The sequence below is a fragment of the Botrytis fragariae genome, assembly GCF_013461495.1.
Source record: "Botrytis fragariae strain BVB16 chromosome Unknown tig00000260, whole genome shotgun sequence".
In the NCBI taxonomy this organism is placed as follows: Eukaryota; Fungi; Ascomycota; class Leotiomycetes; order Helotiales; family Sclerotiniaceae; genus Botrytis; species Botrytis fragariae.
In genome coordinates, this window is record NW_023501005.1 from 402,442 (window position 1) to 463,389 (window position 60,948).

The window sequence follows — 60,948 nt, forward strand, 5'->3', positions numbered from 1 at the left end:
ATTTAGGAATTGAAAAGCTTGACGCTTTCCGTACTTATTTTTAACCACCAACAACCAAGAAAAAGCTCGTCTCTTGTGATTTGATAAACATATTTCCAGTTTCTTTTCTTTGAAGAAGAATGTTTACTTTTTGAATAAACCATAGAACTGTTCATACTTGTTAGATGTTTCTTTATAAGATTCAATTATTGTCCCAAATGGCCCCTGTATCACATTTCTTCTATTACTTACAGTTTTCTTTTTGACGTTATTTAATTTTTTCATCAAACTAACTGTATGAAATGTAATTTATTATTATTTTGAAAACAACAAACTCAGTTTCCATAATCCATTCAAAACTTGATACATATTTATTAATTCTAAATTATATATTTATTTTCATTTTTCAATTATTTTAACTCTCAAAATTAAAAGTACAACATTCATATTAAGAATGGTAAAAACCCCGAATATTATTATTCCATATATTGATATCTCAAATATCAGATTTATAACTAAAGTAATCTTAATCAGCATTTTATAATACTTATCAATCTTTCAATCTAATATATAATCTTTTAGGAATTGATGAAATAAAATAAAAAAGATATAAATATTGATTAAAGCTTAAGAAATTCAACAAAATAATTTATTTTGAATTATTTCAAAAACTGAAATTATAATTCAATTTAATGGTTTTTCAATTGGTTTTGTTATAATAATTAAGCTTTAATTTCAATCTCTTTATTATTGAGATACTATTATAATAGATTTTAATTTTGAAATTTTAAAATGATTCCAAAAAAAATTATATAATTGAATTTCTCGAATTCTAATTAATAATTGTATTTCTTCTTTCTCTATTTCGTTAATTCCTAAAAGGCTATATACTAGATTCGGAATTTACTAGCCTGTAAATTTAGTAATAATACAACAAAATAATGATATTTCATTCTATTATTTATATATTAATTGAGATATCAATACATAGAATAATAATATTCGGAGTTTTTACTATATTAAGAATAGTAACTCTTAATAATTAAACCAGAATACATAATACATCTTTAAAAAATAAATTGAATGTAAAGATTCTATCAATAAGAATATACAAATTTAATTCATTCAAAATTGGTTTACCTATCGACCTAAATCTTTTAGCTTATACCTAATTTTCTAATTTAGATTTTCTTCAAAGTTTTAAATAGCTATATCGTTTCGATTATAAGATAGGATCAATAGGACATCTGCTTTTCTGAATATATAGATGATATTAAAGTCAATATAATATAAAATCGTAAAACAGATGATACTTTTAAATAATTTCTCTCGAATTATCAACTATCATGAGATGTGATGCCATCTTATTTTGCAAGTCTTTTTGGGAATTTAATAAGAGTTCTGAATCAAAATCTATCTTTCAATATTGATTTATTCATATGTATAGAGAACATTAAAGAGAAAATTAATTGATTAAGTCAAGAATTTTGATATCAAATATTAAATTATTAAACGCATTATTATATTAAAAATGCTTATATGTTGAAATAACTACAATAACAAAAGTTCTATTATAATGAATATTTTCCTATCCAAACTCAATAAATAAGCTCTAGAAATACTTATATTCCTCTTACTAAAATTCATTACCTAAATTCACTTGAATTTGAACTCTATATTAAAGTCTAAATATTGAAACTAATATTATAAATGTATGAATGTAGATATATGCCCTTAAGTCATTAGGTTGTCGTAGTACACTAAGCAAAAGTGCTAGCTTCAGGGAATCTAAGGATTGCTTCTTTTATTAGTTAGCTAGTTCTTTAGATAGAATAAAATATCGATATTGAGAATTTACTACCATGGAAGTTATATTTTCCATATTTTCTTCAAATCAATATTAAAAAATAGTGATATTATAAACTATTTAACGAATTAACTTTTTTCTATAATTCTGTTTTTTATTCACTTTTTTATAAATTATTGTTTGCTTACAATTATCTAACTAGACTATCTCCAACCTATAATTCTTTAAAAATTATCTTTATATCAATCTTTGTTACAATAAATAAAAGATTTAATAGTTATCTTATCATTAGTTTCGATTTAATTAATGTATCGAAATATAAACCAAAATTATTAATATAAAGAATTAAATCTATATTAAGTGTTAATGAGAAGAAAGAAAAGAATAAAGTGAATCTCTATTTTATTATATTTACTGATATTCAATCCAGAATATTAATTGATATGTGCAGTTTTGTAATTAAAAAAAGTCCTAAATTTTATATTTATAAAACATTTATTTAAATTAAAATATGTCTATAATTAAGTTGAATTAAGAAATCATGATTATCACATTTATTTTAAAATATATTTTCGATATAAATATATTATGATAGTACACTTCAGTATTGTATATGAAGTAATACTTTATTATCTTTATAGTGTTTTATAATATTATAATGTTGATATTGATATTTTATAGAATATAAATCTCATATCAATAGAAATCTCTAGATATATAATTTATTATAAACGAATTAGATGAAAATCTTTGATATTTACGAAATATATTAATATTAATCATAATAAATACGAGAATAAGCAATCCTTTTAATATAATAATTTAGTAAAAACAATTTTTATTTCTCTAATTGTGTTACACGCTTCACAAGGAGCAATATGGTAATAGCTTCAAAGATCAACAATTAGATCAAAGAACTATACTAAGAAAGAAAGCTCTTTCTGCGAAATCAATGCCTATATAGGGATTAATTATGTGACTATCTATGTCCTTCACTAGGCAGGGGTCCAGGATTGACAAATTGTAAATAGAAAAATTACAGATATTATAATTATACTGAAAAGAAAGAAACAGAATATAAAAAATAAATATTGTATTAAACATAGCAATTATATCAATAATGATTTCGAAAGTAATAGAAAGATATTATACAAAAGAGTTCTTTGAAATTATAGTTAATAGGAATAAAAGCTGAATTATTAACATTAATCAAATTTTAACATTAAAAGTAATGAATAATACTAAGTATAATCTATTGACTACTAAATACATGGTTAAAAAGTATAATTTTAAATAAACATTTTTCATTAATTCTTTATAAGTCGAACTGCTATTTAATAAAATTCAATTTAAAGGGCATCAATAAATGTTTCTTATTTTATAATAATATTATTAATACTCTAATTATGTTTTAGGATATAATTTTTGTTGTCTAAAAACTTAATTATACATTTTTAGCTTAGAGTATTTAATTCGAAAATAACATTTACAATATTATCAATAATAGAAAATGTTGTTTGAAATTGTATTATAATAAATACTGTTTTGATTAATGATTCTTAAAGTTTTCTAAATATAATAAAAATTTTAATACTATTCAATTATTTACCAAGTTTTATTATCATTATTAATTGTAAAAAAAATATTTTAATAGATTCACATTCTCTCCTTCTAAATAGGACTTCGAATTTAATTATATCATATTGATACATGTTCTGTATATAAATAATGAGGCTATACACTTTTAAACAATCAAGTAAGTATGGAATATTATTATAAAATATATATACCACAAACTATGCAAATAATAGACTAATACTTATAGTATTACAAATTATTAAATCGGACAAAGACAACATTGTAACACTAAATAAATGTATTCAGTGGTAAAAAGAGAATTTCTTTAGAGAACTTAATTATATATTATTTATTGGGTTTTGACTAAATACAAGAAGACCATGTATAGTATATTAGGTTTTGAATTAAATAAATTAATTAAAGGATTCGATATTGGAATAGTAGTCACTACTATAGTTAAAGCTATTCTTAGTATAGAGATTCTATCAATGCTACACATTGATTCAGAATACTCATACAATCTACTCATGAAACCAAATCTTAATAGCAAAACGAGATTAATAATCGATACTAAATTAATCATACAGATGTAACAAAATCATAGAGGTATATAAATTAATGAATCTAATAATTCTATAAATGTAATAGTTGAAGGAAAATTATATTGAATATGGATAGATCTAATTAATACGAACAGATTCAATGTTAAAGCATTAAAGTAAATAGAAAAGAGATGAAGAAAGAAAGAGAAAAGATTTTATTAGTAGAAATTATTAGATTTCATAAATGAAAAAGGAACCATTTGATTATTTCTTGGTTTTGATAATTAAACAAAACTAATTCTAAATAATTTCAAACGAATAGAACAGAGTTTTCAATGTATAGATATGAACAAATAATCTTAAATCATTAGACTACTGTAATATATTAAATGAAAGAGCTAGTTTTAATATATATAAGGATTGCTTTTTTATTAGTTGATTAGCTCTCTAGATAGAATACGATATTAACATTTGGACTTATTATAGTAGGTCCTACATCATCTGTATCCTTCTCAACCCAACAATAAAAACATAGACCTTAAAAACTCTTAATTCATTTTACATAATTACTATCCTTTCTTTCCTCTTTTCATTGAAATTAGTTTGAATAACATAGTTTAGATAACTCTATCAAAAAATCTTTTTCTATACATTACAACACCGCAACATCGAAGGACTTATATTCGATTTTAAGTTAATTAGATTACTTAAATTGATTTTAACTAAGTAAATCTTTTTGGTTCTTATGTATACAACACTAAAATTCTCACAAACGACAAGATTGTTAAAAAAATAAATCTCCCTAAAAAAAACAGGATTATTGATGTTATAAAACTACACTATATATTCATCCACTAGATCCAAGAATCTTAAATACATCATTAACAATGAAATTTTGATTGTAATCATTCTTGGTTACCTTATTCAATTGTAATTCATAATATTATTGTAATTTTGTAAATTGTCTCAACTCTAGAATTCTTTATATTTTTTCTATGAGTGTAATAATTAAGTTTTTGATTTTCAATTTTTGTTGATTTAATACAACCATATTTGATTATAATCAGTCAAAAAAATGATGCTCTATACCTCGATTTTGGGATCAATATAATCTATATCCTACATGATACCTGGATAGTTGTATTTAAATTTTTCTGGAAACAGAGAGTGAGGTTTATATATAAAGTTTCTCAGATTCTCAGTATTATGGTATTATTATTTTATAAGTCTAGAATTATAAACATTATTATTCTGTAATGTATTCATCTAATTCTTTTCTGAGAGGACTATAAGTTTCTAGTTTTCTTTAGATCTGAAAGTTTTCCAAGAATTTAAATGAATCTAATGATATTTTTTATCCTTGAATTGAAAGATTGTTATTTGTGCTTACATCAAAACAAGAAGTATTCAAGAAAATAAATCAATTAAAACAAATATACATTAAATTTGCTTGATGTATATGTCAATAAAGATTTTGATGTATACAATATTAGGATATTAGATTATTACTTTATTTTTGTTCTGTTCTCTTTAGATCTCGAATTCGAATGATTTGAGTTGTAAATCAATTTTTTCATTTTAATTTCGTGTTTTTGGTATTACTTCTTTTATCAAATATCATGTGGTTTACAATGCACAACAAATATATATACTTCCTTTTTTTTCAGTCAAATTTCATTTCTTGAAGTGTGAAGTCAATTCAAACACTTAATTGAATTAAGTTGAAAATTCAGAGTTTGGGTTGAAAATCAAAGTACTACAATAAATAAATTTTGATTAAATAAAGTATACATAAAACAGAACAATAAAGATTTAGAGCCGTAGATTTGATAGATTGTTAGATTTAGAGATTGATCAAAAAAAATTGATTAACATTCATAGAATTGATGGAGATTTGTTAGGAGTTGTATTATGGAATCAATTAAGAAACCAGTTCATAAAATACATAAGATTCTAAGTAAGTTATTCAATATCTGAACTTCGAAAGATTTTTAAGATTCATAATATAAATCTTCAATTCATTAGGGTTCTTAGGTGTCTTAGGTCTCTTAGATTTCTTATATTCTTTCAATTTTAACGTTATTTTAAACTTGAATCTATCTGTTTTTTAGATCTCTTATTTAGATAAATAATATGAAGAAAAAAGAATTACTAATAAATTTCAAATATGCAGTTTTTTTTGCTGACATAATAACTGGATTTATATGTAGATTCAACTTTTTTACTGAATTCCATCAAAACTCAATTAATTCCATTTGAATTAACATATAAATTTTTCCTTCAAAACATTTGAGACTTGTAAGTAGCTTCAAGATTTCTATCCGAACAAGAACTAATTATAACCTCTTTTTCTGCTTCAATTTTCTCGAAGTTATATAGTGATGTAGAATAAATATGAACATGAGTTTTAATAAGAGCAAAAATAATAATAAATTGTATTTATTGACAAAACTATTATTATTCTGAGTTATGAAATGTTAAAAAAAGCTTATATATTCTAGTTTTGATTTATAACTGATATCAATCACATACTAAGCATAAAGGATATTGGATTGATTATTGAGTTTATGTATGTGATTCTTAGTCTTCAAGTATGATGGAAAGTCTTTCCAATTGATTTGAATATCTGTTATTATAGCTAAAAATTTCAATTCAAAAGTGTTTAAGGATAAAATAATGATTACAGTTATATTGATCATTGATTTATATACAAATAAACATTTTCAATAAACTCGACAGAATTTTCGTGCTATTTAGTTCAAAGCTCTGAGTATTAATCAATATATAACAACTATAAAATTCTCTCGAGAGTTCCTAGATAACATATCATTGATGGTTATATATTTCTGTTTAATTGTAATATAGTTATTGATATATTATCGACTTTCAAATATAGATAGGGATACATTGATTAAAAATATCAACATCGAATCAATGAATCTCAATTTGGAAGAATGTATTAAACCCTAAAAGAATGATTGTTTGATATTGTATGCTAAAACAATATACATTGTTGAAATCTTCCTGAATTCATTCTCCCTTCAATTTCTTTTCTCTAAACCAACAGATCATATTTACAAGTTTGTTTCTCTGCCTATCTATATATTTTTATTTTATTTTAGACCGAAACAATTTGATATTACATAAAGGAAAAACTAGTGAAATGACTTTATTTTGTTGTACTTCAATGTTAATATAAAATGGAAATATAAACAAGAAAATCATAAGTGAAGTCTCGTATACCTATTGTATCCATGACTTTGAACTCATAAACTTCGAAATAATCTGATTAATTTAGAAATTTTTAAATGATTTTCAGAGAAATGTTTTACAAATTCATATAGCAAGTTATATTAAATGTTAATTTCAATTTTTGAGATTGTATGGTAGAAATCATACAAATCTTATATATAAATTAACGGTAAAAACCCCGAATGTCATCATTCCATGTATTGATACCTCAAATATCAGATTTATGATTAAAGTGACCTCAACTAGCATTTTGTAACGCTTATTAATCTTTCAATCTAATACAAAACCTTTTAGGGATTGATTAAATAAAAGAAAAAAATATACAATTATTGATTAGAGCTTGAAGAATTCAATAAGATAATTTATTTTGAATTATCTCAAAAACTGAAATTAAATTTCAATTTAATAATTTTCTAGTTAGTTTTGTCACAGTGATCAAGTTTTAGCGCTAACCTCCCTATCACTAAGATATTATTATATTAGATTTTAATTCTTATTTTAAAGATAATTCCGAAGAAATTATATAATTGAATTCCTTAAATACTAATTAATAATTCCATCCCTTTTTTTTTCATTTCATTAATTCCTAAAAGGTTGTGTACTAGATTCGAAATTTGCTAGCCTATAAATTTAGCGATGGTGTAATGAAATGATGATATTTCGTTTTGTCACATGCTAGTTGAGGTATTAATACATGGAATGATGACATTCGGGGTTTTTACCGATAAATTAATGGAAGTAAAGATTTTAGGAAAACAATTTTAAAACAATCAATATATCAATTTAATATATAATATGATTGATAATCTTGTTATTGAAAAAAGAAAACGCTTAATATTATAAAGATTCTTGAACCAGTATAAAAAGAGATGAATAAGAAATACAGTAAAGTAAATATACTATAGAAGTATACTTTTACGTTTCTTTTTCTATCTTAGTTCTACATATTTCATTTAAATTTGATATATAGTTATATATTTGTTGATCTCTTTATTTTTGTATCGAGGGTTATTATTACTATTTCTAATATGATATATGTATTATTAAACCACGTTATATGTAATATTTTCATGAGATTATTACTTTAGAATTATTGAATTCAATAAATCTCTTGAAGGATTCCTTAACATATCTTACGAAAAATATTCTAAAAACTTCCCTAAATGATCTATCAAATCTTAGTATTAAAACTATTTATAAATGTACATTAAAATTGGCTCATATAGCTAAAATATGAAGGGTTTTCATCCTTTTCTTTGTATATCTTGTATCTTAAATTTGATCATAGTTGCTTATTATATTTCTTCAATTCTTCAAAATCTAAAACATTAGTTTAATTTGATTCTTGAACTAACTCATTTTCTTAGCGATTAATGTTCAATTGAGGCAAACACTACAGCATTGAAAAACTTTTAGGTGATTTTCGAACTAATCTCTTTTTTCATTTCCATTTGTAGTTTCTTTGTTCTTGATATATCAATGTATTTGAATCCCGTAAATTGATATCTATATATGAATACCCGAGACACAATTACCTTAAACGTTTTTCAATATTAGAATCTGAGTTAGAATATGAATTAGAATCTATATATGAGGGTTTATAAAAAGAAATTGAATAAGAAACTAGATAAAAAACTAAATAATATTTAAATAAAATTACTATTCTACTATTCTACTATAATTCTAATAAATCTAATAACTTTAGTAAATCCAGTAAATCTAGTAGATCTAATAAATCTAATAAATCTAATAAATCTAGTAAATCTAGTAAATCTAGTAAATCTAGTAAATCTAGTAAATCTAGTAAATCTAGTAAATCTAGTAAATCCAATAAACCTAGTAAATCTAACAAATCTAATAAATCTAAGTGATATAAAAATGGTAAGAATTGCTATTATTTATTAATTAAAACTCGAGTATAGCAAGGATCGGGGGCTTAGGGGCTAGTCCTCATATGTATTACATTATATTAATATTAGTTATTAGAGAGAAAAAAAAGAAGTTTATAAATTCATAGGATTCTAAAATTGTTATGATAATCAATAAGGAAAAATAACTTCTATGAATTTGTAGTCTGAAAATTCTTTTTCCCCGACGGCTAGTTTGATTTCATAAATGTATAAGATGTTACGGGCATCGATGTAGGGTTGACATCAGGTTACTTATTACTCTTATACTATGAAGTTTTTAGATATATATAACTTTAGGAAAATAGAATTTTCAAGAATTAATGAAAAGCTTTGAATTCTCAATATCCTTTATTATAATACAAATTCTTCATCTTGTATATACTCTCTTATATAAAATTTATTTTCTTTAAAAACTTAAAAACCATTCTTTAAATAAATTAGGCATTCACGACTTCATAAAATTGAGTTATCTTGTAATGTCAAAAGTTTAAATTTACATTCGAATTCGAATTCGAAACTCAAACAAGAAAAATACATGAATTTACTTAGAAACAAACTTATAATATTCATATAAGCTTTATATATATAACAACTCGCATTTTAATAATCAATTTTAAAATTATTACATATCACAAAAATCCCCATGTTATACACACTACATGATTTACATCTTATGATCTATAGAAGATATAACGTGATTCATATACGAGTAGATTATATTATTAGGTGGATCGATCACTTGAAAATACACCAAAATTGACTATTTTCAATATTCCTATTTTAATAATCAATCAATATTTTTGAAAAATAAAAAGATACAAAATAATAACAAAAATTTGTTTCTTAGAAATCTTATTTTTATAAAACTATTTCTATAATAACTCTCATATTAATTCGAATATTCGAAAAGAAATTAGATTTTTGTAATAGATTTGTAATCAAGTTTTATATATCCAATTTTTTAACAATTCTATTAATAAATAAATAAAGTGCACGGTTACATATAGACGAATTTTGTATATAAATTGAGTGATTCATTCGGTAATATAATCTGCTCGTATATGAATCACGTTAGCCTATTAATCATAATACATACTACTCCTTGTACATTAGCTTAAAGATGTATCCTAATTAGGTGTTTATATCGCCTAATCAAGGTATATAAAGTAGATCTAATCCTTATAATCATACCTCAAGTTAATCTAGTTTGTTATCTCTATTATAACCTGTTTCCCTATTAAAGTAATCAAGTGATATAACTATCCTTCGTGATATTAGAATAAATATAGAATCTCTTTTCATAAAAATTATAATACATATATTATTTATTTAACAGACCTCTTTGATTACTGAAGTACTCATCAAATTTGTGATTCTCAATCTTTAAATAAAACAAAGTTTAACATGATTTAATACTGAGTATATTATATCACTAAGTATACTACGAATTTTATATACAAAATACATCTATATATAACTATATACTTCCTTTATTTATTACTATAAATTGATTTTTTAAGAAAATTATTATATTTATTTATATAAATAATATAAAAATCGAATTATTTTTTTAAAATTTTGAATTAAAATAAGAATTATTATTAAAAAAGCTTTTTTATAATAGAAATTATAACAAACTCGATTTTTCTATAAATGTAATAGGAATATTTATATAAAAATTGAATTTCTGAATACTTTATGTTTTATTATTATTCAATATATATTTTTTTAATTAAAATAACAATTTGTTATTAAAATATAAATATTGAAAAACGATTAATTTAGGTGTATTTTGAAGTAGTATACTTAGTGATATAATATATTCAGTATTAAACCACATTATATTTTAAAGTTATTATATAAATTTATAAAGCAATTCTGTTATCACGGAGAATAGCTATATTATTTAGTCACCTTGATTAGGAAGTAGGTATATATAATAATATTAAACTAATATAACTTAAGATATAATTATAAGGATTATATCTATCTTATATACCTAAATCAAATAATAAAGTTACTTAATTGGATTAATAGGACTTATTAATATTGATACCAAAAGAGTATTTTATAATCATATAAATAGATACTCCAAAGGAGTACTAGACTTAATCACATAGTGTTATATAAGACAGTAATTTCTATAACATCTATTTATTTACTTATATTCTATACTAAATTCTTTAGAAACCATAAACCTGATATTTAAATCTATTCTCAATAATAATACAATTTTAACTAAAACAAAATACATTTTTAAAATACGTGATAATAAATATTACAGGGTTATAAAGATAAAAAGAAGAAAAAATAATCCCGATATATATACATATATCCTATCTCTAAATGAACTATAATAAAACTATAAATAAAAACTTTAATATGTAGAGAAAAAAAAATAGTAATAGTATTACGCTAAAAGTGACGCTACTAAATAGCCTTAGGTTAATTGGGTTTATACAGGCATTTCTTCCGCAATAAATAGAGAATTCCAGATCTTAAAATTAAAACGAGAAAAGAACCTTCATAAATTCATAATCCGAAAATTATATTCCCTTGACGCAATTTTAAGAATATAAAGGATAAATATTTTCAATTAAAATTAAATCAAAAGAGAAATATTAAAATTTTAAATAGTGATTAATAAATAAAGAAATAGTCTTACTACAAAAAAGTAATTAAAAATTCCAAGAATAACAACAGAAAACAAATTAACAAAAAAAATATCTTATATTTTCCAAAACTTAGTTTCAGGCATATAAGTGCGTCGGTGGTGGATTGTAAAAAATACTGCTCGGAAAACTCCGATCAAAAGTGAACAGAGGGGGATTCGAACCCCCGCGGGCTAAGCCCATGAGAATGCAAATTGATTGAATCAACTAAGTTATTAAACTTGAGTCACACGCCATAACCACTCGGCCATCTGTCCTATGAAATTCACGATGCAAAAAAGTGTTCTATTGTATCCTATAATGCGAAGAAACATGCAGGGAAAATTTGCTGCACTATGTGGGGTACGTGAGGGGCTTGGTGTTTTACTCGGGTAAGGTGCGGGGTGTTCGGATTGTTTGTAATTTTTTGAGTTCCAAGACGCTGTCAAGTAGTAAGAACAGAAGAACAATTGTGAGATGATAGTTGTTCGTTTCTAAAGGCTACGAGCTCATTCTTCATAATCAACAGGTTTTTCGTCAAAAACATATATAATTTATATTTTCATCTTTATCACCATCCAAGCTTACCAACGGCCGATACAACCACTTTCCCTCGAATCCTTTCATCATTCTGTGTCACTCTTAAGAGCCCCCGTTTGTATAACCATCTAGTCAAGTAACGAAGCCGCTTTCCTCACAATCGGCCAGGAATCCCGTATCTCTCAAGGTCAAATCGCTCGTGAAAGTAACAGTCCCATTCGTGTATGTGAAGTTTCTTGCGCCGCATGAGATAACGAGAGACTATCCTGCTTTACACAAGCCATCTAGGGACTAAAAGCAGAAGCACAGCCTCTTATAGAGCACTCGAGTAATTATTAGTCAAAAATTTCAAGGAAGAAGATCATGAGATAACAGTGAATTGTGCTGGGTCAGATGTGCGATACTGGCGGTGCTGTCATCGACAAAAGCATAGAGTGTGAAGGTACAATACTCGTTGACTGGAGAAGGAAGAATCAATAATGAAAATGTAAAAGGGATAGCAGTTGAAAGCCACATCGTGAGAAATTGCTTGTATGTGAGAGGATGTTAAGATAGAAAGGTCTTAATTGAGATGGAATCACAAATGGCAGAAGGTGAAAGATATATAGTTATATATAACAATGAGGTCCAATAGATAAAATGTATACAAGTTTCCGCCTTTATCCAAAAGCTTGCTAATGACCGAGTTTCAGGATGAACTCACAATTGAATGTGAAGTTGTTCGTATGGCCAGAAGTAGGAAGCCCGGGGGATCAAGTCGAGAAAGATGATTCTGAACACCGATACTCTTGGTTATCAATCATCCAGTAACTGGGGCCATCGATCTGCCGCCGAGGTATTTGTTAAGCTTCGAAGATTGGAAAATCAATTATCGGCTACCAACATCAAGGCGCCTGCTTCAGTAACTGAAGAGTATGCTTTCGGTTCAACGTCTATCGGCGACCACGCAGCTCTCTAGAGAATCGAACACGGGCTCGTGGCCAAAAAACAAAACATAGAATCAGAAACAAATTCTCCGTTGTTAGTTGACGGGCTTGAAGAAATACAGTTTGGAGAGAAGCACGTCAACTACAAGTTCCAAATGGAAAACAATCGGGTTTAGGTATGGATGTGCCATGAATTACATTAGCTTAAAACATGTTTTACAGCGTCAAGGCCAAATGTAGAGATAGGAAATATAGAAGCGAACAAACAAGATAAATAGAATGCGCAGATAGAACAGTTTATTTCTTAAGACTACAGATCAGATCGAAGCTGCCATGTGTTTGCTGATATTCCGAGGACAAGAGGAATAATCTGTTCCCAGAGTGTGCTCATCACAATCATCTGATTGCAATTCCAAATCAACATGTTGCTCAACTAGTCTTTGCCTTGCTTGGGATACCAGTATCTCATGTCCATGTAGTCATATCAGGATCTCTAACCACTGGATTGGCGGGGTAGAGAACATGCACATATCTCTTAAAGCAACCTGGTGCCTCAGAACCAATCGAGTTCAAGAAAAGGTATCTGTGATCCAACAAATAAGACGTTCTAATCTGATCATTAGACATGGCTCCTTTGATATCAGTTGATCTACGAACCACTCGTAGAGACATCCCATGTTTAATCTTTCATGTCTGATATATGATATTAAGCTTGGGGCGATCACTGCAGACATAACAAACAGCTGCATATCAAGAATATCATCTCTATTGTTCCATGCGTTCAGTCCAGCCATTTGCGAATGAGATAGCCATTGTACCATCAAGCCTCTCAAGATCCCGGAATACTATTTGTGGCAAGTCAAAACGAATGGTAATATAAATGATGTAAAAATTTGGATAGCATTGAAGGATCGGGATCTGCCAATGAAGCTATTGTAAGTGATATGAATTGTTTTTGCGGATGTAGAGAGATTGGATGACAATGGATTGAACCCGCGAAAACCATCGTTGTTCGTGTCCTGGTTAAGCCGTCCGATCTTTCATGAAGAGAACGCCTTTATCTTCCAGCACATTGAACCCAACATCGCAAGTAAAGTAACGGATCTGAAACAAGATTAATAGATCGCAGGTGCAACATTGCAGCCTCTAAGGATTACCATTGCCATGGTGTGATGCAATCTAAACAGCCAACGAGAAATATGTCTGGATCGGGTCAATTTCAAGTTCCAGAGCTCGGAATAAAACAAATGATATCTCCAAAGCATTCATTGATTGGCTTCTTGTCCACAAGTCCACAATAGACATGAAATATGAACTTGCCAAAACCTTTTTCGAAATTTGCTTCGATCGTCTTTTCTCTGATAATCCCTCATTCTCGTTTCTTTTCATGGGTTTGCCTGGTACACTGCTTCTATCTCAGTGTCTTGTTGAGACTCCTTGTCAATTCTTTCCCGAAATTCCAAAGAGGCAATTAAATAGAAATGATTGTTCTAATTAATATAGCCCACTTTCTCCTGAGGCTATGATTTGAATCCCGACTGGGGAACAGATTCCCAGAAAGGTATTTATGGCGAAGGTGTCGATCAATAAATCCCCGAGAACCATATCTCTGGGAGCTAAGACATCATGCACTTACGGTCGGGATATCGAGAAAGACTATATTTGACACGAGCAACTAGGGGGCCCATAATGCTGTAATAGATTTTCAACAAGAACGTCAGCTATCGGGCGACATTTTTGATCAAAAGCCAGCATATTTTGAAGGAGTGAGGCCATCCATAAATCTCCTAACTCGTTAAACCATGGCCCTATCATATGTGAAGTCGCATGATAAACGTAGGTCATTCTATCAGGATCATCTGGTATTGGCTGGCTTCTGTATTCATGAAAGTCCTCGATGCGTTCGCCATCAGCCACAGTAGCCATCTCTGCAAAAACACATCCCAGGGAGTAAATATCAGCAGGCCGGCCCCTTCGATCATCTGAAATTACTTCGGGGGCACTGTACATTTTCGTGATGCCTACTAAAGGGCCTTCCGTTGAACTTGTGACACCTGCACTGAACTGGTGGGCGGATCCGAAATCAGTCAAATAGACTTGATCGCCCTTGCAAATTATATTATTTGGCTTGATATCCTTGTGTCTGATATTCTGAGAATGAATATACGATACCGCAGAAGCAAGGCAAAATTGCCAGCCACTAAGGAGCTTCATATCTTCTTCTGGAAAATCACTGTCACTAACTCGTTCAAGAAAATGGCCTAGATCTTCGTCACCAGCTGGAGATATGAGAATTCCAAATTGCCGAGGAGCTTTGATCGTCTCATAAGTGCTGATAACCTTGACGATATGGTGATGAGAGAGACCCCGAAGAACTGCCACCTCTTGCCGGATCAGAGGTAATAGTCTTTTTCGCGAGAAGTTGGGGAGACGAATGATTTTCCGAGCAATCAAACCACTATGATCTCTGTCATTGAAACGAACTGCATCAACGATTCCAAGAGATCCGTGTCCTAATTGTTTGATTGTAGTGAGTGGAACTACTTTATTGCTGGTATATTCTTCGTGAGTATATTCAATGATGACATCTTGATGAGGGATCCCGGGCAATGGGCAGACTTTAAAGTCATATAAGCTGCCGCCTTGATCCTTTTCAGATATAGCTTCTGTAACAAAAATGCTCCGCTCTGATGCGATATTTTCGGTCGATCTTCCTTGCCTTGCCATTTCAAGTTTGGGTATCGGGTGTTTTATTGCAGGTGATAGTGTAGGCGGTGGATCAGAAGAACACGGGATCGCAGAATCCTCGGAACCCCAAGTTTCCCCACAAACAACAGTTTTCGGCTCATCCGAGACATCCAAATCGCCTGAAAGATAGGAAGCTTGACGGAGTATAGCTCCGTTTGGACTAGAGATCGATCTTTCACTACCAATCAAGCCGCCAAACCCAAATCTCGTCTTCCTCGCCAAAATTCTTGCCGGTTCGCAGATAGTTTTGCAAGATTTGCAACTATATCCTTCGCTCCCCACGACTACCTTTTTCAAGCAGCTTTGGCATCTCCACCATTCTGCCTCGAACCTGCAAGTACCTAGGCCCTCTATTTCTTCCGTCGACAACCTTGAAGATAATCCGATGTCTTCTTTGTGGAAATCTCGGAGGTGGGTTCTGTAATTTATCTTCGACGCTCGAAAATCTGACCGAAGGAAACGGAACTTGGACCCTAATGCACTGGCAGTACCTATTTGTGATTGACATGAAGGATAGTCGCAAAGATGATAAGCTTCACCGTGGGAATGGACATAGTGTTCCATGAGTATTTGCTGAGAGGGGAAGCCACTTTGATGCTCTGGACATGTTCTAATATGGCATGGGTAGGATATTGTAAAATCGTCTGAGAATTGGAAGGAAGAAGGCTGACTATGCATTGTAGGAATATTATTTTCGCTCGAAATTTTACAAACGTTAGCATCGGACAATGCTGAAGCTACAGCTGCCTGTTTCTCACATTTGATGTGGTCTTGTTTCTGCCATCTTTCTTCTTCACCATTGATTGGGACTGCTTTGTTATCTCTGTCTGCACAGCTCACTGATTGTGCTAACAAGGATTGAACGCCATTTTTACAATTGTCGCCCCTGATAACGTTTTTGGCTTCTCCAAATGTTGAGTCTTTGTCTATGAGCCATTTTTTCAACATTTTATACCTGGTCAGAAGCCTGGGATCACTCCTGAATGAGTCGTAGCCATCGCTATGGGGGATAGTATTGCTCATTATGATATTCACTGTGACCCACTTCTCCAGAGCTAGATCTGGCCGTTCTAAGTTATCGAGAAACGTATCTGCTTGCTTGATCGAGTACTCCGCCAAATGAAGCAAGCCAAGTATGGAAGCGCCTGATGGTATGTCGGGGTTTGCTGCCAGGAGGTCGTCTAAGTGACGATAGGGGCGTTTGTACGCCTTCCACAATCTTTCATTCCGTAAGGGAAATCTTTTGGTAGTAGACACCGTTTCTTTTGGATCAAGTGCGCCCCTCTCAAGAATGCTTTCACTAACGTCTTGTTCTTCGGCTTGTGTTGCCGGGACCTTTTGGTTTTGACGGTTGTCCAATACTTTCTGTGATTTTTTTGAATTTCTTAGAGCCATGTCAGTCTTTGATGTGAGATCGACTTCGCAATCCCGGGTATTCTCTACATGTCGCAGCCAGTCATTTGATGGCTTCAACTGTTCCCAAAAAAGGTTACCAGGTGTTGGCTTGCGATGATTGTCGGCAAAAAACCGCCCAAGTCCCGGAAATTTCTCCTTCATCAGTTGAACTTCATCTTCATCGGTCTTTGTCATGCCACTTTCCCGTGCGGTAGCATTAAGTATCCCACTATCTCTCTCAGAAAGCCATGCAGCGGAAGATTCGCCCATCGTCGCTCCATTCTCGATTGAAGCTTGGGTTTGTTCCGAGATAGCTTGAGACGCCGAATTTTCCCAAATTTTGGCATTATCTTTGGTGATAAAGTTATCCATCAATTCGACGACCTTGTCAGGTACGACCCCGCAATGATTGGAAGGATGTCAATTGTGTTGGACTTGCGACAAAGCCTGCAAGAACAGCGATTATTACACGGCATTCCTTGCTAGGTATAGACTTCACCTCATGCAAAAGTCTTTGACAGTTATTGAAAGATGATACTTGTCAGCCGCCCACGCATGGGTGTTGCAGGCGACTAAACCGCTTTCGAGACGATGCATTGTGATGCTTGCAAGTGACGACAGAGCGGAGGCGCGGAACAAATTGAAGAATGGTGGGATGGCTGCAAGATAGAGTTGACCGACTCTTTGGATTCATGCTTATAAATCAAAAGAAATCAAAGTGATAAACGCGAATTGATTGAATAAGTGTTCTGATGGGGTGTGCATTTGACAATATCACCAATATCACCAATCTCAATATTTTAACATACTTTACCCAGGTATCTAGTGTGTAATGCAACGGGCATCTGAATGAACCATGGCACGTGCGTGGCTGGAGTAGTTTATTTTAATTGTGGCTCATGGAGCTGTGCACAGACTCTTGGCAGAAACCTGTTGGATGAATATCCATATGGATATCCTGGAGATTTGACAAGACGATTGAATCCATAGCGATCGCTCCTCAGCAGGTCAATTCTGTGTCGAAATATCACAATCCGCTGTCGAAGCTTTGTTTTGTACCTCGAAACCGAGATTTCCAAGTATTCTTTTTGTCAGTCGTCAACATGTCAAGATGCACAAAGAAACGGCGCCTCATTGCTTGGATAGCGTACACTCAAATACGTCATAGACGGGAGATGTTCAAGACTACCTAGGTGGGTAGGTAGCAATCTGAATCGTGATTGATCAAATCAACATTCCTAACCTTTTTTTATAATATTGGTAAAATATATGGGGATGCCATACGAAGCCAAGCTATCTTTTTCTTTCCCATGATACATAATATCGAATTCTTCAACTTCTCAATGCTTTTTCCATCACAACACTCGACCATATCCTCATTTCATTCGATTCCAACGTTGCTTTTACTTAGCCTCTAGTCACATTGATACGGCCTTCCTCATTTGTCAGTTCGATTCAGAACCATGGATGCACGTAATTCTCACGATATTCCGAGTCTCAACGACCCTCATGCTGTACCAACAGATCCCTATCGTGGACGCGCGCAACCAATTCACAATCTACCTATAAGAGTCGAAGCTCACGAAGAAGACATACCTACTGATAGCCATGCTCTGGCAGTCGCAGATCACGAAGAGAAAGGTGCAGCACAACTAGATCATGGAAATGTTGAAGTGCGAGATTTGGGCTGGAATGATCATCCTGACGATGTTCCCACCCCTCTGGTCGGAGGTCTACCAAATGAAGAATTATGGACTTTAGTTCGGCGATTCAATAAGCAGATGTATCATGTCAAATCGTTGCCAGAGCCACCACTTGGAGGTCTGGACCTAAATATTGCGGACGAAGAGGAGTTCTCACCAGATAAGTTGAGGGCAAACGTAGAGCGGCTGTATATGACAGTGATAGTCGGGCTTGTGACCTTTTGGAAACATATTGCAAGGTTAAGGTCATGGAGGGAAAGAGATCGAACAATTGCTTTCGCATCAGTCTACTTCCTGGCTTGGCTGATAGACCTCCTAGTCCCAACCATTGTGGGCTTTTTGATCGTGCTTATAGCATGGCCGCCAGCAAGAGAATACTGCTTTCCTCCAGCCCCACCCGCACTTATTGATAGCACAACAGGAGGAATCAAGAAGCCGACCGCAGGCGTGCTGGGTAACGACACTAGCTTGACTGGAGCCCCCGAAAAATATCGAGGAGAGGCAGTTGAAAAAGAAGCTAGCAACTTCGTGAACAGCTTTACCTCCATTGCAATTAGTAGTACAGCGGGGAAGCACCCCCAGGGAGATCCATCTGGTGATGGGGCGGCGCCCAGTACTCTCGAAGATGCAACACCAGACCTAACAAACCTTGCAGTCCATGCCGCAGATGCAAAAGGAAGCAGTGCAGGGGATCAAACAAATAGCCTACATGATAAAACAAAGGAGCCAATGTCGGCAGCAATGTGGTCAAAAACCCGACCTGTCATGCATGCCATTGCTGACATATCTGATGGATGGGAGAGATTTGCAAATGCATTGTCTCCAACACTACCATTTCCTCGTGACACACCTCGACTTAAGCTCGCTGGCTGCCTTGCACCTTTGCTCCTCATCTCTATGTTCACCAGTACCTACGTGTTCATGAAACTGAATGGGCTTTTCATCGGGTTCGGATTTTTTGGAGATCCATTGATTTGGAGAGGGCTTTCGTACTTGAATCGCGAATTTCCGAATTGGCAGAAGTTATTGGAGATTAGAAACACTTTACTGAAAGGTGTCCCAACAAATGCCCAACTTACAATCACATTATTGCGAATTGGTGAAGCGAATAAAGCTCCGATTCCACCACCTCCATCCTCGTCTCTACCGCTACCTGATGTCGCGCATGCTACAGCAGGAGAGGATCTCGATCACCTTGGTAAGTAGACGTCGCTCCATAACAAGCAACATACTAATTTAGTCAGAAGGCGTATCCGAGGCAGAAATGGCTGATGCCATCAATCTCGACATGCATGCGACCACAACCAGTACAGATCAGTCAAAACCGAAGAAGAAAGGCCACCGTCTGTTGGCGGCCTTTAAAAGTGTCACTAAAGGTGGTGTAGAGGCTGCCCTAGGAACGGATAGATTGAAAGCTGCAGCTGGAGCAGAACACGCGAAAAATCGTCTTGGTGTTTTAAAGGATGGGGCAGACGATCCGGCGGGCCCTATACGCTTTCCTTCTAGATACAAGGGTCGAAAAGGACATGCATATATCACAGCCACCGCAACAACCCCCGCATTGAGCTGGACGACGGAGAAAGAGGACATTGATCCTGTCTTCTCCATAGCGATAGCTGACATTATGGTAAGTTCCATCAATCTGCTTGTAGACATTGAAAGATATAAGCTGATACAGCAACAACAGGAGATAAAGAAGGTTGGTGGGCTAGGCTGGAAAAGCAAGCTTGTAGTAGGATGGGCTACATCGCGAGAAATTGCGGATGGACTTCTTGTCATCGACAAAGCCGGGGACCGAAAACAACTTACCGCCATCGCATTACGGGAAGAATTGTTCAATCGCCTGATTTCAATGGGTGCACAAATGTGGGAAGCATGGTAGAGAGCGTTTGGGCGCTCATTAGTCTTGTGTCGTGATTTTCCGCTCTCTTTGGCCTGCATCGATTGGATTGCAACGATAGTACGGAGGCGCTTATCGAGAATGTCAAATAATGTTTGTTATCTTGAAGCGAAAAGTGAAGGCATAGGTTCTTAGGTGGCCCATTGACCCAAAATAAATTTCCGAATAAAACTTGCTTGTTTTTTCAGGGTCGTCATTGCAGGTGCTCGGCAGTCAATAATGCCTGACATCTTTATACATCGTGCTGCGTAAGGTTGCATAAGTGGTCGAAGAATGAGGTTTGAATGGCTGGGAATGAATTGTAGGTGATTGCCTAAGGTATTAATCCCTGATGTTTTATCGACAGGTAAATTAGGTAATCATTTTGATTGGCTCATGAGCTTTATCAATTGACGTGGTCAATACCGGGGACAGGGGCCAGGGGGAGTAAGCTCTTACGGATTGGCACTTGATGATTTTCTTGTACGGTGTGTTGGGTACTTTCGGTATTCTTTTCTTGAATTCTTTTCTTGACCGACACCAATTATACCCATGACGTATCTGAATATAGCTTCAACCTCCGGATTGCCAACCAGATTTGCTGGGATGAATTCTCTGATACCGTTTTCAGGATTGGAAGTCTTGGACAGACTGAATGGAGGACAACAAAGGTAAAATCAGGATCTCAAGATCTGTTCCTGGTTTTCTTTATCCGCTCTGCGAATGGATCTCTTGGGTGCGTGCTTGGGTGAATTTAATAAGGTAGGAAGAGAAGGAGAGTTGTGTTTCGTGTCATGCCATGGTCAATCAATTTCTTATATGAATGATTCATTTATCGTTATCTAAACAATGGTTGAATGGTTGGTGATTGAATTGCTCATAATTTCCTGTTTCTTTCAATTGTTGATCTCCTAAAGAGCAGATAAGTACTCGTTCATTCCATACATACCCACCACCTGGATATCATCCATCAACCATCATCACACATCAAATATTCCAATCAATCACTTTCCAAGATGCAGCCACTAGCTGCCATTCCGTTAGCTTGTTCCATCGTGACATTCGTGCTCGGCATGTTGTGTCTTTTCGCAGGTAGTAAGCCTGGTTTCATGGAGGACTACCACATTGTGACAGTATGTTCATAAGTCCCCATTTCCAAAGAGACCGCTCTAATCACATACTCTCCAGCTCAATACCTCCGGAATTGGACAAGACCTCATACCTACAACAACCAGTGGTTCTGGCTCCACACCCACCTCTCTATCCCCAGGTGGAATCGTTAGTAGTCTTAGCAGCTTGATACCCCGTGAACCTGGAATTGGCGATGACATTGCAAACGCACTCGGCGATCTTGAAAACGACATTGCAGATAAGCTTGCGGAAACTTTAGGTATCGAAGAATGGTACTCATTTCATTTGATGGACATGTGCCAGGGATATTATACGCCAAATGCAACTGCTAAAGGGGCAGGATTCAACGTAAGCTCCTGCACGAATCAAACTGCTATGTGTAAGTACTATTACTTTCCGAATGGTTCTGCTACTTAGATTGCTCATATCTTCTCACAGTCCACTTCGAAATTAGTTCCATAATCTCCGAACAATTATCTATCGGCCCCCTTCACCTGAATCTTAGCGACATAGGCTGGCCCTCTGCTATCCAAGATGGTCTCGACACACTCTCCACGGCTATGAATGCTACCTTTGTATTCTACTGCATCGGCATTGCAGCCGCTGGTCTAGCCATATTGACTTCGCTCGCCGCCATCTTTATAACAGGTCGTCTCTTCTCCTTCCTGAACTGGGGCTTAGCATCCCTGGCCCTCCTGGCTCTTACTATAGCCTCAGTCATCGTTACTGTTCTCCAAAACAAAGCTGCAGAAATTATCAATAAATTTGGAAATGATATTGGAGTGTATGCATATAAAGGACAGAAGTATCTCATCCTGACATGGGCCGCTACTGCTGTTATTGCTGTTGCGACTATTGCTTGGGTAGGCATCTTCTGCATTGGCCGCAGACAAAAGGGACGTGAATTCCATGAGAAGAGTCGATTTGGAAAGAAGTCGAGAGAGAGTGAGAGTAGCGAATTTGCGAGAAGGGGCGCGTAGATATTATGTTCTTTTTTGTGGCCCAGAAGGTTCTTTTGGGCACGTGGATAGAGGGATGGATTGGGACGAATTTCTTTGATCAGATATTTGCAGATATGTGGCATACTGCAATATCCTTTTATCATCTTGTACGGCTTAATGGGAAGGTGAGAGTAAGAAGAGGCGAAATGGAATGCCGGATACATGCAAAGTTTTAGCAGGGGCATGGCGTAGATTATCATTCGGATAATGGTTGTATTACAGCGAGATACCCAGAGAAGTAGAAAGAATGCAATAAAGCAATATTAATGTATGCCGATTGGTAGAAAATAATGGGCGTAGTGAAGTCAATAGACATGTTCCTTCTCACGGTCACGCAGTACAATAACACATCTTTTTGAATGCTAGAAAACGAGGTAGATATCTAAAAGGGTGACATAGGGCTTAATGAGCGCCATTCAAAGCTGTAATAAGTTGCTTTTGTACGAGGATATGCTTACTATTATGACCATGTCAATTTTCTGATGGCGAGGGTCCTTGGATATTCTGAGACCCCCGTATCAATGAGACTGCCTCCCCTACCATTCTAGGCTTTTGTTGATTTGATTTTTTACCTCCACTTTGGCTGAGATGAGACTGTGAATTAGAATCATTGGTCCCACATCTTAGAGCATGCATTTTATTGGCAATTTCGTTCTTGTGTGTATGTAATATTTGAGTTCGACCTCTCTATGACAGCGCCCCATCCTATCAATGCATACTGGAAGCTCTTAAACGTCATCGATAACAATTTTCTGTGTAAAACGAGTTATGTTAAACATGTATGAGCAGTTTATTACATGAAAGAATTAGCTAGGTAATCTTCCTCTTCCTCTTCCCCTTCCTCTTCATCTCCACCTTTCTGTCCACCTTCCTGTTCCCTTTCCCATTCTTCCCATTCACTCTCAGTGTACCCCTCATTCACTTGTCTCCATGTTTTATTCCAGTCTTTCAATACAGTCAATGCTTCTTCTTGGCCCAGTATCGGTGGATCTAGCCATGTATCTGTCTCACCGAATGAGCCCGTTACTCTTCTCCAGAACAGGTCTCCTTCTTGATACAGGTCATGTTTCCTCAAAGTTTTCCGCATATCTCCGAATATGTATTCTGTGTTGGGTTGCATTGACACAAGAAGTGCATCGCGCCGAAGTATGATGGCATCTACTATAGTCTGGTTTTCTTCGAGAAGAGTCGCGGCCTTTTCTGGCCCCAAAGCCTTCTTCCATAGGTCCGTCCGTAGATCTTCATCCGCCTCCTTTAACTGTTCAAGCTTCCTCATCCATGTCGAATATTCCCAATGGTTTTGTAGTACATCGTTCCAACGTTCTGTCAAATCTTCGGTGAGTACAGTTGCTGGTAATTCTCGACCTTCAAGATTCACATGAATCAAGTCTGTTGAAGATTTCACCCCTATTCCCCATTTATTAGCCCATGATCTGCTAGAAGGGGAGGAAAGCTATTTTACTTACTGGGACTGCTGCGTTCGTCGTCATCGTCACCGTGCTTTGCACTTCTTCTCTTTTCACTTCTGAGATCGTCAATCTCTCGTTGAAGGTTCCTATTTTCATTTCTCAATTCAGCCATGTTTTGCTTCTCAGCGGCGGCTTCAGCTCTTAGCTCAGTAACCATTTGCCTGGTATCCTTATGTGCTTCTCTTTCGACTCCGAGGTCGACCTTAAGTCGCTCCGTTCGCTCTCTTTCGTCATTCCTTTCCTGTTTTAACTGTTCTATTGTCTGCCTTGCTGTTGAAATATCCGGATCTTCGCGCTGAGTAGTGTAATGAATACTTTCACGGATACTCCGTTCGAGACTTCTAATTTGTCTGCGCAGGAACTCCACGTCATCACTAGTTGAGACCCGTGGTGCAGTTGGTGGTGCTTTGGAGCTCTGAAACCACGATCCCCACCACGAAACCGTTTGATTTGACTGTGTATTCCGAACCATTTTTTTGGGTTGTGATGAAAGCAGGTCGAACGCTTTTGAATGAGTGCAACCTTATTCTTTCTAAGTCGAGGCTGGTCTCACAAATTGGAAACTTATTGATAATGTTGTAATGTGTTTATTATTGTTTCAAGAAGCTCGTTGAATCTACATTCTTGAAGTATAAATAACCTTTGACTTGCTATGTCAAAATCCTGGATCATACGGCGGTCTCTTAGGCGAATACAATTTGTCTTTATTCACTAAAGACAATCTACGCCGTACCGAAAACCGAAAACGGAACTGTAGTAACAAAGAATTTTAGCCGATTATCTGTTCACTGCCATGCTCTATCAAGATCATATTCTATCACGGACTAGCAATTGTGTCAAGTGTATTCCTAACAATACTTTTTTGCAAAGAAAATTAAAATATTCAAGAATGGCTCACCAAGGAGGCACACAGGGAGACGGTGGTGGGCGGGGAGGTTCACCAGCAGCTTGGGGTCGCGGTGGCTCTGCGAGGGGCAATGAGTTAGGATTGAATCGTAGTGTCTCTGGAAGAGGTGGTGGGCTAGCTCGTACCACTAGCGGGGCAGCGAGAGGTTCACTGGCTCTTCGAAAGGGTAGAGGTGATGCGCCAGCTCGGGGCGGTGGCCATGCTGGAACAGTTTCGGGTAATGTGCCATTAGCACAAAGGTCTGCAGCTGCAGCTGGAGCCCCGACCCCGTCCGTGATCATGCCGATATCGCAGGGCCGAGGTCAACCGGCTCTGTTAAAAGGAACAGCGCCCGTATTCCAGCCAGGGGTACCATTGGGTGCAAGTTCTGTTTCATCAATACCGCCCTCGGGCCAACCTGGAGTAACCGCAACAGCACCTTTGCCGGCCTCTGGGCAGCTTGTTCCTTTGCCTGATCCTAGAATGGAACTTCCATATGAAGGTCATGATCTCCCTCGATTTCCTCACGAGCCTTGGGAACATGGGAAAGCAATGTTAGACAATCCATTTTGGTACGATCCAGTTCCTAGCACCATCACAGTAGACGAGATAGAGAAGCAGAAGCTTGATAAGAAGCTTTATGAAGCTGCGGGAGACAAACAGCCCGATTGTAAACCACCCCCATTGTATAACGAAGCAATAATGCAAACAGCGCCATATAAAAGAATAGAACGGTACGGATCGGTACACACGGCACATGCTTACCATCACGGGGACGTAATATGTGCAGTAGAACACTACCCCGACTTTGCCAGATCAATCCCGCAACAAAATGATAGATATCGAACTGACACAGTCTTTGGACCTGTATTCTCGAAAGAACGTAAATATATCATCCTTCAAAAATATCGCGAGCATTGTGTTGTGATACCAATATTTACACACGCAGGAAGAGGCCTCTCTGCCAAGCCACAGGCGGTAAGGGAGCATTATATATCAATACGGGATGGAGACCGACCTAATCAGGCTCCACCAGAGAACAATCATGGTAGTCTCCAAACGCATAGATACCCGCAATTTGAAGACCGGCGAGATGGACGGAGGGTTCCAAATTTTCACATCATGTCCGATAAATCTGCCGCTTATTTCGTTTATCCAATATGTCATAGTTATTCAGTGCCATGTATCTTCGAGTCGAGATTACGGACAGACAGTCTCGATTACCTCTTGCATATCTATTTGGATTATGGCCCGAATCCGTCCCCAGCATATTTTACGCATAAGGCGCATCGGTGGATTACAACTGCGGGGGATAATATAGCACAAGGGGTGTAGCAAGGTATGTTTAGCATTTTCTTCACATAGTATTAGATCCAAATATCTAATTCCTTTTAGAAATATAAGCTCCTCTTGACGTCTGTAGCGTCAGCGATGTATAATCTAAGGCATAGTTGTGTATGAAAAGGGTACAGCGCCTTGAAGACAAGATGTGCTTTTAAGATAAGAGATACTTTAAAATGATTTAGTGTATAGCAGAGTAACAAAATATACTGGAAAGGAAGCTGGGGATCTGGACACTCAGACTTCAAAGTAAATGTGTACAGCCCGCACCTGGATTGCTTTTTGTAGACTAGGTCAATATGCATAATATTCTGACTTTACACCACCTTGATGTTGATTGCGAAACGCGCAAGTAGGTAAAATCATTTAATCCAGCGCATCAGTTAAGTGTTGAGGTATCTTGTTCTTTAAAAATGTGATAACATCATTCAATTCATACAAATCACGGATCTATGAGAAGCTATTCCAATTCCCCTCTGAGAATATGAGCCCCTAAAGGGCAGGTATCACTCATGTACTTGCACATGAATCTGTCTCCTAAAATCCCACATTTTCCCGATCTGACTCCCCGTCTATGCATTTCTTTCATTTGCCTTTGTTCTTCTTTTTCTTTGTCCACTACCTTTTCTTTGCTTTGTGATCCTTTCATCTTGGTCATTCCTGGATCTTCCTACGCCCCCCATCAATATCTCTTTCTCTCTGGAACCAATCCAGTAAATATCTATCTATGCAATCGTACGCAGCGACCTATTTTCTCTAGACTACGCTTCTCTACATAAAAACTATGAGCCATTAAGGTGCCCGATATATCATTTTACAGTGTGTCTTGTGTCTAGTCGATCTTTCTATAAAATTTGGTTCATTTCTCAAATAACCCTATATTCGGACCTGTGTGTTTTAATTTGATGCACCCCCTCCATACGAATACAACCTCACTTGATTGTTAGTTTCCTCTGTTCGCAAGTCCATGCTGCGAATTCGTCACAGCTTTCAACAATCCATTCTAAACCGTAAACAAGTCGTCTTTGAAAACGACATTACTCAATATTACTTCTTCCTAGTATTCAAATGTATCCTAAGTATTCAAGTTCCTTATTCGTGAGTATTATGAACTTGACACATATTTGTGCAATAAAGAATGATAGTATGTCCAATCACCAGATCGGAGTTCCTTTACCCAGGTTCCTTCTTGGCTAGTTCATTTTTATGATTTTCCTTTTTGGGGTTTGCGCTGAGCAAGTAAAGGACTTGTCAGTCTTGGAGGAAGGAGCTAGCCTGAATAGGCATATAATGTATTATAAGATCGGTTTTCACGCCCCTAGGGGTATGGTCTAGCTCAATGGTAGTCTAGTCCATTTCCAATCAAATTCAATCTTCTGTCTCCTCTCACACAACGCCATTCATTGGCAGTATCGAGTTATTTTTAGTCAATAGCTCAAAGTTCAGTTGCTGTAATCTTAAATTTAGGATCTTGAGGGAATAGAGATAATACTACGACGAAAAGGAAACAAACTCCGATTGTTAAGTGAGAATTACAAGGTCTTCATGTGGATTTGAGAGAAAATCGAAACGTATCCTAAGTAATAATGTCAAGCTAGTACTAGAGAGATGAAGATGAGAATACCTCTATCCCAAATCTGATTGTAGATCAAAGATCAATGACGATTATAGCGTATGAAGTTGAAATATGACATGGTGACACCTTGTTCGCTAACCTTCCCAAGCCTGAAGTTTGAGTCACTCTTATTAGCTTCGCGTTAAGGTTCAACGGTCTGTCATTGATGTGCCCCTAATTAATTTAGGCGAGTCTGGTGCAATGATCTGCTTCTTAAAGTTGGCCTCGCGTGACACTATTTATCAAAACTTTTTGACAGATATGACAGATGTATGTTTTTTGTCCCTTTTTGACGCACTTATCGAGAATGAGTGCGTGAGATAAAAGACCAGAGAGAAAAAGTTTATTACGAAGTGCAAAATCTAGTCCATCCTTCCTCAATTAGCGCCTTTACTCTCATCTTCTTCACTATATAAAGAATTTTCTTCTTCACTTCACACTCCATGAAAAATATCCTCAACACACAAGTCGAACGCAAGAAGTCTACACAACTCGATGCACACAACATCTTCATGAATACATTGTCAAAATGAAGGTTTCCAAAGCATGTGTCTTCGCTCTCATCACTTTCTTCAACGTGAACACCGCAGCGGTGATCCCAGAAGCCTCTACTATAGACGGAGATCTGGTCCCGTTCAACATGACCACTCCCGAGATCCCCCCACCATTCGTCATACTCTCCTCCTCTTCCTCCCCCACGAAGACCAAACGCGATGATGCTAGCAGATACCGAGAGGCCAAAGAAAAGTCCTACAAAATAGTCGATGTGGTTCAGAAACCCTGGCCCTGGCAAAGGAATAAGAAAGAAAAAGTAAAGCCCAAGGCTACACCACGTCCATGCAGATATCCCGAGACTCGCCCATGCATCACGCAAAAAGAGATTGATCAAGGATGGCATGATGTGGCAGGCTGCTTCAATGAGAATTTGTTTCTCCTCGGCGTCGGACCTACACATTGCTGGGACGCGGGCGATGATTGCATTAAGCCGAATTGTAAATATTGAGTGTGAGCGAGTGACCCCGACAATGATAGACGGAGATACTAACTTACGCTAGGGATAAAGAATGATGACGAGATAAATCAAAACTCTTGCTCTTCAATCCTTCCGTTTACTGAAGCTGAATCAAAAGCAAAACAAATGCTTTAAACCCTAGCGGCAAATCACTCTATCGAGGTTTTAACGGAAAGTTTGTGTAGATGGTGTAGGGCCTCTTCTACCAGGCTAAATAATATGGTTATAAGATAGGATATATGGTATAAGGACATTCAAACAATACAGGGCCAGTAAGCACACAATTAATATACATTACACATCATGAATCATGAATGTTTTGAAATAAAATTGGTTTCTTTTCATCTACAGTGTCCATTGATCTAGGGCATATTTTCACACAAATTTTCTCAAAAGCTTTTCTCAGTCTACTATTGAATGCCCGACTTCAGATGGGATATTGAAACGCTTCAGAATACCCCCCAAGACCTTCAGTTGTACTTCAGGAAAAGCCATAAACTACACGCATGGCCTCTCGGATCCTTGACTTTAACCCAGACTGTGAAACACATCGGATCATTCATAAAAGATTGCACTTTCCCTTCGCAAGATTTCTTGAGCTATACAAGCTTGTGAACACCCCGTTTTAATACAGAAATTGAGATCTTCCGAATCGTGCCCCAAATTTTCGCGGTTCTCATCGTTCCAAAAGCAGAGCTAAATCGACTACCCAATGATCCAAAGCAACTGATTTATTGTGACATCTCTGATCTCTTCCAACGTTTTTGCATCCCATCTTCTACCAACAAGAAACACCTAGGATCTAATTGCATATCTGAATATTCCATTATCATTCAGATATCGACACACCTCAAAGCACTTCAGATGGTACGGTACAAGAGATAAGAGGGCAGGAATAGTATCTGCTAATACAACATCTCCCAACGTATAGAAAAACTAGTAAGAGTCCAAGAAGAATTCCAAATGATCAATTCCCTCCAGAACGATCAAACACGGGTATCCAGCCGCTTTCTCGCTAAGGATCTTTTAGAGCATGCGAGAAAATCATGGTGCGGAGGTTGGAGCGGAGATATTGCGTAGAATATCGACTTTCTTTGCTAAGCTCAATGATAACAATATAGTTCAGATATCGTATCTACATTAGAAGATGAGCTTTTCGATACAGAGACGTACTTCGAGGGGAGGGGGTGGATCACAAGGGGATTCCTCTTTATGTCTACACTCCCATTCCCATTGCCATTCTCATCTCCTCTCCCAAGCACAAGAGCTCTATAAAAGTGGAATCATCAGCTATTCTTCGTTTAATCATCGCTCTCGTCATAGATTTAAGCAACTCTTACAGTATACTAGAGTAATAAATATCCTTTAACCATATAATTCAAAATCTAAAAATCCTAACAAACCACTCCTAAACTACTATTCAATCGTAAATGCTATACCCAAAATAGACCTTTAAGTTCCCGGAATGATTATTCTATTCCGAATGATTTATTGGGGATTTAGTTTTGTACCCATACAGATATTCATAGAGGTCTATAGTATGAGTCTCAAGAAGATGAAGAAACCTTAGAACGATTATCAGCTCGCTTCTGATTAAGCTGTAAATACTTGATTTTATTGCGATGAATATTAAATTATGGAGGAAATTTTAATTCGTGGGTGGAGTTTTGAAGGATGCAGGTCGAAATTGAAAGCCAAAAAAGTCAATGTATGCCACAAATTATAGATCACAAGCAATTTGAAATGAAATTAGTTCCTTTCTATCTTTGATATCTATTGATCAAGGGTATCTTTTATACAAATCTTCTCAGAAGCTTTTTCAGTCTACCCCAGATTATAATCATCATTATCTTCTCCAATCTATCCATCCATTTATGTATCCGCCACAAAAGAAACACCACTATGATTTTGACCAAAAACTCCATCAGATCAATGCCTCAAGCTCAACTGGACGATCTGGCAGTAGATGAGCCTGTCAATTAAAAAGTATAAACAACTTTTGACAATTCCCGCTCCAATCCAATCATATACCCTTTGTACACCCAACTCCCCTATCCTATATTACATACCGTGTCACCATCCCGACCATCTAACCTACTCCTAAAGAGCCCATAACAGCCCCAAGCCAAGCACACCGGCCAGTAAGCCAGATTCCGAAACGTCCATATTTCTTCCAGCAGCCGCCGTGACTGTAGTCTTAGCCGCCGAGGCTGAAGCTGTGATTGATAAGCTCGTAGTTCCTTTCGAACCGGTACCCGAAATGGTAGGCGCTCGCTGTGTAGTAGTATCAATCAGTAAGGCGGTTGAAGATTTAGAAGACGCAGGCAGAGCAGATGTAACAGTAACAGGGACCGATGAAGCAATTGTAAGACGACTGGACAAAAATGAGGATGATGCAAACCAAGCAGTAGAGTTGGCATATACTGATGTGTTGCAAGATACAGTGGTACTGTGGAGAATACTGACTGTAGTTGTGGTATCGAGAACAGGCGCGGGGGTTGTAACAGCAAAAGTCGAAGTCTTTGATTTAGAAGAAGAGATAGCAGAGGATGATTTTAAAATAGACGAAGGGAGTGCAGTAGAAGATTTTACTTCGGAAGAAGTAAAAGTAGAGGGCTTTGCAGTGAAAGAAGGAACTTCGGGGGAAGAGTATACCGTAGAAGAAGAACTAGTCGTGCATGGAACTGTGGTACTTTCCAGGATGGTATCGGTCACGATTACGTCTGTGGATGAATCAGTGGTTGCGGCGCTGGTAGCACTGGTGATCGCATTCACACTACTGTGACTTGAAACACTGGATTTTTCGCTAGTGCTAATGACGGTGGATAAAGAAGCTGGCGAAGAAGAAGAAGAAGAAGAAGAAGAAGAGGGAGTAGAAGATGATGATGATTGAACAAAGGCTTGGCCTTTGACGACTGGTGGCGCGGCGGAAGAGACAAGCAATCCTTGAATGACTTCCAAAGCACTCATTTGTTGTCCAGGGCCGGATATTCCATCATTCGATCCCGTATACCATTTTGTACCACAAGCATTAGCGTCACCAGCGCAAATACTAGCCGCTGCGGATGCTGATTTGGTGAGATATGACGTGATAGTGGCTTTTGTAAAAGGTGCCATTTGAGTAGTTGCCCACATGAATCGTGCAAGATACGCCTTGAAGGAGAATTGATCATTGTTGCAGGTGCTTACTTCTTCGCACGCTTGTTCGTACATGACACTATCGGATGTGAAGAAATTGGAAGAGGCTTTTAATAAACCCTCGGTTCGTGTTTGCCAAGTGGAACTGGTGGTGTAGTTGTACATGACAGAGGCTCCGTACAGGAAAAGGGCATTATTGTAACTCCAGGTAATTTTATTCGGATCGGTACAAGCTTTGGATTCATCGGCACCGTCGAAAGTGTTGAAGTTTGAATCAATAAATCCAATCTTGGTAGTCCAATCATAAACCTTTTCTGCCCAATCGACGTATGTTTGATTTCCAGTATATCGTGCAAGTCGTGCTGAAAGTTGAAAGAAAGCTCCATTAGAAACCGAGTTCTTGTATGTATATCCATTGTTGAATGAGAAAATCTGCCATTTTAAGCCACCACCACAAGCCGACGTATCCCAGCGGGCAGCTTGGGTATTCCACAGATTCTCGGTCAATTCTACCCAAGTAAATCCCCCGGTGTTGGAGGGCTCCGGGAAATTCTTTTCTGCCGCAGACATGGTGGACATTCCCCAAAAAGCTTGGTCATCATTTCCTTCATCCTTTTGGTGGTTCGGCATCATGTAATCGAAGAGCGGGCCAGCTTGAGATGCCAAGGCTTGTGTGGTGATATCATTGTAGGTAGAATCTCCAGTATAGTGATAGTAATCGAGCATGGTTCCCCACATGGCACCAGCTTCCCACCAGTAGTACGGCGCTGGCAGTACCGCAATGGTATCTGGTGTATTGGTGACATTGCCGGTATAATATTTCATGAGGCCATATGCAATGGTACCTGCTGCATTTTTGATTGAAGCTGTACACACGATTGTCAGTCGGGGCTGTAAGTATGGTAGCGTCAAAGATGGAAAAGGAAACGTACTTGGATCCGAGGTATCGAGTTTGAGACCCGATACGGATTGAGAAACGGAAAATGCGAGGAGGAGGCCTCTTGAAAAGCTTTTGGGAAACATATTGTTGATTATGAAGTAAAGAGAGAGAGGAAAAAAAATGAAATGAAGGTTACGATCAAGCTGTCGAAAGATCAAGAAAACAAGGTATTCCGACTTGTTAGTAAGTAGCTAAGTACGGGTACTAGATAAATAGTTTGGAAGAAACTCTTGGTAGTTTCCAAGATATGATGCGATGCCAAATAATGAATCATCAAAACGCAAAAAGAAGGACCAAATACGGGGGAAGTGAATGTAGTTGTTGAAGATGATTTCAAAAAGGATCGTGTTGAAATTGACAAGAAAGATTGAAAGATTCCCAGAATTATTTGAGTGGAAAATATAAAGAAAGTATCATCGAGGGGTTCGTCCGATCTTTCCCAATTGGGCCTTGTGAAGAATATGGGGGCGGCTGTTTCGAAGGGCTACCTAGGGTACTTGTTGGTGTATACTGAGGGTAAGTGGTGAACCAATCAGAAGTGGGAAATGTTTCGAAACTAAGATGATCTGATGCGAAGCGAACACGGATCGGTGAATGGTGTTGGAAGTGAATGTTGGATTTGATGATGATATTGGTTGGAAGTTTATGGTCGGAGTCCGAATGAGTGAAGATCAGCTGAATTGACTGGAACGAAACGAGACGAGACGAGACGAGACGAAACGAAAGCAAAAAAGGAAAGAGGAAGGGAAAGGACAAGAAAATGAAGAAGAGTCGGAACAAATTGGAAGGATGGGTTGGATAGTAGGCCAGTGAGTACTACTTATTCACCTCGAGATACACATTCGCACAGCCTCCGGTGTAATATTTGATGCTTGCTCAGATGCTTACCCACCCTCCCGAAGGAATGGGTGATGAGGGAAGGAAGGTAGGATTGTCAAATGATACGACCTAGGACCTAGATGAATACCCCGTGGTAGATCACTCCTGCCTACCATCTACCTTGACCATCCCATCCAAACACATTTATTTATAAAGAAAGAGATTGATTGCACTTCTTGTATCGATTTGGATCATGGCAAAGGATACCGATAGATGTGCACGTGATCGAGGTTACATGTTATTTCGAAAGGACTGTGGTATGGCTAGAGAGACGCCAACCAACCAACCAACCATCCATCCAACCAACCAACCAACCAACCATCCAACCATCCAACCATCCAACCATCCAACCATCCAACCATCCAACCATCCAACCAAGCAAAGCATGTTGTAGGGGAGCGACTATTCAATCCAGCAGATCATTCAATCAATGTCCAAGAATTGTTCTCTAATTAAGCTTTTGGATCTAGAGAAGTACCCCGTACGTAGTATGAAGTTAAGATAAAGCCCATCCCCAGATGTAATCATATGTGGTGGATCGTCAATGCAGAGAAATTCATCAATTGATTAAATCTGGACTTTATTTTTAGAATGTGATTGTCACGTGTTTTCGAGTTCACAACTCAATTACTCACCACCCCAGGTAGCTCCACCAGATTCGATTGAATCTTTGAGCCACAGGACAATGCAACATCAAGACGTGAATAACTTCGTTTCCCCTTCATTATTATCACCATAACCATAACCACCTTGTCTCATCGTCGTTCATCCTACAGGATTTTACTCCCATGCAACAGCAAACAGCAATGGATTATCAATCCATACATGGCCCTGGAAGATCAAATTTCTCTTCATCTTCCCCACGTAAATGCTCATTTCATCACAATTCCTCACGCCACGCCACAACACAAGTGATAGGCTGACACATTCTAAGATCGCATGCCTACAGTTTCCGCCGCCCAAGCTTTGCAAGATTTAGAATCATCACCAACGCGTTGCATTCCCACCGGTTTGGCGAACTTGGATGTAGCACTCCAAAGTAAAGATCCCTTGCAAGAATCCACAAGTGCGGATCAAAGTCATGGAGGTATTCCAAGAGGAAAGGTGACGGAAATTTATGGTCCACCCGGGGTTGGCAAAACTACTCTGGGGTAATGGAACACGCTCAAGTGTCCGTATTAAATGACCATGTATGCTAATTACGTGTAGTATGCATTTGGCAGCAACAGTTTTACATCAGAATGAAAAAGTTGTTTGGGTAGGTAAGTCATCTTTCATCTATTAGATATTTCTGTTGTAAGCATTTGCTATTTGTCTATCGTCTTGCATTTCGAATTCCCTTGCTAGTTTCCCACTGCAGGAATATTCCGGTTATCTATAATCGCTACCATATATGCCACTTTTGATATGAGAGATCTTGGGAATGTACTTTGCTAACATTCCCAGACGCATCACATCCAATATCAGGTCCTAGATTCGCTCAAATTTTACAAAACCTTCCATCTTCAGAACCTCTCAATGACGACACCCTTCTAAGCAACTTCAATCATTTCACAACGCCCACATTATCTCATCTTCTTGCCTTGCTTACTCACACTACACAAAAATTCCCCCCTGAAAATACCAGTCTGGTCATCATTGATTCATTTTCTACTCTAATCGACAGTGCATTTCCCCGCAATGCTGACTCTCTATCTACTCCTAAAAAGCTAGGAGGTATGTTACAATCCGAACATTTTCACATCATTCTATGTCTACGAGCCGCATCTATCTCATCTTCTCATGTTGCCTTTTATCCCTAAACTAACGTTGACAGTTCCCAACCCGTCCTCGCGCAAATTCCCCCTTCTTCAATACCTCATTAACGCCCTCCAAAAACTTGCTACCACCCGTAATATCGCCATAATAATCCTCACTCAATGCGTAACCAAAATGCGACCCGGCTTCGGTGCAGCCTTGATACCATCAATCTCAGCTACTGCATGGGAGCAAGGCCTTGGGTGTCGAGTGGCTTTATTCAGAGATTGGGGTTGGGACGATGATGAAGGAAATAAAGTAGATAGTGTACGGTTTGCACAAGTCATTAAAGTGGATGGTACGACTCTATCGGAGGGAAGAGGGATATTTGCTGCTTTTGTCATTGGAAAGGCGGGTATCTCCTCCATCACACCTAATCGAGGATCTCCTTTACTACCTAGACCCACACCTGCCGTCGCTCTCCCTGCTCAACAACGTAAAAGAGCCGATTTTGAGATTCCGGATAGTGAAGACGATGAGGATTATGGATGGGCGGAAGAAGATGAAGAATTGCCACCGATGCCTCCTCAATGGCAGGGGAGCGAAGATATATTAGCACCGCCGCAGGGAGACAGCGAAGATGAATTAGCTCTTTAGATGTAGCTCGGTGCAACATCGTTTTCTGTGAAATCCAAGGATACTGCTATCATCTGCAACTTAACTTGGGGTCTCAATTTTCCAAAATACAGCTCGACACTCACACCCACAATCTACTTGCCATGTTTTTTCGACGGCAAGTCGTTTATTAATCACTACCCAGCCCACGTTCGAGGGATGCCTATAGTCCACGAGTATCAACCACAGTAACCCCGCAGATATCAACACGAGTGAATTCACGGATGTTGAAATTGAGCACTATGTGAATTACTTGCAATTTCAATATTTCAGAAGGAGGAAATTACCATGCGGGGTACCTTTATGCTCGCTTAAATACTAGAGCTACTCGTACATGGCATGGAAAGGAATGGTTCACTATCGATTAACCACCCTTATAATACTTCCTTGTCCTGCTGCGACTTTGCATATATTTTATCATTGCACATGGTCCTATAAAGTTAAATTCGTTTTTTACGCCAAAATCTGACATTGAACAACATCAAGCATCCTTCGTCACTTGAAATAGATTCGAGCCTCACATCTGCCATCATGAAGTGGGCGATTCTCTCGAGTTTAGTGCTCAGCTTGGCTCTTCCTGTCATCTCTTCGCCTGTTCCTACTGGTCTTATACCATACAAGAAATATGCCGGAGAAGATCACTACTCAAAGACTGAAGTACAAGGCGCAAACGTAGAAATTGTCTCTTCTCTAGAAGAAAGGCATTCGGCATTAGATCTCGCATATTTTCCCCTAGCCATTCATCTACCGCCCAATTCTGTTATGTTCCAGGTGTAAGTTACTGTCATGAAGTCTCAATGTACAAGCTCCTACTAATATCAAGTTTCTCAATGCAGTAAAAGCTACACCTGGCGAGGGAGGAAAGTAACAGGATTCAGCAAGGCGACTTGCGTGGAATCTTTCACCACCGGTAATGCAATCGTTACAACTACCGAAGTGGAAACGGACGATTCTATCTTAGGAGACTTTCTACATTTTTTGACAAACCCCACAGAAATCATTGTCGACGCACTCGATCTGAACCTAAGACTCGGATTTCAAGGGGTAACTGGGCATTTCGAGATATATATTAAGTTCGCTATAGCAGGAACTTATATCGTTCCTATATTCACATCAGAAAGTCTCCTAAGTATCCAGGTAAGTACGACCGCATATTCATACTCAATACTTTCTTGTTGACATATGAATGTGGTTTAGCTTAATGATAAAGACTCGATTGGATTGATATTTGAGATTGAATTAGCATTCAAAGTCACTGGGCCAGTGAATGTTATTGCTGGTTTTGAAGTAGAAATTCCAGATGATACTTTTATCATCCTAAATTCACTTAGTGGAGAGCTTGTAGAGGAGAACCTGTATGCAAATTCCATTTCTATCAAAACTCCATTCCTTCGAAACTAACAGAACACAGGAAAGGAATCAAAGCGAAAGCCACACCGGCAAAATTCAAGTCCGGAGCTGGATGCTTCAATGTAGCTCTCAGATTCAAATTGAAAGCTGGTACTCCTGTGGAAGTTTTCAATTTCGGCTTCAAATTCGAGGCAGGCACATACATTGACGCTCCTCTACACAAGGCTTGCATTACTTACCAGATAGACCAACCATATACCCTTAATTTTACAGAGAATTTCATTATCGACGTTGCTGTCTATGCTGATGTAGCCAAGGCAATCGACATTGCAACATGGGCAGCTGGGCCTACTGTGGTGTCAACTCTGTACATTGCGCCGTTACCTTCGACGTGCTTCGTCAGTACTACTTCAACAGCTCAGAGAACCCTTGCGTCTTCGACAATAAGCAATCATATTACTTTAACACCGGAGCTCGAGACAACGTCGAGGAAGAGTACACAAGAGATGCCTTCCACAACTATCCGGACATACTCAAGCAATGCTACAACATCGAGTTCTTCTTCCGCAGCGACAAATACACCCAGTGGAATAATATCAGTGCCTGCAACGGTACCATTCTCAAATTCAACAAGAGTCTTCATCTCGCATACTCGCCTCGTTCAAACATATGGCAGTGAGACCGATTCATTTCCAGCCGGTGTCATCAAAATACCCAGTTCCTCTGATTATACTACCAAAAGTGAGACGCCATTACCGATAGCCACCACCGACAATACCTTCATCGTACCAACCCAGAGCGAGGAGCATGATGATTCTGCATCTATCTTAAACGATCTTCCAAAAGTCACTGTTAATTCTAAAAGTACTTACACCATCTACAGCTGTGCAAAAGAAGCCATCTGGTGTCCATCAACCATGCTCTTCCCACAGATTCTGACAAAGACCGTCGCCGAAAACACAGCCATCAGCTCCTCATCTAGCACCCTACTCAGAGTCTCTGCCATTCATACAGTTTCAGACCAACCATCTCCTACCTCTATCACTCTCCTTCCTCCCACTTCACTCCCCGCCATTGAACCCCCCCAGATCACCAACTCACATTCCGCCCTCGGCACTGATACCCCCACACACCAGCATCACCGACGATGCAACTTTCATCGCTTACCCCACCCCTATCATCGAACGAATCGAAACCACCATCATCTATTCAACAATCGGTATCTCCATCGCCACATATTCGCCTACCATCCCCCAAGTCATCAGCGGTAACACCTGGTATGTACCAGGACAAAGCTTATAGAACCCCCCCCAGGAGTTGCTACCTCTAGTGTCACAGCTAAAGGATCTGGAGGACTAGAAAGCTAACAACACTCTTTCTAGAAGAACCAGAACCGGTACGATTGAGGCAGATCTGAGCTGTGATAAAATCAGAAGACAACTTTTGGGAAAGATACCAGAGACAGCTTCGGCAGCGGGTAGAAGACGAACCACCAGTAGTACTAAGACGACTGTGCCAAGTATTAGCAGAGGTAGTAAATAGGCAGAAAACATTGGACATTGGAGATGAAACAAAAATCCATGGTGAAAAAGTCTAGCGACTGTGCCATGGGAAAATCTGGCATTTTCCTCGGTAGTATTACTACATCGACAGCTATAATCATATCTTAATACTATCTAGACAACAAGTACGTTTGAAAACTTCAAAGTCAGAAATTTGAGCGGCAGTGAGTATGATGAATTTCCAAACTCATTGATATACGTTCAATTTCCAACCAATTTTCACAACAGATGCTACGATTTGCCGCCAACAATAACCTGTAATTGTGTGCGTCTTCCAGCCTCTCTCTCTCCACAATAATAGAGACGGGTAAGTAAGAGTGGCAGCACCCACCCGACACAACAGATGCTGCACGATAAGATGAGCGGTAATCTCCCTTCACCTCATACCAATGATTTAGACTTTGATACCGTCTAGACAGTTAGTGACCATGCCTTCCTTCGACTCCATCTAGAATACTGTTTCGCTTCCTGTAATCTTCAAAGACTTGTGAATCCGAACTTTCGGCGTGCTTTTCGGATAGCAAGTCCCCCGGTTGTGCTCTGTTGCTTGGCCAAGGAGAACTTAAGCGCTGAGGCTGGTATCTAGCGAGTTTGTGTTTCCTTTGTTGGAAATTTCGCGGGTCCCATTAGTGGATCCAATTGAGTGATTTTCATAGTCTGCAATACTGAATTCAGTTTGTTTGTCGGGTAACATAAACCAGATTCGTAAAATAATATTAAAAGAATCCACCAAGAAGAAACATGAGATATCATTGAAAACATAGTTGATCATTACACCTTCATCCAAGTCCAATTAGTATCGGAAATCTACAATAGTTACATAGAAGTAATGTCATCTAAATTGTAGAACCAGAGTAGTACATAAGAGAAGAAATGAATTATCCTCACCGATTGCTACGGAGAATAAGCCTTTTACGCCCTCTGCGATCTTCGAGTTTATTTTTCACAGTTCTCACTTCTCAATCTTGCCATCACAGTTTCACATACTGCTCATACAAACGCCAAACTCCTGTCTACCACCCATCGCCTTTATTTAGCCGTTCAAATAGCTTCTGATGGCACCTTGCAGTTTGCTTGCACCCTCCCCAAGGACTTGTGTTAAGTTATCCAAATCATCCCCGGCTGTGACACCAAATTTTCTCACAAAGTCCTTTGCAGCGGTCTCGAGATCACCGTAATCTTCTCCGCCCTCTTCTTCTTCAGGTCTTCCGAAATAAGCGTTGGATGAGATAGATGTGGCTCCTTCGAAACCTTGTAGGCGAGTTTTGGCTTCTGATTGCGCGCTCGGATCAAATGACCCCTTGCCGAAAAACTCATCGGACGAGATGCCTTTTTGGCTGCCGAACTTTTGACGAGCGTATTTCTCATCATCATCTGTAGAAATGTTAGCTTTGAGATTTGGGAGGTGGTGATTTTTAAATGTAATCTCTTACCTTCTTTTGTGGCCTTGATAGGCCCAACTGAGCCAAAACCGCCCATCTTCTTCTGTGCAGTAGCTGCAGGTTTTGGGCCTCCAATCTGTCCAAATCCAAGTCTTCCCATTCCCATTCCGAGTCTTTCAACCTCACCATTTGACCGTTCTCGGCTGTGACCAGAACCATATCCCGCCCTTCCTGGGCTCACAGGTGTTGGTGCGGCAATGCTCGAAACATCAGCTGCCTTGGCGGTTGACTTCTTTGTCGCAGCTTCTTCGGCCTCAGGGTCATAGCCTAATTTCTCAATTCTCTCGGCTTCTTCCTTTGCCTTACGCTCGGCGGCATCAAAATCAATTACATCGCCTGTAACCTTCTTTGCGCCCAACTTGGTTTTCTTGGCGCCGAGGACGTTTGCTTTTCTTGGTCCGGTCCCTGTTGTAGCGCTTTTCCGCAACGCAGCAGACGATGTAATGCGGCTAGCCGTGGGCGCTGCAGCTGTTCCTTCTGTTTTTCCTAGTGGTGATGTTGCTCTAGCGATTCCATTACCAGCGGCATTGGCACCGGCATTGAGGAATGGGGAAGGTGTTCGTCCAACAACGGGTGGTGTGGCAGTTCGAGAAATTGGGGGTGTTGGTCGCTTGATCGAAGGCTTATCCCAGGAAGAAAAGAAGTCATCATCAGGTTCGCCGGCAGGTGTAGAAGTTCCGTCAGCGGCATCAGTCGCCGCATCGGTAATAACGACTTCGTTGGGGTATCTGTACGTCAATCAGCATTAACAAGTAACATCCGCAGAAAATGGCATACTCTGCAGCATCCTTGGCAGCACGTCTCTTCAATTCTTCCTTATATTTCGTGGCCGCGTTCGACTGGTATTTAGTTTTGGGGTCCTTGCTATTGAGTGCTGCAGTACCTCCATTTGATTGAAAGTATTTCGTGGCAGATTCGTTACCTCCAACTTTCATAACCCGGAGTTGATCCCATTGCCATTCTGGTCACAATGTTAGCCCCTCGGGTCCTTTCCAAGGTCGTGCCTTATACGTACGATCAAGGTTTGTCGATCGCACAAAGGATATGTGAACACCCAAGTTGCGATGATTCGATGAACAATCAAGGCAGAGGTAGATTCCAAAAGGCACAGACGTCCATGTTGGATTCTTTGCCCCGCAATCAAAACAAATCTATTGCGCGAAAGCATATCAGCACATGCATCATGATTGCATTCGTCCAGAGGAGGTTTGTCTTGCGTACCCTATTTGCTGGCTTTGTCTTTAACTTCTCGAAGAGCTTTTGGGATTGCGCCTTCGAAGCAAGAGCCGCCATGTTTGATAGCCTTCTAATATGTGTAGATGTTGTTATCTCTGACGGGAAGTCGTTGGAGTTGTGTAGAAATAAAAGACCCCTTTTTGTGATCGGATTCAAATTATTGTTGTAGTCGAGGGGATGGCCAGATTGCCATGGCGTTCACACATCAATGAAGGTTAAAATCCACTAAGCTTAAATTGGTAAAGCGGTGTGAGGTCAGATTACAGGCATAGATTAGGTAATGACAGGGTATTAGTGTCGAGGGTCACTCTTGCCTTTAACAAGCTTGAAAGTCTAGATGATGACCAATATATAAATTTGAAGGTGTTCAGAATTGGTATTGAATAGTGCACCTTATTCCAGCCCAGGAATGTTTTGAATGTCCCAATTTGAACTGGACATTCAAATCACCGCCAAGTGACCTCTCATAATCCATCCAGCTTTTTCCAGTTGTCTAAAAGGTAAACGTTAAACACCACCTCATCCCGGCCCAACAATGTTTTCAATGTTCCAGTTTGAACCGGACATTCATATCATCGCCAAGTGACCCCCAAGAATTTGCTTTTTCCCGGCCCACTATTTGTTGAATCTGCGTTCTCAAGGTAGATTCTTTGATGCCCTTTCACGTCCAAGAATAAGTACTTGTATGCGAATTCGCTCTCAGACGGTCGCTTGACCATATGTAGGTTCACCACACCTTGATTGAGCGGACCCTCGACGTTGAAATGCATAACCAGATGCTCCACCCCTCTGCGATCCTTCGAAATATTGGATCTTAATGAAAGTTAGTACAATTCGAGCGCAGATGTAGCATAGGATACATACGCAATAGGCCCAGCTCTTGCCCATTTGCTCGCTGTTGGCTCGCCATATGCTCTTATCTTCTTTCCATCGCCCAGTATTTCTATGCAACGCGGGTCCTTCTTAACTTGATCGGCGGCCCTGTTGAATTGGTTGGTTTTACTCTCGGGCGCAAATACTTCTGTGTAGAGAAGATAGATGACGCCTCCCTGTATTGAGTTTCAGTGGTGAAGTGTGTGAAAACATTGCGATTAACATACCGTCAATACTGTGCCGACGAGGACAGTACCAAGATTAAACGTTTGTTGCGTTGTTCTGGCAACCTTTTCCCGCCGCGATAAGTCGCGCCAAGGAACTCTGCCATCATCATTGAAAGTGGTAACGGCCTTTCTTTTTGGTTGCGATGAGGAACTTGTGGTACCTAAACCAGTGTGTGTTGCGTAAAGCCGTGACAGGAGGAGTGGTCGCAAAGATGAAGGGAGACTGAGCAGAGATACTGCTTTCGTTGAAGGCAGCATGGCTGGTTTGAGATGGTTTGGCTATCAATACACGAAACTAACAAAAGCTTTGTGTGAAGTTTGTGTAGTTGTTGGGAAGAAATAAAACTGCCAAAGTTGAGAAGTGAAAGGTATATATACCTACAAAGTGTAAATAATTTTGAAGCTTCAAGCTATTGTGGGGCGGTTGCGATCAGTGAATACAATCGAGAATTGTGGTCATATATGGCAGTTGCAACAACCCTCCAATATAGAATCTGAGCTACCGCGGATGCAATTGCTAGATTGGTTGTGCAATGGATGTATGATTGCATCAGTTTTAATCATATCAAATCAAATAGAATAAAGTTACTCAAAACCGATACAGGCCGGCCATTTTCATATTTGCAGATGCAGCCTGCTAATTGGTCATAACCTTAAGTAATGTACTGACGCTAGGAGCAGGGTTGATCCGGCCGATCACTTTCTGAATAACCTCAATCTAGTACACGACCTTAAATAAACTGATCAAACGATTAGGAAACTGATTAGTAGATTCAAGTAATTGAGGGCTCTCAGAATGTATGATTGCTTTAAGGGTGAGATCTACATTGGTGGTGGGGACAATTGATTGAAGTTTGCAAAGATCAATTGAGGTGCATTTGGCGGGTGCATTTTTAAGTGGGGGTAGTCAAAGGGGGCGTATCTGACTTGAACGTTTTTTCGATTCTTCAAACTAACTAGGTAGAATCTAAATTAGAATCTAATTGTGTGTAAAAGCTAATGGGTAAAATGCCATACAAGTAGCCAAACAAAAGTAAAAATAGAAATTTAAATCAGAATCTCAATATTCTACTATTAAACTAAAAAAAGAAGAAAGTAAAGAAATTTTTATAGACTGAAAATTTATGATATTATTGATTACTATTTATATAAAACGAGTATAGTCAATCGAGTATCTATATTATAAATTTTAATTATTAATATTATTTTCTCTTTGAAGAGCTAGCTATGTACAGAAAGAAGTAATTCTTATATGTTGAGGCTAACCCCCTCGCTTAATGTACTCTAATGGCCTACCTAACGACTCCAGGTTATTCATTTACGGTCATATAGTTGAACTCAATATCTATTATTGATTGAGATATTCTTCTCGAAATTGATGACCTATGAATGGCAGATCAAAAGCATGATTCATCTAGGAATTTAATCATTCTATCGATCGTCAATACAAAGTTCTTATCTTCAGTTCGTCTGACTTACAGTTTCATTTCACCGATGAGGCCACTCAGTCTTAGGCCGGCACAAACCTGAAGATTTACACAAGGCAGTATTTGAGACATTATTCATAATCACTTGCAGGAAACCCAAGTATCGAGAGCAAAAAAGTGTATTCTCATTCATGGCAATAGCTCATCTTCAAACCCCAGTATTAATTCCAGTCTGAATCCCATTCCATCGTTCTCGTCAAGCTAATGTTCATTTCAATCCCAAGCGACTAACCACCAATATAATATCTCTCTGACTCAGCAGCCATTGATAACCACTCCCGTCCAGCATATCAAAGTTTCACCTAAGCTTCAACAATCAAATCTCCATCGCCAAACCAACCAGTTATAAGTATTCACTTTCATCCAGCATATCATTGTCCCCCTTGAACCTCGACAATCAAGTCTCCATCGCCAGACCAATCAACAAATATAAGTAATCACTCCCATCCAGCATATCAAAGTTCCACTCAAGCCTCGATAATCAAATCTCCATCCCCATCGCCAGACCAACCAACAGCCATAATAACTACCCCCATCCAGTATACCAAAGTCCCATTCGAACCTCGACAACCATATCTCCATTCTTTCATTTCAACAACGTCTCGGCAATACCCGGGTGAAGCTCCTCCAAGCGAGTCCAAATCTGTCCTTGATGTTCCTGGAAAACAGCTGGATCTCTTGCCATCATAACGAAAATGGTACACATAGCTCCCTTGAATGGAGCAAATGCAGCTCTCGCAATTTGTGATCCTGCAAAGCAAGCGAAAGCCAACAGAATTTCGGGTTCTAGAAGGTCGTCGATTTTCACGAGATGGTGAGGCATGAGGGTGACGAATAGGAACGTCGAAATAGCGCTGATCACACCAATCGCAACGGGGAAGTACGCAATCATTTGGAACAATCCAGAGTCTTTGAGAATGTCCAAACCAGTTGCTGACATCAAGGCAACACCGGATTTGTTAGCCTGCCAATATGAAGTGGAATCAAGGGCAATCATCGAAAAGGTCCAATCAGAAATTTTCATATCAACAGCGGTGTAAAATGGTCCGAGATACGTCAAAAGCCCCACCAAGCAAGCGGTAGTTGAAAAACGGGAAGAGCTTTCAGGTAAAAGTGTTAAATTTTGGCCCAGACTCAATGCAAAATCTTTCAGGAAAGCCAAGGAAGAAACGAGTCCAGCACCACAGCAAACGCTATTGTAAATCGATTTGAACCCTGTCCGGGCTCGTGCTCTGCGCATCGGTGATTGTCCCGATTCTCGCCGGACATTGTGAAGTAGCTGATTTTTCGTGGCCAAGGCTCCGAGTGTCTGCGCAAAAGAAGATACTACATGCGTAATCCAGTATGTCACGATCGATACAACAAAAACGACTACCATGAACCTTGACGAAAACAAATCCCGATCTTTGGTGCATGAAGGAATCATCAATTCCCAAACATGTCTCAAACTGTACAAAATCGTAAGAAAACCGGCGTATGATAAAATCGTGACCGAGCTAGCAAAGAAACTCAGCGCAACCAAGGTCCACAGTCGAGTTTTGCTTATGGTGAACGCTACGGCTCTCGAAAAATGCCTAGAATCAAACCAGGAAATCTGCCAGAAGATACAAACAACGGCAAAGATGAAGATGACTAGGCAGGCCGGAATTTGCTTGTAGAAAGAGAGCGTGACTGCGACCGAGATTGAAACAAGACCGAAACCGCCGGAGATCCATTGACTTAAGCTGGTGCGTCGGAGAAGGTACGAAGCGGCGAGAACGAAGTAGGTAAGGAGCCAGGAACTGCCAAAGGCCGGTGCCCTAGTCGAGGTAGGTTAGCGTCCATGATAGAAAGGGAAGAAAAGTTGAGGGGAGGGGGAAGAGGTTTATATAGAAAAACGGCATGGTCCGTGCGAGCCCGATTCAAGTCTGAGCAAACAGGACAAACTCGTCCATCTAGAGACTAGCTCCGTTCAAGTGTGAGCAAACAGGACAAAGTGGCCTCATAGTGGGTCTAGCACATATGTAGGATGACAGTAATAGGAAGATGTGATGAAGGAAGTGGCGACAGTGATAGATCCATTGTCTCCAGCACTTTGAGGACATCTGGGGTTGTGAATGTCTGATAACCTCTGAATGATTGTGATTGTGTGAATATCCCAAATGCTTTGAATTATTGAAAGGGGTTGAATGATTGTGAATGTGTAAATGTCCCAAGTACTTTGAGATTATAGGAGCCTTTGAATTGTTGAAAGAGTTTGAATGATTGTGAACATGTAAATGTCTTAAGTACTTTAAGATTATAAGAGACTTTGAAAGTTCGACGGCCCTTGAATGTATGAGACCTTGTAAATGTATGACAGCACTTGATTGATCAACAAAAACTGGTTGTTGACGACAGCCTGATAGTCTGACGTAGCATGAATAGAGACAATGTGGTGGAATGAATAGATGAAATAACAACAAGGAATGAGAGCAACAAGAAGACGTTGGCAACATGAGAGTGAGTGATGGAATGGAACGATAGTGATAGCACCGGATGTGATAGATAGAATAGCAAACAATAGCAGTAAGGTGTGGAGATGATTACATACAACAGCAGCGGGAGAGTGATGATGTTGAGAATTGATCAAAGCGACAGCATAGGGGAAAACTCGGGCAACAATAGTGGTGTAGTGACAGGAGTGTGCAGATAAGAAAAAAGAAGCAAACCAAATGAAAGGTGGGTAAAGGATGAAAGACGATCAAGAATCAAAGTGAGAAATACAAAAATTTAAGAAAAGGAGAACTTACACCCAGATCACCTCCTTTCGGAGGAGACCCGAGGGCTTCCGAGCCCCGACAGTTCCCGGTCCGACCCCACAATCCAGCTCCTTCCAGTTGTCTAAAAGGTAGGTGTTAAACACCACCTCCATCCGGCCCGACAAAACGACCAGATAGAGCCCGAAGGCAAACAAAGAGGCCGAAGCCAAAAGAAAAGCGATGAATGCCCAGGGGACACCACCCCCTGGGACTTGCAAAGAAATGGTGGAAGAAACAGGACCACCAGAATAAGCCCCCGAAGGGGAACGAGAGGGTTGCCCGGAGGCGCGACGCTTGTTCTTGGCCATTTGGCCGAAGAGAAGAAAAGGGGGGAAGGGCGGAAGGGGGGAGGGGGGCAGAGGAGAGGAGAGGAGGTGGGAGGAGAGGTAACGGCGGCGGCGGCGGCGGGGTTTTGTTGTTGTTGTTGTGGTTGTTGTTGTTGTTGTTGGTGCTGCTGCTGCTGCTGCTGCTGTTGTTGTCGTTGTGGCCGATTTTTTCAAAGAAGGGCGTGGGAATGAGAGGGGTTATATACCCATACTGACTCACTAGCTTGACCTTGATGGGTACTTTCCACAATTGAAAACGGAAGGAACAAACATTGAGAACATGATGAAAATGTTAGCTCGATCGCCGATCCTTACGCTATTAGGGCCGATGAGAAATGAGAATGGTTCGATCGCATGAACTAATTGACAATAATCATGTGTTATTACTTATCTAGGAAGTCACATCTTCTCGCAATTGTCATTTGACCATGATATGCTAGGAGGTGGTTACCTAGACAGGTAGGAAAACGATGACTCTCGCATCCTCAACCCCTCAACAATTACCAATTGACTTGAAATGAAAATGACAACCGCAGGAAAAGGAAGTCTCGTTTCGCATTGAATCTGGGACGAGGAAGTTACTGGGTAAGCACATACCTACCTACCTTCCTCGAGATATCATCAACTTTGTTAGGTTGTGTTCCAATTCTATCCTGATCAGGTGATTTGATGCGATTTGGTGCGAAGGGATGGAAACGAGAGTAGAAACAGCAGGTGCCATTGCCATTGTCGGCGTCATTACCATGGCTGTTTCCACTGTCGTTCTCGATTGATGGCCATCAGCTCATGATCGGCGTAAACATAACGGTCATGAAAGACACCAGTCTATCAAGACTCCTTACCGATTGGGAATGCTCTGGTTAAGACTACCTCAGCGAAAGGAACATTCGACATATTCTTCATTCTTGACAGGACTATCACAATGCCCATGGATTTCAACAGTAACGTGACTATGCTAAGTGGATTGTAATTCAAACATCCCACTGGGTAGGTATTTCTTGTGTGAAGTCAGCATTGTCGGGAGATGAATACAACGGCATACCATTAACATGCCGAAAATTTGTTAACTCACCCAGCCGTCGAGATATTTAGGATGTTGATCGAGGAATATGAACGATTACTGGTCCGACTACTTGATTCGACAATTTGATGCGAGGTTGAAAATAAAATAAAAATAAATGAAAATCAAGATAACGTGACTGGTAGACTAACGTTACGTGTCTAGTCACATCAACACATCGGCATACACGCCTCAATTCCATCAATAGTCTAGATTTAGCATGTGTATATCTAGCCAAGAGATTCCCTCATAAATATCAAATATTCGAGCGTCACATATCACAAACTTGACATGAGGTTGAACCATACGAACAGTTTCATATATCGAATGAGTTCTACATGTTGGACTTCATTCAAATAATGAGGACCTCAATCTCATTCGTTGGCCCGCATTGTGTTTGGCACTTTTACATGTGCGATAGTGATGACGATTGTCAGGATATTCAACGACCTTCAAACTGCATGAAAACTTCAATGGAAGATACATCTTCTTTGAGAGTACTACCAGATCATTGATTACCTTGCCCGTTTTATAAATTTGCTACTTTTGATATACTCATTGAGAGATTTCTTTCCACAAAGTATGATCGATTCATTTTGAACACCTGAAGGTAGGTAGATAATCAGACCAACCTAGGAAGTCGGGAAATACCCGGCATTTGAGGGATTGTGAGTGTGAATCGTGAAGATTACTAAGCCTCAAAAACATAACCCAACCTTCTCTGCCTACTGTACTTTCAGAAGCAAAGATGCAGTCCATTGATTCAAATGCACATCATCTGTATCTTATAAATAAGAGAAACAAGGAAGAAAATCTGGGTCCTCTTCATAAAGCTACTTGACACAAGGATTTATCCTGTGAATGAGAATACATCCATGTTTGAGAGTCTCCAAGTACACCCTAATATTTTCTACACCCTCTTCGTTTCACTGCCCATGCACCGCATAACAACCATCCTCTTCGAGCCCTAAGAGGAAACGAAAGTAGAATTGAAGGTCAATGTAACCTGGACAGAGTCGGTGATGGAATGTCCGTTGAGCGCGACATTGGATGTATCGTCGGGTTGTGCATTAGCGTACCATAAAGGACCTCCCCACGGCGCGGCTCCGGTTGTTCCGATTTGTGCTTGGAGCCAAGCAGCATCTCTCTACAAAGTGAGAATCTGTTAGTATCATAATTCAATGCTATGATTGTAGACATATGTTACTTACGCCTTGATTAATATGTGTTCCGACCCATGCAGTACTCCAAGTACCAGTAGTTATGACTATGCTGGAGCTAGAATCGAGGATGACATATCCAACATCCGATCCGAGTCCACCTTGACCATTGCCTTCAAAGCTAGCACAGGCGCCTTTCACAGTCCAAAGACCTTGGTCATTAAGGCAACCGGTGGAAGCGCTATGACCATTCAAGGTAACCAGAATCGTTCCCGGTCCACCTGGAGAAAAGACAGAAAGATCCGAAAGTTGAGCCAGGCTGGCTGGGAGGAGAGAGAGTCCAAGGGTTGTGATCTTTGGCTTGCTGAAAAGCATATTGGATATTAAGTTAGGTGGTGTATAAGAGATGTGAAGAGATTCTATTCTGATAGAATTTATTATTGTCTCTGGAAAAAAGAAAATGTGTGCGAGTCGTTGGTCTTTATAGATTACAGTGGGCTATCTCAATGAAACCGGTGTAACAAGTGCGAGCTCCACGTCGCGAGAGTCTACCAAAAAGATCTTACGAGCATGCATCTTGTTTCCCAAACAAATCATTACCAGAGCCAGGACTAAATTACTCAACAATTACGAGGCAAAGATCTCGTGAATCTGGCAATCAGCTGATTGCCCTCACGTGTATGCACCGTTTGTAGTCAGCGGCGCAGAACTTGCTCGTTTCTGGTACCCGAGCTCGGAACACTTCCGAAGCCACATAAAACGTTTCATGCAGCTATGAATTAAACGGCTCCTTCAGACTCTCTTGGTCCATTGTCCATGCATGAGTGTCCTTTACGAAGCTTTCCAACAAACCATCTCTGCAGAACCAAAGGGAATGCATGAATAGAATTTGCTAGACAAGGGACTCGTGTTTACACCATCGAAGAAATCAAGGCAGAGCACCGCCGTTGTAGATAATATTGGCCAACTCACTTGAGATTTGGAAGAATCTGACTTCTCGCAGCCTTGAGACCCGGGATTTCAAATTTTAGTTCGAAAGTGTCGTGAGCACAAGCAGATTCGTCTTCAAGTTGAGATTGCTAGTAGTACATGCTTCTTAGATCGATAAGCGCTTGACTAAATCAAGAGAGAATTGAGCATCTTATGGTATGAGAAGGTAAGACCTGTAAATTTGTGCGTTGTGATATAAGTGGGAATGAAGAGGTAGCGGTTAGCGCTTGGTCTGTGTTAAATTCCAACCTCATATCGTAATTCATGATAACTTCTGTATAAGCGAGAAAACAGACGGAAAATGATCATTCTCAATCTAATTTATTCAATTGAATCATAAATTGATTCCAAATCAAACAATGAAATCCGAGAAAACCAAACGAGACATTGAACCTTATTCATGGTACTGATTGGACTTGGTTACATTCAATATGAGACTAGAAAGAGATCTGAATGATTGAAGTCCCCCCAAAGGTACTAGGTAGCCAACTCCTGTCTGTTGTTTCGCTAATAGAGCTCACCAGTTATCACAAGCAAAGAGAAATTATTCGACGCTGAGATCGGATAGAAACTAGCAAGTCGTATATGAGATTTGAAATAGATAAGACAGCTTTTATTAGTGCATCCGACATACGATGAATTCTATACTGTATTATTCTCTTTAACGTGCGAAGAGAAATGGTCACATCAAAGATGGCATTATCTTTTCTCGGGTGGTTCTAATAAATCTGACGATGAAAAGGCTAGCTTGATCATGTGATGAGACTCAAGGGTGGATAAACCTGCACCTCAATGAGCACTAAAAGCAACTCGAACACCTCAGGAATTGCTCCTCTCTCCTGGAGTATTCTGTAATGCAGTCAAGCATCAAAGACCCAACCCAATCTACGGAACAGAAATCTCACGGTGTTATTTGACTCTTAAGACCTATTCACATTCACATATGGGCGGGCATCCCTTTGTTCGATTGTAATGCACTGTATGACTCCATTCCGATTTCTTTCAATCTTACTGTCATGTATCATTTTTAGGTCAAAATGAGTCAACAGCTCCAAGACACATAGATATTATAGCATTAGTAATGTGGAGTGATTACCATGATTGATAATGAGGATTCCGAGTCACATCACCAATCCAGACATACAAACCCCAATGAGAACTCCATTATTGACTACTTCGTACTCTTTCGTACTCTTTCGTACATAAAACCCATTCTCAGTGACTCTTTCATCAATCCCGCCTCGTAATTCCTGTGCTGTAAGTGTCAAGTTTACAGGCTGAGACAGGGTTCTAGGGTCTCGAACCGCCTATCTAGATGGTGTTCTCCGCTATCTTGTCCCTCTCGACCCTGTAGCCCCATCTGTAACTCCATGGCTTCATGCTGGACCGTGCTGGAGCCATCATCAACATAACTACATCATTGCTCTCCCATCCCCAATGATTAACCTTCTTCATATTCTAAACAGCAAATAAAGCAACCAAAATTATTCTTCATGCCGAAAAAGAGGTTCACACCACATTATTCAAAACCTGCGAGTACAGTTCATCCATCACTCAATTTCAATGCTTCTGCATCGACATCGGCATCACAAAGTACGTTCGTTGGAAAGAATCCCATTGTACCCCGCCACCTTTCAATCGATCATTCAACTAATGCGCGCGTTGTACAACAGACAATAATGTTTCGTCCGTAAATGATTTGATAAACTCCGCCCGGAGACTAAATATCTCTCCCACTGAACACCTCCGCGCCGCCTCTTCTCTCAGTCCATCATCTCACACCCTGCCTCCTCAAATTCGCCATCTTCTCTCCCAACCCGAAACCCCCTCTCCCACTCCTCGCAGACCCCTAAACAGTCGACGTCTTGATGTCAATGGTCGTCGCATACCAGCTGGCCCCGCACCACCCAGAAGTTGGCTAGAAGGAAGTATACACGCACCTCATGATGTGCGAAGGCGATTCCGCTTAGGTGAAGAAGGAAGGCTATTTCCGAGAGGAGTGGGCTATTTTCCTGGTCTAGGAGATGATATAAATGGAAATGGGCCTAATGGAGGAAGGAGTTTGTTAGAAACATGTTTGAGGAGATTAGCAAGGGATTGGCAGAATATGAGTATTTACGAGTCGAACAATCTGGCATTGTTGCCAGCGAGCTTGAGGATGGGGCTTTTGAGTTATATTGCGGTCTATGGGCCCGAAGAAGGGATTGGATTTCAAGGCTTGGAGAATATACTTCTATTGCCAATACAGGATAACAATGTAGTAGAGGGACCGATCAAAGAAGAGGCAGAGGATTGGGAGGAAGAAGCTGATGAAAGGTCTACCGGGGGAAACAATGATGATTTCTTTCGACTTGACCTTGGTGGCTCAATAGGAAGATCAGTCAGCTTGAAACAGCTCGCAACTCTTCTTACAAATACTTCTGTACTCAAAGAAGAAAGAATCCCTCGATTGTTACCCATAGCCCTTCCACACCTCACCCATCTATCACTTTCTCATCCTCCACCTTCGATCTCCTGGTCTCGTCTCCTAGCTCTCACGCCTCATCTCAAGACCGTTACGCATTTATCCCTGGCTTACTGGCCTCCTCCCACGTTCACACCAAACTCAAGTACCAATCTTTGGGGGTCACCAACCTCCCGAAGAAGTCAATTTCGATATGTCGCTAGTAGTTTGCATGCCCAGATTATGGATGAAGAATTTTCAGAGTCGGCGTTGGTTTTGAAGAAATTGGCGAGTGGTGTCTACGGACTGGAATACCTGGATCTGGAAGGATGTATAGATTGGACATTGGCGTTACAGGATTTAAATGGTGTAGATTGGGTTCATCAGTGGAGAAGGCTAAAGACTTTAATTTTGAAGAGTGGAATGATGGGAGATGATCCGGATTCTGATGTGGCAGACCTTGAACGATTTTCCGAAAAGGAAAAAGATGTTTTTGAAAAGGCTATGATGGAGGGACTGCACACGGAAGATTACATACATGAGATGAGGAGAGGAAAAGCACTACCGTGGATGGATGTTATTGTTGATCGGAATCCTAACGGCGTGAAAATGCGGGTTCCTAGGGAGTTTTCTGAAACCCTCGTTGGAGGTGCCGGTGCTAGGAATTTTGATACCGCATTGGCAATGGCTATTGCGAATAGTACTTGGGAGTCTTAGGAAACACTGGGGTTGGATGGCGTCTAAATCATTGGCGTTGCATATTTATAGACAGGATACATGGATATGTAGACTCTAGTTCTCATAATGGTGGGTCTGTATACACACTTGTTACATATGTATTTATAGTACGGCGAGTATATATACAAGCCAATGAATGTTATTCATCACATATCTCTTTGTGCCCAAGAGTTTCTGAAATACTGCAGAGTACATCCACATACTCTCCCTGACTCACTGGGCGTATTCAATTCCAGATGTCAGGAGGCAGAGACAAGATGATAACTAGTGGTATCATGTAAAAAGAGCTTGCAATGTTTGGAATTTCAGCCTGGGCATAGGAAACCATCAATTCTCTTTTCCGGATTCATGGGCTGAGCAGGTAGAAACCATTTTTCACCTTGACATCGCTCGATATCTTTAACCTTCACAACACACTGGCTTCATCTAGCTTCATTTGGAACCTGTAACCATCTAGCTCAATTCATAACCCTAGTCTCAGTACTCCATGATTTCTTGAAGCTCTTGGGATGAATCAACTCATCGAGTTTGATTACTAGTCACTTTGAGTATGGAGATTTCTCGTATGCTGTTGAGATTCTGCTCATGAGACGAGGAGAATAGTGGAAGAGGTGGAAGTAGTGGAAGAAGGGAAGGCGGGAAGGGGGGTATTCACAAGCATCAGAATGTCGATTTGCGGGAAGGGGTTCTGGTGTGCGGCTGTGTGGTTCTTGTTCATGGGTACTGGGAGGTATGATTGTTTGTGTTGTTTTCTTTCATGTCTGGATCCTCACTGTTTATGGGTGAGCTTTGAGATACGGGAAGGAGCGTTGAGTATGAAGAGGAAGGTTATGGGATTTTATGGGATGATTTGATATGAGAGGAGAGAAGGAATATGGAACTCTGTGAAAGGGAATGAGATGGCATGTTAGGATGATGGATATAGGACGAGAAGGGTTAGAAATTGAAATCGATCAGAAATGTCAAACTGCAGTAGATAGATATCCAACATTCACTCACCCTGACATGGGTAGGTCTTACTTGGACGCACTGTTTCGATAGAAGTGATATATATTGGAAGGGGAGTTTTGATTAAATTCTTAAAGTAGTATATTAGAACGCCGGGAGAGATAAACATACTCATGAGCTTGGCTATCACAAATTTGAACGGTGGAGATAGTTCTCATGAAAATCACACATCTTGCTTTTTGCAAAAGAATGAAGAAGTGACAATGTTCAAATTTTATACCAACGTTCTTTGATATTGTAGATGCCTGATCTAACTAAAGATCTGTTCCATTGAGAATCCCCGTAAATCCCACATAACAAAAAGAAACACTCCACTTCATCTCGATCGATCAGACCGTTGACATGATTCAACTTCTCTTCAAAACGATCTTATTCCTACCCCAACATCTCGATCTCATTCCATGGAACTCCCATCGACCGATCCATTCTATCCAGACTATCACCGATCACAACCTCTCACCCCCATCCCTCCATCTGCACACCAGACCAAAAAGCTCCCCAGAAGCACCGCACGCAAACTTAAAAAAACACATACCAAAAATCCAACACAACACAACACATGCACCACACCAGTCCAGTCCATCAATCACTCGACTACCCAACACCAATCCTCATCACCACTCCGCTTCCTCAAACGTCAAAAAGCAAGAGTCGATAAATTAAGCATCACGCATCACGCACCAAGCATCTAGGGGGCAGTGCACAAGCGAATCGAACTATCCACCGCAAGGACCAGGAGCTAAATTTTGAGTTTACGCCTAGACACCTGGGTAGACTAATAACTTTGTTGCATGTGTGTGTCTGTGTGCGTGAGTGGGGCCGAAAGATGCACTTGACACTTGAGGGTAAATATGCTGCCGGCGATGAAACGAATATACCCTGTAAGAACGCACTCTTAGATTTTATCATGTAGAAATTGAAAGATGGGGGTTTGGGTTTGGGGTTTAGACGAAACTAGAGTGCGTGAACGATAGATGGGTCTACGGGATCGGTTTGATATGATTAGATTAGGTTTGATTTGATTTGATTTGGTTGGGTTTGGTTTGATTTGATTTGATTTGATTTGATTCCGGCTAAGGTAAATTGAGCTTTTGACGTTTTGACTTAACATTACATGGGATTGTACTTTCGGGATTGCTACCGAGATTCACGGGTGTAGTTGATGGTGATTCTGCTGGCTGGTTCAAGTAAGTTCGATATATAGATAGATAAATGGGTCAAGTTAGGACTGCTCCGCACAGGTATCTTTCTTGCTAGGATGGGTGCTGAAGGATGGGGGATCTGCGCTATGGTGGTACTGGTAGTGCGAGAACCTTAATTGGACATACAAGGCGAAGTTTTTGATTGAAGCCTGGAGGAAGGAACTTGAGTTTGGGAGAAAAGGTGCTACGGGTTGCATCACTCCATTTCACGCTGGATTAATCAAGGTGGGAATTATGGATGCTGGTGTCACTTGAGGTGTAACTTATATCCGGTTCCGAAAGGTGATGGTGGATGGACGAGGTGATGGGTAGGTTAGCATCGCCTATTGACGGCAAAATTATCATTCATTCATGGAAGACTGCAGAAACGAAACTAGTCTTGAAAATATCCAGGAAGTGAAGGAGAGAAGACGGTGAGTGAGGGTGTTCGAACTTCCTCTTGGCGCAACAGCACTGATGAACCCCCACCAGTTCTTTGTCTTTACTTTCTCTCATCTGTCCACCGCCATCTCGTCTCCTTTTCCTGGCCTTGTCTTGTCTAACGTGCAATTTGTTTTGCCCCCAACTTTTATTGGCATTAATTTCCATGCTCATAGTCAAATCTCTGACCTAATAATATCATAACATCATTATCCACTCATCCACCCATTTCCAACTAGTAATAAACATCCATGAACATGCTCGCACCCCATCTCAATCCAACCAAACCAAACCGGAAGCAAATCAGCCCTGTACAACCCCGGGATGGGTTCTCAATAGCGGTTTAAAACACTCCACCCAGAAACGATCCCTGGAAATCCCACTTCAGCAGTGAAGTAATGAGATCGGAAATTGCTCTGCTTCACTTGCTTACTGCTTACTTGAATATGGTTCTCACACGCACACGCGCACGTACATACATCTGCATTAGGGTAATTTCTTTTCACAGCTGCCATACTCGGGCCAGATGCAGGAGATAGATGCAGGCATGTTTGTCTTTGTCTTTGTCTTATCTTGTCTTGTCTTGTCTTGCCTTGCCTGTCTCGTTTGTTTGTTTTGCCACGGTGATGCTATGGTTATGCCGACAAAGGCTGGAGGTTCATTGCAGCATTGACGAGGGACTGGATCCGAAATGTTGGGCTCGGGCTTCGCGCATAAAGCAAACATGTAGGAACATTGTGATTTCTCTGCCTATTATTGGGGAATGGGTCTTGGGTATGCCATGCAATGAATGTCAAGGTGTGGGAAAGGAAGCATAGGGAAGTGGCATGTGATTATTTACCTTTGATGGGCTGTAGGGAGTAGACCGTAGTATGAATGCTCACCCAGCGACTTAGACCTTGAACACTTCACGGTGCCTTGCTTTACCCCTTGATTATTGCTTGAGCATATACAGATGCATGATGTTGAGTTACCCAATACATTTGCGAAATGAGATATCTCCGTTAGTAATGGTAATTGGGAAATGTCGAAGATGGAAATTGAAGATTGCGGTAACATCCCGGAGAACACCCACCTGACACTCCTGACGCGATTGATGATTCAAACCCCCACTCGAACTCCAATCTCAACTAAACCCATCCAAGCCCACACCTTGCACAGCGGAAACGCTAGACAAGTGCTAAGGTAGATACCGTGAGATGAAGAGAGGCCGGTCTCACGAAAACGAAATAATCCTTAGCCTTCCTTGGCTTGACCCCCAATTTCGATCCCTCAGTCCTCTAACCTAATGTACCATATTAATGGATCATGATCATTCTCGTATTCATCCGTATGAACAGGATACCGAGTAACATAGAAATTGAATGATCTCCATTGTGTTCATTTCCAATGGAGTCTCAGCCCAACGCTAACCCCAGCCATGGAAATACGACTATCAAATTGAAAGATCCTCAACTCATTTCAACGCCACCAATCATACCATTTCATCACGAAAATCATTGACATCTCTCACCATTTCCATTACCTATCTCTCTTTCAAATCTCGCCCAAGGAAAAATCGTATCATCGCGCCCACATTGAAGAGTTCTCTTCCGCATTTCTATTGAGCAAATCGGAAGGCTAAAAACACATCCCCATTCTCCAACGGAGTCGAGATTTGACCCTCCTTCATTTTCCTTTTTCCTCTTTCCTCTTTCCTCAAGTCTTCCCAGTGATTGTGGCAGCACAAGAAATGGAATCGAAATTCCATGCACCAACAAAACGAGGATTCAACCGAAAACCCATGGGGGCCGGACTCTATCTCCGCACTTGACGATTACTGGCTGGATAGCGCCATAGTTCGAAACTTTGTGTAGCCTTTGGTCATGCGGCTGCATGCTGCGTAACATGAGTTGATTTGAGGAGAGAGGAAAGGACAGGGTGAGATATTGGTGGAGATCTGTACGTCGCCATCTTGCTGAAGAATGGCCATTGTTTGGGGATTGTGACAAGTGATGATTGGTAAGAAGCGAGAGGAAGACGCTTGATAGTTGCTATGTGGATACTTCACCAGCTTTACAGTACGGCATCTTGTATCTCATGAATGGGTGCGCATGTGCCTGGTATAAATTGAGGACATTACTGTAAACCTAAATGCCTCCTTACTTATAGGTAGATAGACTTTGGATGAGTATCGCCAGTTCAAGGCAAGACGGCAGGGAAGACGAGAGCAGACCGAGACTCTGGACCCGAAACCGGAGACTCGGATTTATGTAGATGTCAAAGGAACAGTGTCACATTCCGGGATTTATGGTCAAAAATCGAAGAGGCATAGGTACGAATCCAGTTTTCGGGAATTCTGATGTTGGTACAGGGAGCAGCGGAGTAAGTCAACCTGTCTCTTAGCATTCGTAAGATTAGATTCAAGAGGATCATGAACATCATCATCAGAGTGAAGCTGAATTTGATTGATATGATAGTATTGAGGCTTTGCATACAGATGATGTACATATTGTGATGGAAATTCGGAATCATGAAGGTGAAAAGGTTTCGGGACGGCAGATTATCATGGTGGATATTGCCTGGAAGCGAAGGATGAAACAGAACAAGAGAAGAATAGAAATTGGTTGAAGCCTTAGAAAAGAGGGAAAGAGAAAAAGTAGATATGATTGGATGAATAATCATATACTCTTTTCGTTCAAGTCTATTTTGATCATATCTCTGGAAGTAAAGGTCGCAAGAGAAATGGCTCGAGGGTACAAGGAATTATTTCTGGGGTTTCCCCATACGTGTATGAGTTGTTGGAAGGTTTGGTGGGTGTAGTGAAGGGGCAAATCAACGCTTGGACGATTTTATCAATGAGCTTGTAACCTTACCAACCGTGCTAACATGTTGATGTTATTCATTTCTGAGGATTATATCTCTATCGATCTTTCTAATCTTAAGCAACCGTTCGGATTCATTCACTCAATAGGTAATCGTACGATGGCTGAAATTATAATTTCCAAAATAATCATCCATTGCCTTTCACCCAAGGGTCTTTCTCTCATCGGCCTCAGAATGTTGTTGTTCCGTCTCTGCTAGATGACCCCGCATAGTCCCAACCATTAGAAGGACTAATAATGCAATACGAACAAGGGGTGACGGGTACAATCCCCAAGGATCGGGATCTGGAAGTGCGCGAGAAGAGGTGCTGGCTATATTGGATCCCGTATATTGAATCCTGTATGCTGCATTTTTTAGGTTATTGATAGTGATGCAGTGAGGATCCACTTGCCTCTTCTTTCGTTCCATTTCATTTGACTACCGGTGATCTCTTGCAGCACTTATTGACCACATACATGCCAAAGCGTAAGTCCACCGATTTGATGTTTATTAAAACATGCAGCAGAGACCTAGGTATTTGATCAATTTGAAATTGGTTCATTTTGTCTGCTTACCTACTTATATCCCAGTCCATGACCGTCCGGATGCACCCCATTGCTTCCCTCGCTAAAGCAAACCTTTCCCGATATTGATACAGTCCTCGTTAACTTTCCCTTTTTATGACGAGAGATTCCGTAAGAATGGAAAAAAGCAACAGTGACTTTGATGCATTTCCCAATTCAATCTTGGATACGATACTATGCCACCTTGACCTCGGACGTTATATTGAGAAGCAAGCCACAAGCTTCTCACTACTCTTTTCACATCCCAGCAAAGTCATCTCACAGACCTAGAAACCACAAACCACAAACCACAAACCACAAACCAGACCCATGTCAATCAACGGCACATGAAATTCACCATCTGCAACCGTTGCTCCATTCCCAATCAAAATTGAACGAAGAGAGCAAAGAACGAGTTTTTTTTTGTTGAGAAATATAAAAGTCGCATTTTGCAGATAAAAATCCTCCTTTGGATTGGCTGATCCTCCAAATGGATGTGCTAC

At 39.4% G+C, this 60,948-nt stretch overlaps 15 protein-coding genes across 15 annotated transcripts; 8 read left to right on the forward strand and 7 right to left on the reverse strand.

The window, feature by feature from the left end:
• Positions 1 to 13,025: 13,025 nt before the first annotated feature.
• Positions 13,026 to 13,217, forward strand: Bfra_012116 (uncharacterized protein; the record flags this gene model as incomplete). Its single annotated transcript, XM_037342437.1, has 1 exon — positions 13,026 to 13,217. The coding sequence occupies one exon, from the start codon at positions 13,026 to 13,028 to the stop codon at positions 13,215 to 13,217; it is 192 nt and encodes a 63-aa protein (XP_037187734.1).
• A 1,624-nt stretch (positions 13,218 to 14,841) lies between these two features.
• On the reverse strand, positions 14,842 to 17,700 carry Bfra_012117 (putative dual specificity mitogen-activated protein kinase kinase 1 protein; the record flags this gene model as incomplete). Its single annotated transcript, XM_037342438.1, has 1 exon — positions 14,842 to 17,700. One exon carries the CDS (start codon positions 17,698 to 17,700, stop codon positions 14,842 to 14,844), a length of 2,859 nt encoding a protein of 952 aa, XP_037187735.1.
• A 1,091-nt stretch (positions 17,701 to 18,791) lies between these two features.
• Bfra_012118 (uncharacterized protein) lies at positions 18,792 to 20,913 on the forward strand (the record flags this gene model as incomplete). Its single annotated transcript, XM_037342439.1, has 3 exons — positions 18,792 to 20,229; positions 20,276 to 20,658; positions 20,719 to 20,913. 3 exons carry the CDS (start codon positions 18,792 to 18,794, stop codon positions 20,911 to 20,913), a joined length of 2,016 nt encoding a protein of 671 aa, XP_037187736.1.
• A 1,013-nt stretch (positions 20,914 to 21,926) lies between these two features.
• Bfra_012119 (putative sur7 protein) lies at positions 21,927 to 23,021 on the forward strand (the record flags this gene model as incomplete). Its single annotated transcript, XM_037342440.1, has 3 exons — positions 21,927 to 22,043; positions 22,099 to 22,420; positions 22,480 to 23,021. 3 exons carry the CDS (start codon positions 21,927 to 21,929, stop codon positions 23,019 to 23,021), a joined length of 981 nt encoding a protein of 326 aa, XP_037187737.1.
• Positions 23,022 to 23,835: 814 nt separating this feature from the next.
• Bfra_012120 (uncharacterized protein) lies at positions 23,836 to 24,983 on the reverse strand (the record flags this gene model as incomplete). The annotated part of the gene is made up of 2 exons (XM_037342441.1): positions 23,836 to 24,449; positions 24,509 to 24,983. 2 exons carry the CDS (start codon positions 24,981 to 24,983, stop codon positions 23,836 to 23,838), a joined length of 1,089 nt encoding a protein of 362 aa, XP_037187738.1.
• Positions 24,984 to 25,400: 417 nt separating this feature from the next.
• Bfra_012121 (uncharacterized protein) lies at positions 25,401 to 26,732 on the forward strand (the record flags this gene model as incomplete). Its single annotated transcript, XM_037342442.1, has 1 exon — positions 25,401 to 26,732. One exon carries the CDS (start codon positions 25,401 to 25,403, stop codon positions 26,730 to 26,732), a length of 1,332 nt encoding a protein of 443 aa, XP_037187739.1.
• Positions 26,733 to 28,882: 2,150 nt separating this feature from the next.
• Positions 28,883 to 29,356, forward strand: Bfra_012123 (uncharacterized protein; the record flags this gene model as incomplete). Its single annotated transcript, XM_037342443.1, has 1 exon — positions 28,883 to 29,356. One exon carries the CDS (start codon positions 28,883 to 28,885, stop codon positions 29,354 to 29,356), a length of 474 nt encoding a protein of 157 aa, XP_037187740.1.
• A 2,109-nt stretch (positions 29,357 to 31,465) lies between these two features.
• Bfra_012124 (putative glycoside hydrolase family 76 protein) lies at positions 31,466 to 33,526 on the reverse strand (the record flags this gene model as incomplete). Its single annotated transcript, XM_037342444.1, has 2 exons — positions 31,466 to 33,369; positions 33,436 to 33,526. 2 exons carry the CDS (start codon positions 33,524 to 33,526, stop codon positions 31,466 to 31,468), a joined length of 1,995 nt encoding a protein of 664 aa, XP_037187741.1.
• Positions 33,527 to 35,110: 1,584 nt separating this feature from the next.
• Bfra_012125 (putative rad55 protein) lies at positions 35,111 to 36,716 on the forward strand (the record flags this gene model as incomplete). The annotated part of the gene is made up of 5 exons (XM_037342445.1): positions 35,111 to 35,186; positions 35,257 to 35,473; positions 35,532 to 35,584; positions 35,769 to 36,038; positions 36,139 to 36,716. 5 exons carry the CDS (start codon positions 35,111 to 35,113, stop codon positions 36,714 to 36,716), a joined length of 1,194 nt encoding a protein of 397 aa, XP_037187742.1.
• Positions 36,717 to 37,265: 549 nt separating this feature from the next.
• On the forward strand, positions 37,266 to 39,626 carry Bfra_012126 (uncharacterized protein; the record flags this gene model as incomplete). The annotated part of the gene is made up of 5 exons (XM_037342446.1): positions 37,266 to 37,507; positions 37,571 to 37,871; positions 37,932 to 38,089; positions 38,146 to 39,303; positions 39,467 to 39,626. 5 exons carry the CDS (start codon positions 37,266 to 37,268, stop codon positions 39,624 to 39,626), a joined length of 2,019 nt encoding a protein of 672 aa, XP_037187743.1.
• Positions 39,627 to 40,679: 1,053 nt separating this feature from the next.
• On the reverse strand, positions 40,680 to 42,381 carry Bfra_012127 (putative arf gtpase-activating protein; the record flags this gene model as incomplete). Its single annotated transcript, XM_037342447.1, has 5 exons — positions 40,680 to 41,020; positions 41,080 to 41,816; positions 41,866 to 42,049; positions 42,104 to 42,239; positions 42,310 to 42,381. The coding sequence occupies 5 exons, from the start codon at positions 42,379 to 42,381 to the stop codon at positions 40,680 to 40,682; spliced, it is 1,470 nt and encodes a 489-aa protein (XP_037187744.1).
• Positions 42,382 to 42,896: 515 nt separating this feature from the next.
• On the reverse strand, positions 42,897 to 43,682 carry Bfra_012128 (putative import inner membrane translocase subunit tim-21 protein; the record flags this gene model as incomplete). The annotated part of the gene is made up of 3 exons (XM_037342448.1): positions 42,897 to 43,137; positions 43,189 to 43,373; positions 43,425 to 43,682. The coding sequence occupies 3 exons, from the start codon at positions 43,680 to 43,682 to the stop codon at positions 42,897 to 42,899; spliced, it is 684 nt and encodes a 227-aa protein (XP_037187745.1).
• Positions 43,683 to 45,497: 1,815 nt separating this feature from the next.
• Bfra_012129 (putative bcpie2 protein) lies at positions 45,498 to 47,999 on the reverse strand (the record flags this gene model as incomplete). Its single annotated transcript, XM_037342449.1, has 2 exons — positions 45,498 to 46,710; positions 47,683 to 47,999. The coding sequence occupies 2 exons, from the start codon at positions 47,997 to 47,999 to the stop codon at positions 45,498 to 45,500; spliced, it is 1,530 nt and encodes a 509-aa protein (XP_037187746.1).
• A 2,045-nt stretch (positions 48,000 to 50,044) lies between these two features.
• On the reverse strand, positions 50,045 to 50,612 carry Bfra_012130 (uncharacterized protein; the record flags this gene model as incomplete). Its single annotated transcript, XM_037342450.1, has 2 exons — positions 50,045 to 50,224; positions 50,289 to 50,612. The coding sequence occupies 2 exons, from the start codon at positions 50,610 to 50,612 to the stop codon at positions 50,045 to 50,047; spliced, it is 504 nt and encodes a 167-aa protein (XP_037187747.1).
• A 2,108-nt stretch (positions 50,613 to 52,720) lies between these two features.
• On the forward strand, positions 52,721 to 54,387 carry Bfra_012131 (uncharacterized protein; the record flags this gene model as incomplete). The annotated part of the gene is made up of 2 exons (XM_037342451.1): positions 52,721 to 52,820; positions 52,901 to 54,387. The coding sequence occupies 2 exons, from the start codon at positions 52,721 to 52,723 to the stop codon at positions 54,385 to 54,387; spliced, it is 1,587 nt and encodes a 528-aa protein (XP_037187748.1).
• Positions 54,388 to 60,948: the final 6,561 nt, after the last annotated feature.